The sequence below is a fragment of the Pelodiscus sinensis genome, chromosome 3 (assembly GCF_049634645.1).
Source record: "Pelodiscus sinensis isolate JC-2024 chromosome 3, ASM4963464v1, whole genome shotgun sequence".
Taxonomy (NCBI): Eukaryota; Metazoa; Chordata; order Testudines; family Trionychidae; genus Pelodiscus; species Pelodiscus sinensis.
In genome coordinates, this window is record NC_134713.1 from 118949499 (window position 1) to 119018605 (window position 69107).

At 43.5% G+C, this 69107-nt stretch overlaps 1 protein-coding gene and 1 long non-coding RNA gene across 6 annotated transcripts; one reads left to right on the forward strand and one right to left on the reverse strand.

The window, feature by feature from the left end:
* Window positions 1-7822: 7822 nt before the first annotated feature.
* CEP43 (centrosomal protein 43) lies at window positions 7823-60737 on the forward strand. Of its 5 annotated transcripts, XM_075924629.1 has the most exons (16): window positions 8263-8647; window positions 10612-10678; window positions 14005-14058; window positions 14529-14655; window positions 15824-15878; window positions 16176-16248; window positions 16499-16587; window positions 21348-21482; window positions 26779-26853; window positions 43538-43597; window positions 47346-47566; window positions 50293-50405; window positions 54489-54557; window positions 58181-58220; window positions 58844-58937; window positions 60505-60737. In XM_075924629.1, the coding sequence occupies exons 6-16, from the start codon at window positions 16230-16232 to the stop codon at window positions 60577-60579; spliced, it is 990 nt and encodes a 329-aa protein (XP_075780744.1). In that variant the 5' UTR covers window positions 8263-8647; window positions 10612-10678; window positions 14005-14058; window positions 14529-14655; window positions 15824-15878; window positions 16176-16229; the 3' UTR covers window positions 60580-60737. The 5 variants fall into 5 exon arrangements, with proteins under 5 accessions (XP_075780741.1, XP_075780742.1, XP_075780745.1 ...); XM_075924630.1 differs by lacking the exons at window positions 8263-8647; window positions 10612-10678 and adding an exon at window positions 8066-8140; XM_075924628.1 differs by lacking the exon at window positions 14529-14655.
* On the reverse strand, window positions 30003-48698 carry LOC142827950 (uncharacterized). The gene is made up of 4 exons (XR_012902767.1): window positions 48520-48698; window positions 43335-43399; window positions 36332-36431; window positions 30003-30136 (listed from the first exon to the last, which is right to left on the reverse strand). It is a non-coding gene; the product is annotated as an uncharacterized LOC142827950 (long non-coding RNA).
* Window positions 60738-69107: the final 8370 nt, after the last annotated feature.

The following is a 69107-nucleotide window of genomic DNA, read 5'->3' on the forward strand; positions in this document are numbered from 1 at the left end:
TCAAACTGCCTATAGTGTTTGTTTTTGTGAATGTTTCCGGGATTATCTATTGACATCTCCTGCTCTGTCAGACTTGTCTCTTCTTGGAATACTATTGTAACCCATCCCCTTTTTTTCAGCGGTGTTCAAACTCCAGCACGGGGGACATCGCAGCCCTTTCAGATGGTGGCATCGCGACCCTCCCAGGGGACATGGCAGTTCTCCCAGGTGGTGGCGCCGCAGCCCTCGCAGGGGACATCGCAGCCCTCCCAGGTGGTAGCGTCGCAGCCCATCCAGGGTATGTCACAGCCCTATCAAGTGACGTCGCAAGAGCCCTCCCAGGTGACGACATCGAAGCAGCGCTCCGAGAGGACATCGCAGTTCTCCCGGGTGACAGTGCAACAGACCTCTCTGGTTGTTGCATTGCAGCCCACCCTTGTGACAGTGCCGGAGCCCACCCGAGTGACAGTGCCACAGCCCTGTCAGGGGATGGCATTACAGCCCTTGCAGGGGACATTGCAGATCTCCTGGGTGGTGGTGTCACAACCCTCCTATGAGACATCGCAGCCTGCCCATGTCATGGTACCGCAGCTCTCCCTGGGGACTTCTGAGCTCTGCAGTGTGGTGGTGCCGCAGCCCTCCCGAGGGATATCACAGCTCTCCCGGATGAGTGCTTCTCTGGCCCCACCACCCGCTCCTGCTGCTCCCACACCCACTCCTCCGGCTCAGCCCTGCTGTCGTCGCCTGTTCAACTCATGGAGCCGGGGCCACCGCCAGTTGCAGCAGCGCTGTTCTCCCGTACGGGAGGGAATCTCAAGCCCGGAGAAAGATCAGTTCCGCCGGCCCTGGGCGAAGCTGGACGCTGAGCTGGCAGGTGAAGCAGAGGGGTCACGCGGCACCACCATGCCCCTAGCACTCATCCAGCCTCTCGCGGCTGCGGCCACTGGCCCCGCTGCCATCCATGAGCAGCCTAAAAAAGAGGTGCCTAAGAATTTAGTACCGCCACCCAGAGAGAGGAAGGTGCAGTGGGCGCCCCAGGCAGGGACAGGCCCCTTGCCTGACTCCCGCCTCTTTTCCAGCGGTGTTCAAACTCCAGCACAGGGGACGTCGCAGCAGCCCTCCCAGGGGGTGATGTCGCAGCAGCCCTCTCGGGTTGTGACGCCAGAGCAGCCCTCTCCAGTTGTGATGTCGCAGCAGCCCTCTCGGGCGGTGACGTCACAGTTCTCCCGGGTGACTTTGCAGCCCTTTCAGGTGCTGTCATTGCAGTTCCCCCGGATGACAGTGCCACAGCTCTCCCAGGTGGTGCCGCCACAGCCCTTCCAGGAGACATCACCTCTCTCCCGTATGGTGGCACCGCAGGCCTCCCAGTGGATGTCGCACCCCTCCCAGCTGGTGGTTCCGCAACCCTCCTGGGTGACTGTGCCGCAGCACTCTCGTGTGGTGGCGCCGCAGCCCTCCCAGCCACCTGCTCCTCCCCCGACACCCACTCCTCCGGCTCAACCTTACTGCCGCTGCTGGTTGCAGCAGTGCTTTTTTCTTGTGCCGGAGGGCAACTCAAACCTGGAGAGAGATCAGTTCCACCAGCCCCAGGCAAAGCTGGCTGCTGAGTCAGCAGGCAGAGCAGAGGGGTCACGGAGCACCACCATGCCCCCACCATCCATCCAGCCTTCCTCTGCTGTGGCCGCTGGCCCCACCACCACCCGGGCACATCCTAAGCAGCAGGTAGGGCCTGAGGATTCAGAACCGCCACCCAGAGAGAGGAACTGGCCCCTTGCCCAACTCCCACCTCTGCACCTCCCAGCAGCAACAGCTACAGCCACAGCCGCCACAGCAACCACGGAAGTCGAGCCCAACTCGTAACCGTGGTCGCTCCATCAGGAACCCAGGCAAGGTGGTGAGGCTGGAGCCGGAGGCTGCAGTCCCTACGACAAAGTACAAAATTAACCTCTCAGCTGACGCAACCTCGCTGCTGCTGCGCCGCCACCTGCAGAACAAGTGTGGGTGGATGAATCCCTTTATCGGCACCAGGCTCCTGCTGGGCTCCCGGAGCAGAGCCGACCTGGACCTCACATCCTTTATAAAGATCTCACTCCTGAATGACCAGAACCGCTACGACGACGAGGAATATAATGAGGATCCGGCGCCGGGGGTTGTGGACCAGGAGCTGGTGCGCAGGTGCACGGAGTGGCTGCATGGCGTGAAGAAAGCGAAGAGAGGGGACAGGCTGGGAAAGCTATACCACCTGGATAACTCCTGAGCCTGAGGGGCGGAAAACCATCTCGCTGCCGCTCCTTGCTGCAATAGCCGTGGCTGCCCGTGTGCTGTGTCTGGGAGCAGAGTTCCTCCATCCTCACCAACACCTGGTCTTCTGACTGTCCCATTCTGCTCCATACGTTCTTGTCTACAGACTCAGCCACGAGAGGAGTCTAAGTGCCGGGTTTAACCTGACAGGAAACGGACTTACTCTGCCCAGAGGCGAGGGACAGCTGTCCCTGCAAAATGCATGGGGACCCACCGGGGTCTGTTTTACGGAAACGGGGGGAGGGTGGGTGGGAGAAAAAATAAATATTCATAGTTGCTATGGCCTGTGTATTTTCTTTTGCATGTTGTGGCATTTGGGAATAGAAACAATTGGGGCAGACTAATCAGTGTTGCACACATGCTTCTCCCGATCCAGCCCGGGCTTCATTTGTAACTTCGGATGCCTACATTAACCACCCTAGTTCAAACTAGGGTGGTAGTGTAGACATACCCAGGGGGAAGAAGACGTGTGAATGAGATGGCTTGAGCCAGGTTGCCTATCAACTAATCAAGTAGTCAATAATTCTATTGACTACTCGATTAAACACCTGCCTCTTTACTCAACTATATGAAATAGGGATGTTATCAGTCTTTGAGAACCCAAGTTGAGAATCTTAAGTGATAGTAAATCTCCATATTCTGTTTTGTAGTGGAATTCATAGTCAGTGAAAGTTAAGTGCTAAATAGCAACACTCATAAATAAACCCCAAGAATCTCTTGGCAGTACACTTAGTTTTTGAAGCATTCTTTTATTGTAAAGTGGATATAATTTGAATACATAATCCTATTACATGGTTTATTATAGCAGTCTGCAACAAAAATAGTGAATTAATATGTAGAAAACAAATTAAGCATTTCAATTTTAAGTCCTTTTTCCTCTTCTTCAGGTATAGTCTCTCATATATTCCTTATGCAAGGTGAGTCACCATTAATTGATCTCCTTTTACACAATTAAAAGTTAGTCAGTTTAGTCCTAATTTTTTTCAAAACTGTAATTTTCTTAAATCACACTCTTTAAACTTTCTAATTTTGAAAAGCCAAAAGTAGCATTCATATTTTATATATCTATCTTAGCTTTTGGATGGAGGGTATGGAGGCAGGAAAAGGGAATAAGGGAATTTATGTGCGGCCATCTTGGTCTTGTTAACAAGAGAGCAAGAGTCAGGCTAAGTCTGTGGCTTGACAACACGAGAGCTGTAATAAGACACTACCTTTTCCTCTCGCAACCATAAACGTGGTATGGCCAGAGATAATAAGAAATCTATAAGAAACAACACGGGCAAGTGGGACAGCAGCATATTTAAGTAAAGATGCCCACAACAATGAGGAAACTAGTAACCTCACCATTGCAATAACAGCTACTTGCCCTGCTACTCATTGGTGCCTGCTGCTTTAAAAGGCCTCAAGAATTATGGAATTGCATGTGTTAACAATTAAACATCTGTGAACCATACTTGGTCCTATAAGAAAAACTGTGATTTCAGTCAATGAAACCAGACTTTAAGTCACATACATAGAACAAATACACACTAATAGCGATGGGGAATACACTGTCTTGGGCCGCCCCTCATTGATACATAATTATTTTCTTTATTGTAACAACATGAACACTACAAGGACAAAGAATACACAGTCCTCTGCGTTAAAGTTTGTATGGAATTTTGTGGGAGAGAAGCTAACAATACCAGGCCACTGAAGTTGGACCTACTGACTCCCACTGGGGCTTACCACTTAAAGTCCAGACAAAGGTAACCCCTGAGGCATGGCTGTCATTAGTTAAACAATGGCCATTGCTAACTTGCCCTCATTTGGATATTATTAACCAGGTCTTTAAGGACAAAATAGAGCCTCCAAATTGTGCATCATGGCCTGAACAGACCCCTGTCCCAGAACCAGGACAACTGTCACTGGTCCTTACCTTGGTGATGTTCCACAGTGGTATAGACCAGCTGTGTGCTAGACTGGCTAATGAAATTGGCAAGTGCCTGATTTGGCAATGACGGGGCTTAGCAGATACCATCGCAGATTGGTTTGGGCCTGGAAACTCTGTCAGCAACACTTATGTCATAGCCCAGAAATTGTATAGAATCCAGGCTGGTAGATGCAGTAATATCCAGTGCCCGGGGAGGTCTAGACACCAGCCAAGCTAATCAAGTGATCCTGGATAGTTTGAAGGATCCGTCCAGCTCTGTGTCCACTTCACTAGACCTAACCAGATATTTGGACCAGAGACTAATTGGATTGTTAATTAATGGAACTAAATTAAAGGTATTAGAAGGCCAGTATTGAAGAATAGGATAGCTTTGATCTTATGGTGGTGAGTCCCCCATCTCCCCTGTGCCTATCCATGGGAGTGGGGAAGTAGAGAATCCATGAGGACCCAAAGGCCCATCTGGACAGGGCATAGTATAACCATTTGTTTTTGGCCCCTCTGGGGATTCCTCACTCAGATCAGATCAGAATGGTAACCTCCCTGACTGTACCAAAGCAGGAGAATATAGACAGAGTCGAAGGCATTGCTTATTCTGAAGGTGTGGGAGCCTCCCTGTACCCAGGGATTGTTGCACCCACTTTGATAAAGATATTTTTTGTACCTGCCCATGTAACATCATGACGAATCTGCGTAGGTTTGATGTGGTTGTCTCACAGAAAAACAAATGAACATCGAGCTGGTCCAAATAAACGGTACCTTCTGTATTTGAAATAAGACTTCTCAGCAGGGTGGCTAAGCTTGTTCTCTGAGACAGGAAGAGTTCAGCTATGCTTCCTTTGGAAGTCTACTGGGCATGTCCCACTGGAAGGAGGCTTTAAGGCTGACCTAGGACACGATGAAGGGGTTATATCTCCTGGCTGGCCTGGGTACATTGGGGAATCCCTCCCCCCCACCTCCATCCAGGAGGAGCTGGAATCTGTTGAGGAGGATAGGGAAGTCTGGTCCCACCTACTCTCCATGCTGCAGATGGCATCAAGATAAGAGAGACGGCAAGCACTTTAGATGACAGGATTAGAATTCAAAATTATCTTGATGAATTGGACTGAATGCAATAAGATGAAATTCAATAAAGACGTGCAAAGTAATACACTAAGGAAGAAAAAAATTAAATGAACAAATACAAAATAGGAAATAACTTACTGGGCAGGCAGGTAATAGCAGATCAGAAATTGAATACAAATCAACAGAGTGATACTATTGTGACAAAGACATCATTGTGGTGTATATTAAACAGTAGTATCAAATGTAAGACATGGAAGATTGGTGAGGCATCAGGTGTACTGTGTCTATTTTTGGGTATCACTTTAAGACAGGTATGACGAAACTGGAAAGACTCAAGAGGACAGCAATACAAATAATAGGAAATTGAGAAAATATGATTTTTCTAACTATAAGGATAATTACACACTGGAACAAGTTACCTAAGAAGGATGTGAAGCACCTCCCTCCCCTGTCTTTGGAGGTTTGAGAATAGGTTAGACAAACATCACTCAGGGATGATCTATATATATAATTTATTCTGCCTCCATGGAAAAGGATGGACTAGACTTCCAGGACTCTTCCAGCTCTTCATTTTTGCATAGTGTATCTTCCTTATGGCATTAAGCTATAGAACTAGGTTAAAAACACCTTTTATAATATTTAAAAAAATGTAAGCATAAGCACTTATTTTAATACAATTTCACATTATGGTAACGGTTTTCCCATACAGAGCAAATTTCAAAATCAGGACTTTAGCATGCAAATACTACCTTTTCTGCATCCTTCTATGTATGTTCTTAATCATCCACCAATACATGTAGTAGAAAAGACAAAGAATATTAACATGGTGAAACAGGTCATTGTGTGGCTAAATTTTGATTTGTTAGATACATTTTTTAAATAGTCTTAATCTTTATGTCAAGAGCAAACAATAATGGAACTCATTAGTGCCATCTATGGCATGTTTCTGGAAATAGTACACACCAATCATCAATGCACATATACTAGTGAATCTGTATCTTATGGTGAACTACTTTGAATCTTAACTCAGCTTTAAAATTTTTTAATTATACATTTAATTGAGGTTTTCTTCATCTGCTGAACTTCCTACAACTTTTCCCTCATTTCTAAAAAATTACTACAAACAGATAAAGAATTCAGATGCAAATCTGATGCATCCAAATTGATCTGAATTGGGACTGGGAATGGCTCCCTTATTAGCGTAAGTAATTTTCCATTTTAGGTATTGTCACCTTATCCACACAAGCCCACAGGACAGGGCAAGTGCTGCAGGACCTGCTGACTCAAAGGGGCCCAGAACTCTTCGCTGCCACTGTGGCAGTGGCTGGAGCCCCAGGCATTTTAGATCACTACTGCCAGTTACTATATTTGAATTTTTAAAAAAAGAGGACACTCCTGAGAGGATTAATTGTACACATTAATAGTATATGTTGTATTAATTGTTGTGTACACATTAATACAACAGTGAGTCCCTACATACGGATACAGATACACTCCCTCTGAGGAGTGTCCTCTTTTTTTGAAAGTTCTAATATGGTAACCCTAGCAGGCAGTGCACTCTGGATGGTGCTGAGGGGAAGGCACAGTCTGGGTGGTGGTAAGGGCTGGCTGCCCTGTCCTTCTGCTCGAGGGCCTGCACCTTCCAGGAGCACAGAGCCACCCCCATTCCCCCCTTGCCCAGGTGCCTAGCCAATCTGTTCGCTCCCTGTATCCACGTCCACCCTGACTGAATTAGCTCCCACGCTTCTCCCCCATCTCTGGACCCCTTGCCAGCTCTTTTTCTTCCGTTCTTTCTCTTCCTATATCTGCGGAAGCGAGGTGCGGCTCAGGAAAGCTTATGTGGAAATCGGATTTTAACGTGCCAGTCAACTCTCAGTTGTGTCTAATACGGTCCGCACGCGTCGCTGGTGAGAAAGCCCAGCATGAATAAAATTCGACACTCACCGCGGGGGGACTCAACAAAGACACCTACTACCTTACCCATTACCAGGATAGCTTCCCCAATTATCACCTCTAATCCCATTAGCTCACAGACATCTACCTTTCCCCACCTCTAATATCACTAACTCACATTTACCTTCCTTCCCCCTCACCCCCCTTCTGTTCTGAAATGTGATTTGTCCTTTTCATATTTGTTCATTTTTTTAAATTGTATCCTTTGGCATATATGGTTGTGACTATTTTCTTCCACTATTTGATCTGAGGAAGTGGGTCTGGCCCACGAAAGCTCATCATCTAATAAACCATCTTGTTAGTCTTTAAAGTGCTACATTGTCCTGCATTTTGTTTCCGCAGCATGAGGCACCGCCATTAATGAACGGGAAGGGGGCATGGCCGGGTGACACGGTCTGGTTGCGCGGGGCTCGCCCGGGCCCTACCCCTGCCCCTGCCCGTCCTAGCCAGCGCCGCCCGCCCCAACGCTCCCTGCGCTACCGCCACAAAAACGGCGGGAAAACAGCCCCCCAGTGGCCGCAGCGCCACAGCCCAGCCTCTGACCCAGCCCCGCCCCCTCCCTTTAAACCTCCCGCGCCCTCCAGCCAATCGCGGCGCTGCCCGTTAGCACCCGCACATTCCACGCGCCCGGGCTCGAGAGCGGCCCTGACCAGCCCCGCCCCCACCTGACCAGCCGCCACCTCTCGGGGGCCCAGTGAGTCTACCCGGCCCGTGCGCGCTCCCCTCCAGCCGGCCCTGACGTCAGCGCCTCTTTTTCTTCCCCGCCGCGAATCTGCCCGCGCCGTCCCGCCGCTAACGTAGTTTGGGCGGTTGTCAGGGAGAAACAAGATGGCGGCGGCGGAGGAGGACACGGAGCTGCGGGACCTCCTGGTGCAGACGCTGGAGAGCAGCGGGGTGCTCAATAAAATCAAGGTACTCGCGGCGGCGTTGCTCCCTGGTGCGCGCGGCACATGCGTGTGCTGCAGGGCGGGGGGCGAGCGCGAGGCGGTGCCAACTGCACTAACGGCACTAACCGCTACTGCGCCCGCCCCGCGCTGTGAGGCGGGGCCGGGGACTCCGCTCGCTTCTTCCTGCGCCGCCCTCACCCCCGCTGGGAGCTGGGGCTGGGCCCAGCCGGCGCCGCCCCTGGGAGGCCGGGACGCTATCGCGCCTCTTGTTTGGCCCACGGGGCCGCCTGGCCTGGCCTGGTCGAGTTTCGCTTTGCGCCTGACGCTGCGCTCGCGGCGTTGGGGGCGAGTTTGCTCCCTAGGCTCGCGTGGCAGCTCTGGGCCCGGGGCGCCCCTGCAAAGCTAAAGCCCCCAGTCAATTCTTGGCTTCCCCGTGGGTCTGCAGTGAGCTGGAGCCTTGCAAATGCTGAGACACAGTTTGGGCAGGGCTGAAATACGGTGGAAGCCTGTGCACGTTAGGAGGAAAAGCCAGGTGTAGCTCGGTTTGGGATAGGCATGTAAAAACAGTAATAGATTTCGTGGTTAAAGGTGTTGCAGCAGATGTAGGGGTAGGGAGAGAGGTGCTAAGAGGGCTCCCCATAGAAGGTCCCATGGGTCCCTAGCCCCCTTAGACTGCTGGCCTCGTGCTCCCTACCAGAGTTTAACAGGATCTGATTAAACTCATCCATCCCTGGTTTAGGATTAGCTCAGGGGTGGGTAAGAAATGGCCTTCCAAGCTGTTTGATCTTCCACACCCCTCCACCCCCAGGCTAATTGAGACTAGGGGGCGATGGGGAGTGTGCAAAGTTAAGTGGCACTGCAGAAGTAGGGCTGGGAGGAACTAGCTTTTAAGCGACTCCCCCCAGCATGGGTCCTGCATTTCCTCTTCTTCCCCACTCCCCGCCCTCCTTGCTGCCTCTGGGGGAGGGAGACTTCGGGGCCTCGGGGTGGAGGAACATGCAAACTCTCCTCCTGTTGTCAGGGATGCGCAGTGCCAGAGGGAACTGCCGGCTATCCAAAATGGCTGGCAGTTCCCTCTGGGCACCTTGCAACCCTGGCTGGGGGAGGGGAAGGAGACCCAGGCCCCATGGGGGAGCATGCAAAATCTCCCCCCGCAAGTGGTGCCTGGAGGGAACAGCTCCTCCGCCTGAGGGCCCGTGACCACTGCCAACATCAGTGAAGTGGTCCCTTTACAAAAATTGCCTGGATCAGCCTTGTAACATGGCTGTAGGACTAGGCCTGTGCCTGGCTATAAAGCTGGTTCTAGCCCATTCTAGGGATTCGTCAGACAAGAAACTTAGTCTTCAATTTGGACCAGTGTAGAGGTATGCTATCAACAAAGAGCAAAATCCATTCTTTATCTAGTCACTCATGCAGTTGGGCTGTGTCTACACTGGCGCGATCTTGCACCAAAGCTGCTGCTTTAGCCCAAAAACATGCCTGTCTACACTGGCGGGGAGTTCTTGCGCAAGAACACTGATGTGTGAAATCAGTGCTTCTTGTGCAAGAACTCTGATGCTCCCACTCAGGAATTAGCTTTCTTGCGCAACTGTTCTTGCGCAAGAGGCCAGTGTAGACAGGCAACATGAATTTCTTGCGCAAGAAAGCCCGATGGCTAAAATGGCCATCAGAGCTTTCTTGCGCAAGAGAACATCTACACTGGCACGGATGCTTTTGCGCAAAAGCACATCTCTTGTGCAAAGGCACATGCCAGTGTGGATGCTCTCTTGTGCAAATACTAAGAACTCTTGCATTAAAGAGTATTTGCGCAAGATCATGCCAATGTAGACATAGCCTTGGAGTGTAAAATTATCATCAAAGGATTTATTTGGGTAAATGTAAGGGACTAGAAAAGCCAGACTTTAAAAGTCAGTAGTGGTCAGGTCACTGCCTTTAAATTCCACTTAATTTGTTCAGATACATGTCACACTTCAAGCAAAAATGTCCAATTGAAACATTACTGTCCCCTGTAGTTTGACATAAATATGGTATTTTTACTTTCCTTTCTTAAATTTCATTAATGAATTAAAAGAGTTCACTGTATAAAAGACAGCATGTAATTAGAGTTGATTATAGTGTAGTCACTCATAGTAGTCACTAATTCAATTGAGTTTCTTATGTAAAACCTTCCTTTCTGGGTTTATATATCCTTACATAAACCTTTCCATTTTAGAGTACTGCAAGTTATAAATAGGCTTGGAATGTTTTGATTTTTATCCATGAATGTTTTGATTTTTATCCCGTGAATGTTGATAAACCTTGATTTCACCAACATACACAAACAAAAATATTTTTATCCATAACTGAAATTAACAATTAGAAAAATGCTGCTTGAAAACTGATTAGAGTTTAGGTTTAGTATGTTTACTCTGTGTTTTGAAATGTTTTGTTTTAATGTTATACAATTTTGTTTTCATGTTGATGCTTACTGTTGTTCTTTGATCATTTATTTTTCAGTCTTTAATCTATTTAACTTTGAAAATTGCATGATTTATGAAGTTTAAAAATACACATTGGATTTGAGGTAAAATCATTGGGAAAATTGAATTCTGCCAAGCATATCTACAATGCAAAAACAGTAACTGATATTGTTAAATGAAGCTGGCCTTGATTGAGATAAAAGTAGCAAGAGACTCCTGGAAATATACACCGCATTCTACTCTTCACTTGGTCCCTCTGCCATTTACAGAGACTTGTAAATGGTTCCTGCACCTACTTGTAGCTTACTTTTTTGTCCCTAACGCTAGGCTTTCTTGAAATTCACAGTTTTTATTTCTTAAACACAATAGTCTAAATGGCCATATAATAGCAGCCATCTGAATGGGAGTAAGCATGGACTTTTGATAGGTAGTTGTAATTTCTGGGAGTTATGCTGCTTTTATTGATGTGATCTACTTTGATAGGAATTTCAAGTTTTACATTATGCATAAGGATTTTTTTCTCACGGTGGATTAAGTATAATGATGCTCAATGCATTGATTGAGTATTGTATGCATGGTTAGTTTTTATTTTAACAACACATAAGTTAGGGAATACAAGCTATGCTCAGACATTGCATGCTGTGGGGAAGAGGGGCTGTGTGTAACCTTGTATGTTAAGTGATGAGTCAAAGCTCATTGGTCAACTGTGTACAATGATACATGTTCATATCCTTAATTTCTACACTGGCAGATATTTAAACGTGTGTAACGTATAATTTACAATTTTTTCTTTTAAATTGAAATATATAACATTAGTGTTCATAATCCATGATCATAACAGTTAATATTCAAAACTACCCACATGTATTTTCCTTCCTATTTCTTCATGTATTCTTTTGATGTTTCTACAAAAGACTTCTACACATTGGTTCTCTTATTGCTTGTTTCCATTAAGACTGACTGTATAGTGTGTCCTGTACACAAACAAAAGATTTGGACCCTGTTTTGAAGAGCTTGTGCTGCTGCTTTCAGGGAGACAGTCTTAATATGAAAAAGAAGGGCCTCTATTCTTTCTTTCCTCATCCCTCTTCCCCATATCCTGCACTATATTCTGACTGGATAGGACTTGTTCAGAATCATATTATGGTACTTTAGTTGGGTGAAATGGCACTAGTGACGTGGAATTTGTAGCAGTTGCAACATGTCTTGGTCATAGCAACAAGAGAGGGATACCTTTATACTGTCAAAAGAAACAGCACCTTGTTCAGTAAGTTTTATTAGTTCAGCCTAAACTAATTGGACAGTTGGCAACAGGATTGCCACAACAGAGGGTAAAAATAAAATTATTAAAATGATATAATGTTGATTCTTATTAATTTTAAAAGTACTAACTAGCTTCCACAGCTGCTTCTGTCACATTTCATGGCAACTGTGCCTGTATTCTTCCTTCATGGTCTATGAATGGCACCCACTCTTAGTACCAGATTCATCAATTATCACCTGTCTTGAGAAGAGACCTGAGGGTCTCTCCCTCTTGACCGGGTGTGTGTGTGTGTGTGTGTGTGTGTGTGTGTGTGTGTGTGTGTGTTTTTTTTCCAGGGCTCTATGGTTTCTTGTGGTGTCACTAGCAAGCCATGCTGCCTAAACAGGCCAGCATCTATACAGCCTGTCTCTGACTTACGAACCGGTTACGGACCAAGCAATTGGTTGTAACTCGGTTTGTTCATAAGTCGGAACCCTTTGAGTTACACACGACCGCGCTATTCGTAAGTGCGGATTGCATTTGTAACTCGGGGTCCGCCATTTACGACACTTTTGGTCATAACTGCCAACAGTCGTAAGTCGACCGTTGGCAACTCGGGTACCAGCTGTATCCATATTTTTCTTTAAAGACTGAAAGTAGCTGTGATTGCCAGCAGTCACAAGTTACCACACAACTATTTCTAGAAAGCAAATTTATTCTTAAGGCACAAGGAACACAGAGAAAACACATTACAAACAATAAAAGAATCTATACCCGTGTTCAGAAGCTTATCTGAGATCACTCCCCACCTAACCCAATAAAGATTTTTGGTAGAAGTCAGTCCCTCAGACTCAGCCAATGGGTTTTCTATGGTTACAGTTTAGTAATAGCCTGAGCTCAGAACAAGCATCACCATGAATAAGTTGGTCTTGTCTTTATTTAGCTTGAGCTTTTGCTTTTGAGACTCTGCGAACTCATAATCAGTACACCATGGTTGTCTGTTCGGGGAGTAGTTTCAAAAGGTTGTTTTTTTGCATAACTGGAGGTGGGGAATTTGCGTTGACTTCCCCCTAGATATTTCCTCAAGCAAACTACTTGAGGATGGTTGTCTCAGAAGTTTCTTCTTGTCTGACACATTGTTCTTTGTAGTCTTTTTGAAGTTCATAACACCTCATGAGATTCTCACACTGTCTGCCTGCTAGGGGAAAGGTTAAATGGCTTGGGCCAGAAAAGTATAATACAATGGACCCCAGAAATAATTACATTTGATAAGGTCTCCCAAGAGTACTGCAGACAAGATTGTATCTCATGCCTTCTGTCAAGGCTGTTCCCCACTCCGGCACAATGAATGCAGAAGTTGTGGACCTGCAAGAGAGCACCACAACCTTGCCTCTACAGACTCTGGTACAAAAACTTCCCCTGCAAAATCCTAATACTGCCACCATCAAGTGCTTTGAACCCACAAACATGGGTGAACACTTGAAACCAACCCCAAGGGTACTCCAATCTCTTTTTCCCCCCAAAAAAGATATAAAAGAGGCTTTTGGTATAAAAAAGATTTGGAACCACTGATTTAATAAGCCATATACAGTGGAATCTTACACCAGAGAGTTATGAAGTGTCAGCTTAACTACACATCTCATTTGAAATCTGAAGTGTGCAATCAGGCAACAGCAGTCAGAGAAAAGCAAGTACAGTACTGTGCTAATTGTAAACTACTGTAAAAAAGGGGGGGGAGTTTTAGAAGAAAATTGATACGGTAAGGAAACTTTCATTTAAATTAAGCATTTTTTTCTGTACAGTAAAGTTTCAAAACTGTATTAAGTCAATGTTGATATATAAACTTCTGAAAAAACAAGCATAACAAAATCATATGAAAATTTTAGAGTAATGAACAACTTCCAAAGATGTTTGTAACTGAGGTTCTACTATAGTTCACATTACTTTTCTTCTTGTTTCTTCCCTCTTTTTCAGATTGAAAACTCTTATTTCTCTTTTCCAAGATGTTTCATATAGCTTTCGTTTAATATAATGAAGGCATTTAAGTGTATTAAAATCAATATAAGTGCCTCAGGAAGAAGCTAGGTCCAGTTTAAGAAAATACCTGACTGCCTAGTTGCTTGTTTATGTTCAAATTGTGGAGAGAAAACAGTGACTACAAAAGTATTGTTTTTTTTAATTTGGTAGGCAGAACTACGAGCAGCTGTATTTTTGGCACTTGAAGAGCAAGAAAAAGTAGAGGTAAAGAGATAAAATAATGTGATTTCTATTTCAGCTTTCAGTGAATATTTAGTCAATAAAAATACAAATAATTTCATGGGGTTGTATTTATTTATTTTATCTATTTATTTATTTTGTCAATTTGCCAAAATACGGAGCTATCCTTAAATTCTTACTGATTGGCAACAGGATCAAGCTTTGCAGATAACAGAAATATCAAGTTTTTACTAACAGTGACATGAAGTGTTGGAATTTATATATGTATTGTATTTATAAGCTTTGTATAGTGTCATAACATCTCATTTAGAAATGGTTAACTCTCTTGGGTAAAATATTGATCTTGGCTAGATTTCAAATAGCATGTTATCCAGTTGCCTGGAATGACTCTGAAGAGGATAGGAAAGAGAGTAGGTGGATGAATTAATACGTTTTCTTGGACAAATATCTGTTGTGGAAAGAGACAAGCTTATGAGTTTCTCATGTCCCTGAAGAATAGCTCTGTGACCCTCAGAAGATTCTCTTCCACGATAGTTCACCCACTTGGACTCAGAATATGATGGAGATTAACACAGCTGCAACAACACTACAAACATCTAAAAAGATACTCCAGTGAATCAAGTGTGTGTTGATAAATTCTTTTAAAATGTTTCTTTTTGACATAGTATTATATCAGATCATAATAGACTTCTGAAATGTAAAAGATGGAAATGCTTTCAAAAGTCCTATTATGAAAAATTAGTGAAGTCATGCCATTGCCAGGAGTACTTCAGCATTTAAAAAAAAACCTAAAGATACTTTATAAGTTTACTCATATATAAGCTTACATTTAAAATTAGAACCTCTGAATTCTAAATTTAAAGTTCAAGAAAAAAATTCTCTTTTGTATATTTCTGTACTGCTTGTGTCTCGACAGGAACAGTTGACTTAAATCTGTGGTATCCAACATGCTAGCCACTAGCCACATGTGACTATTTGGCCAGTTGAGTGTGGCTAGGTTGCTATAGCAGTAGCTACTATAGTGGCTACTGTTTCAGAACTGGTTGGACACCACAGACTTAGACAAATGCTATTCCTGGAGATGTACGGGCATCGTTATTAGGCTGATGCATATTTTGGTATGCTGGTAATCTTGGTGTAGAATTAGGTGTTATTGAAATTAATTTTTTCAGACCAAAACTTGCAAGTTAATTTCTCCTTGATTTTAAAATGTAAGTTAAATAGAACAGATCTAGTAGGCAAAAATAGCACTTCCATGCTTGCAAGAAGGTATTGCGCAAAAAAAATGATATTACAATTATTACTTAGTAATTCGTTGTTAACTCATAGTTAGTTTGTATTTTGCCTGAAGAATCTTCCAGCTCCGTTCTCAAAAACGGCGAGTGCAGAATAGTTGGAAAAATTCTATTTTTTTTTTTCAGGAATTTGTTAGCAGTTGAGTGAAACTTGTAATTTTTTTTGAACTGCATGGAAAACATAAACATTTGTTACCTCCTGAGACTATTCCTGGCTATATTAATATTTTTATAGACAAACTATAATCCATAGGGGTTGGTAACAGAAATATTAAGGCAGCCTTAATTATGGTAATCTAAATATACTATTCTACTAATTACAGTTATTCTACTTAGTATAAAAGTACATATTATTTGGTAAAAATGAATTGTATATGCTGGGTATTCTACTAGTAAGGCCTGTATACCCACAACTCTTGATGAAGTGTTACAATTTCTTTGCAGTCCAGGGACATGCTTATTAATTGTCCTCTTGGTTTTTCATCTTTTGACAGAACAAAACACCCTTGGTAAATGAAAGCTTGAAAAAGTTTCTAAATACAAAAGATGGTAAGCTCTTCCCTGTTCATTAACTTATCCATTCCTTGAGTATCGAAAAATATTTTAAAGCAAAGGGAGGAAAAGCTGTTTGCTCCTGTTTTTGTAATATGGTCCTAATGTTGGTCATAAACATTTTTGCAGTAAAGATAGTAGCCAGTCTTGGTCCTCTTAAGTAAATTTCAAAACTATGATTGCATGCACTGAAGTCAGGATTGTGTTTTAAAGTTTAATATTTAGTTTATTGCCATAGTCTCAGTTGAGAGGACCAATTTCTGTGTTTTCATTTTGTTATTTTTTGATTTACAGTAACTCAGATGAGTCTTTTTAGAGCAATAGGAAACAGCAGCCTGACGCTGTAATATGAAAGTAGACTATAGAGGTGAGCATTAAAAGTGTGTGTGGGACAGAAACCAAGATTAAGGTGTCTGAGCTAGATTTTTTTTTTAGGAGGTTAATTAGGGCCTTGAGTTTTGCTTCAGCAGTTTTGGTTTAATTTTAAGTGTCTTCATGATTTGGACTGAGGATTTGGAAATACCTAAATCACACACATCTTTAAAAATCAAGTCCTTTAATATTAGAGAATTTAATTCTGTTCGGAGTATCACATTTTTTTCCTATTTTCTTTTTAGGTTGCTTGGTTGCTAGTCTTGTTGCAGAATTTCTTCGATTTTTCAATCTTGACTTTACACTGGCAGTTTTTCAGCCTGAATCAAGCACAGTAAGAAAGATACTCTTTTTAATCATATGCTAACTTGACTGGTACAATTTAAATGAACAGATATAGATGCTTTATTAGATTTGGTTTGGTCTATCCAGTTAATCAAATTTATGTTGAAAATCTGCTGGAACGTAATATTGTATGCCTGCACTATCACAAGCCATAGACTGTTTCAAGTAGAGAAAAGCATGGTTATGTAACTGATAATTCTCTTGTTGTTGTTTTTTAAGTTGATTCTGCTAAAACCTAAGTGCTTCATCAATTCTTTTCTACCTCTGTCATTTTTAAATAAATTGGTTTTGTCTCTGGAATCAAATTATAACATTCCTTTGCACAGTGTGCCAAATTTCACATGTCTTCATCAGTGCAGCAATACTGAATTGAGAGTGAAATAAAGTGGCTCTACTCTAAGGTCATGTCTACACTAGGAAATTATTTTTAAATAATGATTCCAGAAATAACTATTTTGAAATGGCATGCCCATGCTACAGGGAAGCTTCAAAATTAGTTTGTCAGGCTCCCTTAACATGGACGTGCTACCTCAACTTATTGCCCCAGGAAGCACTGGAGAGTAATTACTTGGAGTGACTTTGGGGTGTAGTTATTTCAAAATAGCAGCAATGGAACATCCACGCTGTCATTATTTCAAAATAAATGTTTTTCCTCACAGAAAGCAGGCGTTGTTATTTTGAAATAACCAGCCTGTTGATTTGAAATAAGTGTAGACCCAGAGCTGAGAGAAACTGGAGGAAAAACAAGTGATTGATTGCATGCAAGTGATTCAAACGCGCTAAGCCAGTGGTTCCCAACCTTTTTGATACGCAAGACTAGCAAACTTGTTTACAAACTTTTGGCTGACTGGTATCATTTTATTTGTATATTTGCAAATTCATTATGTAGACGCTAAGTATGAAAATAAAACATTACTGGTCTGCCAAAAGCCCAGCCCCCAGTGCCAACCCTAACCCTAGAGTCCCCCAGTACCAGCCACTGACCCGAATACCCTGTGCCCAGCCTCCCACCCTCAGAGCTCCCCAGTGCCAGCCCCCCATCCCAAACACTTCAGTGCCAGCCCTCCAAACCTTCCCAGTACCAGTCTCCTGTTTCCAGAGCCCCATCGACCTGACCCCCTCCCCCCCCGCCATGCTTGCCCTGCCCCTAAATTCCCCCCACTACTAGCTGAGTTTCCAGAGCCCCCCAGCACTATCCCTACCCCTGGAGCCTCCAGGGCCTGTCCCGTCCCCCTCAATTAGCCCTGTGTTGCTCTCTGTGTTGCAGCGGCTCTGGGCACCACCCAGCACCTCCACTCCTGCTGTGGTTGTTGGGAGAAGCGTGTCCTGCTCTGCCTCTCAGCCAGCCAGTGCCGAGCAGGGGCAGACTCCTCCAGCTGCGGAAGAGCGCTTTCGTGGGTGACGAGGGATGCATAGAGCAGTTTTGCGTGGCCTTCCCACCATGTAGGGAAGTGTTCTTCTGTGGCTGGGAGGAGACCCTGCCTCTGCCTGGCCCTGGTTGGCTGAAAGGCAAGGCAGAACACACCTCTCCCAACACCTGCAGCAAGAGCAGTGTGCCCTGGGCCCCAGACTGGCAGCCAGGGTTCCACAGCCCAGCAGCAGGTTGTAGCCTGGCATTTGGGAACAGCTGCACTAAGCAATAAGGTTACATGCTTGAGGCATTGGCCTAGCATTCTGATACAAGAGATGGAGACTAAAAACTGTGTTCTTGTTTTAAAAGTTGGTACTATATTTAGCTATTCCTAATAAACATTTTTTCTATGATCACATAAGGTTGCCAGATGGTTTCAACAAAAATACAAGACACACTTGACATTCCATCACAATCTACATTACATCTTATTTAGAAAATACCGAACATTTATATTTTCTCATTTATTTTTTTCTCAATTTTTCCCCAACAGAGAACTCAAATACTCGACTGTCCAGACACCTGGCAACTCTAATGATCAAATACTTGTATATGACAATTATTTCTAATTGGAAACACTTTTTCTTTTTTTTTAATGTTTATTCCTTTGAAAAGCTCTTTATTTTTTATTGATCACTTTTCAGTTATTTAATTTTGAAGAACCCTTGCTAAACTAGTTATTTAAGCCTGAATTTGAGCAGCAATAATTTTTTTTCACTTGTATGGAATATTGATTTAATATCCATTTTAAAAAGTGGTTATTTATAAGGCATTTGTTAATTCAGTTTAGATAAACAGATGCATACTAGGTGCTTTATATTAAATCCTAGTGAAAGGATTTTTGACCTGTTTCACAGAAGAACACTCTTAAGCAATTGACTATCTTTCTCTCTTTGGACTTCATCCTAAATTCACCTAGAATCCGCTGTTGTGTCAAATGTCCTCATCTCCATGTGTATTCAGAATCAGCTTTTATTAAGATTAACATATATATTAGAGACGTATGTTAAGTATTCCCTAGAAGGTCTATTCTGAAAATGGCACTTGCTTGCTTAACAGTTTGTCTTGGTGCATCTATAGTTAACATCTGCTGAATTAAGTAGCCAAAAATGGTGTTATTATATACTGCATCTGTTGTTAGCCATGCAGAGTGAACATATCTGAGTGTACAAGATGAGTTCTCTTTGTTATCTGTAGGTTTTTTTTCCTCCAGTTAAAATGCAATCTATTATACCTGTGTAAAACTTAGTGAAGGCAGTGGACTTGTACAGATGTCCCCAAAAGCATATTTTGATATTATTAACTCTCAAAACCCAAGTTCAGATTGCGGAGCTGGCATTTTTGAGGTGTGTAAATGGGGGCATATTTGATGAGCTGAATAGAAATAAAATAAAGCATACCATGATGACAGGTTTAGTCCTTTTTCAGGCTGTAATCTATTCTGAGAGAGTTCCTTTCAGTAACTTTCCATGATTTACTATATTTGCTAATGATATTGTTTCCTGGCAGCACACTTTTATGAAGTAATACATTCAGTGTGCAATATTAGTTATTTCTGTAGTAATTTAATGGGACTGAGCATTGATGTTTTATTCCGAAGGTTTTTTGTTTGAGTAAAACTAGGCCTTTATGGACTAAATGATTACAGGCAGTCCCCGGGTTACGTACAAGATAGGGACTATAGGTTTGTTCTTAAGTTGAATCTGTATGTAAGTCGGAACTGGCGTCCAGATTCAGCCGCTGCTGAAACTGATCAGTTTCAACAGTGGCTGAATCTGGACGCCAGTTCTGACTTACATACAGATTCAACTTAAGAACCCCAGGCATCCCCAAGTCAGCTGCTGCTGAAACTGATCAGCGGCTGATTCCAGGAAGCCCTGGGCAGGGGCTTCCAATAGTCAGCCACTGGTCAGTTTCAGCAGCGGCTGACTTGGGGACGCCTAGGGCAGAGCGGCTGGGGTGCTGCTGGGTTGGTCCAGTAGCGCTGCCGCTGGACCAACCCAGCAGCACCCAAGCTGCTCTGCCCCAGGCGTCCTGATTCAGCCGCTGCTGAAACTGACCAGCAGTGGCTGAATCAGGACGCCTGGGGCAGAGCAGCTGGGGTGCTGCCGGGTTGGTCCCGTAGCGCCCAGAGCGGTGCTATGGGACCAACCGGCAGCGCCCCAGCTGCTGTACCACAGCTGCCCGGAGCAAAGCCACGGAGCATGGGGGCAGCGGGACAGGGGGACGGGGAGCAAAGCGGCGGAACACGCGGGCAGCCCAGACACGTCTGGGCTGTCTGCCGCCCGCGTGCTCTGGGGCTTCGCTCTGCTTTGATCCCCGTCCCCCTGGTCTGCAGACCAGGGGGACGGGGAGCAAAGCCCCGGAGTACGCGGGCAGCAGACAGCCCAGATGCGTCTGGGCTGCCTGCGTGTTCCGCCGCTTTACTTCCTCTCCTTGGTCTGCAGGAGACCAGGGAGAGGGCCCCGTTCGTAAGTGCGGATCTGACATAAGTCGGATCCGCGTAACTCGGGGACTGCCTGTATATAGTTGTGATGGCTCAGCAAGCTGCCAATGTGAAATATATTGGCAATTTTATTCTGTTTTGAATGAGATGATGTCTACATCACAAGTAAAGTTTTGTGTTCAATTTCCTTTTAATGAGAGCTGCCGCCCTCTTCAACATGGTTACCTTAAAATTTAAAAGAGGAAGGATGCTGTTTGTAGCCATTCTATACTCGTGTCTGTAAAACTTGGACAAAACATACTTTTATGTCTCAGCTACGTGTGTAAGAGTTGAATTTAGAGCTACCTTTTGTTCATTTTTAACTGATTTATAAGCTATTATATAAACAGAATAGGACAATTTTTCATCTGGGTCATTATTTAAAATCACACATTTTTTGGATCCATAGCAGTTGGAAATTTAGGGCTTTGATTCTGCATACTGCTCCACATAGGTGAAGCCATATGCTTGTGCAGTTCCACTGAAGTCACTGAAATCCTGCATGGAGGCTGTGGTCCACTTTGTGCTGAGCTTGGTGCATAATCATTGATTGAAGTATGGTATTGACTCAATTTTAAAAGGTAATAGACTAAACCAACTTGAACGGAACATTATTTTAATTTGAATTGTGTGTTAAGTTACATTTAATATTCATATGTTGCATTAAGACTGCATTGTAAATTCTGTAATGTGGTATAAAATAAAATTGCTGTTTAGAGTCAGCTAATCCTGATGTGTAAAAGTGTATACTTGGAAATTCTTGATTGGTTGGTCAAGTTGTTGCTGGGCTAACTCCTGAAAAGTTTACCATTTACATTTGAGTTTAAGATTTGTATATTAATTTTTTTTTCAGCTAAATGGGCTTGAAGGGCGAGAGAATTTAGCTCGGGATTTAGGAATTATAGAAGCAGAAGGTACTGTAGGTGGACCCTTATTGTTGGAGGTGGTCAGAAGATGTCAGCTGAAAAAGGGTTCCAACAGCGGAGAAGTAAGTATTGATAAAATAAACGAGTTATAATATTTTTACAATTTACATTTTTATGTAGTTTATAAATTGCTTGGCTGCTTCTAGAGATGCACCAGTTCTATACTTCGTATGGAAATAGTATTTATAGAGAAAGTTGCCATCAGGGTTTTCATTTCTGGATTTTAGCTCTTAAATGCTATTCTAGGATTTTCCTCAATTCTTAGGGTCTTCAGATAAGTCAAATTACATGTAAATATTTTTATCTTTATTTACCAGGATATTCATCTGTGCAGTGTTTTCACTAGGGATGTAATAGTATAGTCTATAGTTAATGCTATAGACTACATTCATTCCCTTACCCTCAGTCCCTTGCCAGTAATTTTTTTAGCAGGTTAGCCAGCAGCCTGGCTCAGTCCTGGCTTGAACTGGGTTTGGGACCTCCCCCTGCCATGAGCCTGGCTCATTCTTGATGTATGCCAGGTCCAGGACCTACCCCCTGCTGTGGCTCTGCATTTAAAATGTATTAGGAGCCAGGCGGGCAGGCAGCCTGGTCAGTTTAGTCTCACACTTGGTCTGGGAACTCAGACCACCCATCCTGCTCCCTCCCCCCACCAGGGGCTGCTGCCACCCTGCATTGCTGCCTCTGTATCAGGTGTGGGGCCAAATTGCATTGGCTGTCAGACCCTCCTGGGGACTATAGAATAGGCGAGTAACTGATATGAATTCATCAGGTTAATCGACTATTCAACTAACAAATATTTAACATCCCTAGTTTTTAGTTTTGGGGATTAAGTAGTTTGAGAGTTGTCCTAAAAGAAGAAAAATGGATAAAGCTGCAATAGCAGCAAGGCCAATGCCAGAGTGTGAATTTTTCTCTCATTTTTATTTTAAAAGTCTATGAATATATGGCTTGATTCTGCTCCATTTAACCCCCTGTGAGTTTTGCCATTGACTCCCAATAGGAGCAGGATCATATCCATGAAGAGGATTATTATTCATCCAATCCAGAAAGAATACTTCAGTATATAAGAGGTGACAGCAATGAGTGAGAAACTTTGTGCGTGCCCTCTTCTCCCCCCCCCCCAAAAAAAAATTAGTGAACTGAGAATAGTTTCTTTTGGAATGTCTCTTAACTTTATAAGGGGAGGGGAAAGCGTTGCAAGAGTTTTCTCAAAATCTTTTCCAAAAAATGGAGAAACAGCTTCCAGAATGGAATCCTATCAGAGCAACAGTGCTTTGTAAATATGTAGTGAAGATCATATTTTGGCAGACCTCTGCAAAGAAATGGAGATACATCTGAAGCAGGGTGTGGCAGTAGCATATGTAGTTGTAGTTCTTTCATTTCTTGATCTTTGAGAATTTCATGTTTGCACAATTAGGAACTCAAAAGTTTTTTATGGCATATACATCTATTATATATGGCACACATACTATGCTCACTGGTGTATTGGACTGTATGTAGGCACAGATATCCATTTTATTGTAAACAGTAGTCCAAGAGAATGATATAAAACACTAAAATATTTTTTTAAAACCTGCCGCCTTTGTGATAAATTCTTAGATTTTTGTATAGTCTTCAAGACGACAAAGTCATTTATCTTGCCAGACTCCATTTTTAGGTCTATTTCAATTGCACTACATTATGTTCTGCTTTGAGAACTCCTTAACTATTTCTATTGACTATATATTAAGAAATAGTGGTCCCTTTGCAAAACAGATATAGCTTTGCCAGTTTTAACTTCTTTCTCCTTTTAGACAAGATCTGATGGTAGCTAAATGTAAGTTACAGAGAATATAGATAGTTATATATGAAGCTCTGCCCCTTTCTCTCGGCCCATGGTCACCAACCAGTCGATAGCAAGGCGTTCTGGGCCCCTCATTTTCCCCCCACCCCCAAGAAGCCCCACTACCTACCTCCAGTGACAATGGAGGTAGTGGCAGCTTTCCTGCAGGGTGGATGGAAGTTGTACAGCTGTGCGTCACTTCCAGGGGTTCCGGAAATGTGCTGGCTGCTTCCTTGCCCCAAGTCTGTGGTGTGCTGGGAACTTACCGGGTGAGTCTCGAGAGGCACGCACTGGGACTTCCCTTCTCTGCAGGAGAGAGGGGTCGGGCCCAGACGGGGTGCGCACCGGGGGCTTCCCTGCTCTGCGGGAGGAAGGGGTTGGGCCTGGAGGGGGTACGTGCCGGGGGATTCCCTGCTCCGCGGGAGGCTCACTCCGGCCCAGGAGGAGGTGCGTGACAGGGCTTCCTTCCTCCGCAGGAGTGGGTGTTGGCCCCGAGGGGGCACATGACGGGAGCTTCCTTGCTCTGCGGGAGAGGGGAGTCGGGTGCAGAGGGGGCACACAACGGGAGGCTTCCCTCCTTTGAGGGGGGGAATCCTGAGAGGAGGCGGGTGCAGGGGACTCTCTGGCCCCATTGGCACCCTGCCGCAGAACCCTGCCCTCACTGGCACCCTATCCCCTGCCCCAGCACCCACTGGCACCCTTCCCCAGTACCATGTCCCTTGCTCCCACCAGCACAGTTGGGGCCACATTAATGAGGCTGGGGAGGGAGGGGTTGGAGGAGGTGTGGTGTATTTGTTTATTGGTGTGGGGGTTTTTTTGTTTTTGTTTTTTGCATCTCACTTGTGTGGCCCCAACTGACTTTTCTGTGGGTCAGTAACTCCTGACTCAAGACAGGTTCCCTGCCCTTCTCATAAATAAAGACAATGCAGAAATGTTTTATGTTTGACATAGTATTTTATTTAAAAACAAAGCCTGGCCAACAAACTCCCAGTTGGGGCCAAACCCCCATCTGGCCACAGCGCCATAACACTCCTGTGCACCCCCTGCCCCCAGATGCTAGATCTGAGCCTATCATACACTGTAACCCCCTGCCCTGAGCCCCTCACATTCCCTAAACCAAATTCCTGAACCCTCACATCTATAAGCCTGTGGCTTGCTTAGTACCCCAACCCTACATCTGACCTCAACACTGCCTGGCCTGGAGCCCCCTCCCTGAGCCAGTGTCGTCCTTCTCCATCTCCTCCTGTATCCAGATTTCCTCCCAGAGCTTGCACCTCTCAACCCTTTCCACACCCAAATCCCTCATTCCCACCCCAGACCCTACACATCCTGTCTCAACCCAGTGAGGGTACGGCTAGACTGCAGGAGTTTTTCAGGATTCCAGAGATATCCCAGAAAAACTCTTCTGCATCCAGGGATGTGTTTGTTCTTCTGCTTTTTTTAGTGGATGAGCAAACATGCTCTTTTGGTCATCCCTATATCCCTCTTTCCACGAGAAATAAGGGAGCTTCTAAAAGAAGGGGTTTTCTGACATTTGGTCCAGTCTAGACAGGCCAAATGTTGGAAAAACCTTCCTACAGAAGAATTGGGTGGGAAGCAGCAGTATAATGGTTGAGGATAGCAAGTGATGGAGAGGAGGAGAATAGAGAGGGCGAGGCTTTAAGGAAGGGGTGGGGTGGTAGATCTTGGCTTGCTCTGTCCTTTAAAAAGGGATCTTGGGTGTAAAAAGGTTGGAGACCACTGCTCTAGGCTCTCTCTAACATCAGTTTCTGCTTCTTTTGTTACAATTAACTCACGAGACACTTCAGCTTTACATCATAGTTCCATTGCTCAATGAGAAACAAAAGCAGCAATCCCACAAGCTGTGGTTTTCTATGTGCTTGTTGTCTGGAGATAATCCTTGTTTGCTTAATTTCTTGTAGCCTGTATGTTTGAAGTAAGGCTGGTTGTTAAAATAGGAAAATATGAATATGTAAACTTACCCCCTGTCCCTAGAGTAAACAAATAATGTTTGTTCATTGTGTGAAAAAACACTCCCAGACTGACACAAGTTTTACTGATCAAGCACTTTGTCTGTGGGAGACACTCTCTCAGGCTACGTCTAGATTGCAGGCCTCTTTCGAAAGAGGCTTTTTCGAAAGATAGTTTCGAAAAAGCTTCTTTCGAAAAAGAGCATCTAAACTGCAACCTCTTCTTTCGAAAAACTGAGCCGCTTTTTCGAAAGAGAGCACCCAAGCAGTCTGGATGCTCTCTTTCGAAAAATCCCAGTTTGCAGTCAAGAACGCCTTTTTTCGAAAGATCACTTTCGAAAAAAGGCGTTCTTCCTCGTGAAATGAGGAGTACCGCTGTTGAAAGAAAAGCTGTGTTCTTTCAATTTTAATTTCAAAAGAACATGACTGTAGTCTAGACGCAGGTTAAGTTTTTCGAAAAAAGGCTACTTTTTTTTAAAAAACCCTGCAGTCTAGACACAGCCTCACTGACAAAACTACCACCCTTCATTGGAGATCTTTTGTCTCTCCTCCTGATAAAATAAAACTGAGTGGTTACCAAGCATAACTTAGAGTGGCACTGTTGTAGCAGTACAGCTGTGCTGTTGAGAGATACATAGTGTATACATAACCTTGGGAGGGTTTTTTGTTTTGTTTTTACAAAAAGAAATTTCAAAATAGATTTAATTACTAGCATGTCTTTATAAAAGTTGAGAACAGCATTTCATTATGTTTAAGAAAGGAATGAGATTATGTATTACTCTTTAATCAAAAATGTTATAACAGCAATTTAGTATAATAGGTAAAGTATTCAACCATGTGTTAAGAGGATGTAATGATGAATTATTCTGTTGATTGCATCAGGATTAAAAAAAAATCACTGAGATGTAAATCAATATAGTATTTGCTACTTAGTTTCTAATTTAGCTTTAGTCAAACAACAATTCTGAGGGATTAGTGTTTATGCAGTGTACTATGTGTAGTATAAAAGAGATTACTTCTCCCTCTTCTGTCTGGTTAGTGTTTAGCTGACTGATATATCCCTACTTGTAACAAAAAAAATCATATCTGTTAATTTGAAATACTGCTTTTCTGCTTAAACCTGTTGTATTTTTAAATGGAAAATGAAGCGTGTATATGACAAAATACTAGCTTACATAAATATAGTGAAGTTACATGGGATCACCAAATTTAATGGTGTCTGTGCTGTATGCGCAGAGAATGAAACGCAGGTGATAGCATTTATTTTCATTCCTGGTCAGGACAGTCATGTCAAAGAATGAATGTTGTTTGCCAGACTTTCAGAAGTAGTTCATTCAGCCCTTTTGTGGATATGTGTTTGACTACACTCCAATAAACTGGATGGAAGGAAATTTAATTTTAAAATTGTTCTGGCTTGGAATTGCTAAAGTGGCTGCACAACAGCATAATTTGTATGCAGTAAAGGGCAAAAAGTTTTGCGTTCTTCCTCTGTCATCAGTTGGCGTTCTGACATAGTCCTACAAAATCTTAAATATGTTGTTTCTTTGTAAAACTTTGGTTTAGGTAGCTCCAGGTCTGTCTGACATGCATTCTTCACTAAACTCACCCGATGCCAGATCAAGTACGCATCCAAGTAAGGTAAGTAAGTTACATAAAAGGAAACACTAATAATGTATGTTTGTGGTTAAAGTGCATTAAAGATGTTTTTATTGTAAAAGACAATTATTGCAGAAATGCTGACTCATTCATTTAACAGCAATCTTTTGATCATCATATTTAGTTGGTTAAGGCTTTGGTCTGTCTTATCCAAACATTTTTGAAATTTAGAAGGGCAGAGCAAATCCTCGTATAGGGACAGTGGATGTTGAAACATTGGCTGTTTGTTTTAATTTGTCAACGGTGCCTTAAATAGGAGATGGCTGCAAAAACTGTCGTGAAGATTGTCATAGGCTGCATTGCTGCATGCTGTTAGATAAGAGGTAAAAAAAATTGGTGTCCATGAAAGCTATAGACATGTCTTACATGTGTTAGGCACAGGATGAAGGGCTAATTGTCACAACTAGCGATGTCAGGAGAAAACACTGTGTTAAACTAGCTCCGTGCTATGTCTGTTCAAAGCACAAAAAAAACCCCTACTCTAGACACTTGTGCTCATCCTGTGTTTATTCACTTACACTTTATTATTGAGGCAGCCCCCCATACTTTAAGAAAATTGGCTTATGAATATGTGTAACTTGACTTATGAATATTGGCTTATGAATATGTGTAACTTGAAGATACTGTACACAATTCCTCATGTAACATGTCAGTTTTTATTTTACAATGGTGAATGTGTATATCCTATTTTTGTGCATGTATCATTCTTGTATGTGAAGTTAGAAATATGATGCATGGATCTGTTTATAATTCTAAATGTATTAATGAGGGCCATTACTGATGCTCTGGAAACTTAATAGCTTGGTGATCAAATCAATGACCGTTAATAGTCTTGTTTGTTTTGTAACCTCAAATTGTGGTTGAGCCCAGAAAGATGTGACCATGCCACCTGGTACTGGAATTCATCTTGAACCTGGTATTTTCCCAAGGGTATATGGGATGCTGAACAAAGGGTTCCTGTCCTGGGGGGAAAGTCTATTTTAGAAGTGGGAAGCAACCAACTTTTGTTTTCAGCTGGTTTTTTAAACTTCCTGGCCCACCCTAAGGGGATAAAAAGAACTTTGAAAAAGCTGTAGACTCTGGCAGGGTAAAAATCAACTTTGACTCCAAGTTCTTTACCTGAGATAAGAACAGGTGTTTAGGGTAAGAATTTGTATGTAACAAGTTTTTTAGTGGATTACAACTAGCTAAGTATTTTTTTGTTCATTTTAATTTAGTTAGTAATTTAGATCTGGCTGTTTTCATTTGCAACCACTTGAATCCTACTTCTTGTATTTAATAAAAGCACTTTTTTGTTTGTTATAAAGCCCAGTGTAAATAATTGTTACTTGGGAGAGAGGGTAGCAACTACAGTGCATATCTCTCTTTAATTGATAAAGGGGGTGGACCTCCTTATAAGCTTTCTCTATGTAAGAACTTTTACACTTAGTATGACAGATTTATTTGTGGGTTGGGTCCCATTGTAGGTTGGCTTCCTGGATGCTGAGCCTTTATATTTGCACCCTCCTGGAGGTGAACTGTTTCAGTGTCTGTGTTGCTCTGTGGAGGGGGTGGCGGTGATGGCAGCGATAACCCTAACTCTGTGCCTTGTATGGGGGTCGCCAGTGGATCTGGCTCAGCACGTCAGGGTGATAGGGCATCCCAGAGAGCAAGGAGGGTGTCAGTGGCATGATCAGCACACCAAGGGACAATCCAAAGGGGACTTCTGTGATTCACCCTGTCATACATGGATCCCTTTTTAATTTTTATTTTAGATGTGTACAAACTGAAATTAGTTTTGTTGCTTTCCATTTTACTCCAGTTCGGGGGAATTGGAATATAGATATAGAATATGTGAAGTATTGTATTCCAGCAGCAATTTCACTATCACACTGTTGGATTTTCCTCTCAGATATATGTACCAACAATTCTGAATGGCATGTCACATAGAGCTAGTCTCTAGCCGTTCTCTTGCTTCCCCAACATACTACAAAATTCAGAACTACAAAAATATAAAATAAAACACACTTTTTGAAAGAAACATTGTGATGAAGGAAGGAGAGTACAATTGTCATAATTGCACTATTCTTTACTATTTTATATACATCTTGTTATGGAAGAGAGAACTCATCATAGAAGCTGCTTAATTGGGACACCCTATGGAATTCCCATAATCTTGATTTAATAGCTGTTTAATTTAAATAGTTTCTCCAAACATTACTCCAAGATTATCACCATATGTTTCTGTAACTTGAATCACTTAACTAATGCTTGGCTTATATGCTTGCTATATTTTTACTACATATATCTCACTTTAAAATGATTTAATTTCCATTTTATTTCAGTTATCAAAACCATTAAAATTTTCATGAACTATACATCTACTGGATATTTTCTGGCTGCCATTACATGGAACAGAGCAAAAGTGGATTATTGAATTTTAACTTTCTTTGACATCTGCATCTCTATTAGGCCAAAAGTCATCCCTACAAAGCATCATTGAGCAAATATTCTTTTAAAGCAACAAAATAGATACTTATTCAGTTGAATATGGAAAACTTGTTTTCAGAACTCCATTACACTAAAGTAAATTTATTAATTCACATCTCAAGTGGCTTCAGCTGCCACTCAATTTTTTTTTAAAGTGTATCTGAATAAGGCATAGTGCAACATTTGTAAATATCTATTTGAAATATCAGGGTTCATAGTAAGAAGAGAATAAAAAAGCTAGTAATAAGGGTGTCTACTTTTGTTTATGAGAGTGGAAATTACAGAAGAGAATTAGGAAAGTCTGTGCCTATTGGAAGCTTCAGTTTGTAATATTCTGCATTGTCGCTTAGTAAACACAAATAAGTCTGTTCAGTGCTGTCTCAGGATATCACTGCTTTTTACCAGCTAGTAAACACAGTTTCTTAATTCTGCTTTTAAAAATGTTTTTAGACTTGTCTGTGTCATCTAAGTAACCTTTGTTCAATGTTTGGTGTTCAAAGCACTAGAAAAAGAAAGTTAAAGAAATGTACATAATAGCAAATAAGCTTTAACTTAGAAAGCTAACGTTCTTCTTCGAGTGGCTCCGTGGGTGCTCCACTCTAGGTGTTGGGTCCATCCCGGCGCCACTGGTCGGAAGTTTTCAGAGCCACCTTCGGCCGGTCTGCGCATGCCCCCTGCAGCACGCGGCTTTCGAGCCTTTGATCACAAGCGCAGACCGGCTCCCTCCCGCCAGTTCCTCTCAACCGTCCTAGGTTGCTGGTGGAGCTTTGTGATCTCCTCAGACACAGAGCAAATCCTGTCAGAAAGAATTGTAAAATAGTTAGTCTTTGTTCAGTAGTTAGTTTCCTGTTAGTTAGTTAGTTTTTGAAAAGGGGGGGAAAAAGAGAGAGAAAGACGTTCTAGTCAATTTCTGCCAGTGCGGCAGTTTGCCTAGTCAATTTCATCATGCCTGGGACACCAGGATTCAAACGGTGTTCCCAGTGCAAAGAGGCTATGCCAGCCTCAGACGGTCTCACAGTCTGTGTCTGTTGTTTGGGGGAGTCCCATGTACCCCAAAAATGTGCTCATTGCTTGAAATTAACCCCGCGGGCGCGCAGGGACAGGGATCTCCGGCTCAAGCTTCCTCTGTGACAAGGCTCTTCAGCCTGTACAAACTTCTCAGGAGCAAATAACTGCTCCGAAGAGAAGGGCGCTATCACCAGGAGTGCCTAAAACAAAAAAGAAAAAGGCTTCTCTCTCCCCGCAGTCCCCCTGCCGCGGGTGAGTCAGGACAAGTCCGAGGCAGCAACAGTGGGCATTCGACCGGCATCTAAAGCACTTTCCCGGTCTGTGGCAGAATCATCCAAGCCGCGCACAGTTTCGGCTCCTGCAGCAGCTTCCCCTACTTATAGGGAGCATAAACAGACCAGAACCCCTTTAGGGGATAAGCTGGCCATGCCACTAATGCCACCAATGATGCTGCCTGACAAGGAACCGTCCCTGCAGAAGCGGGACGAGTCAAGAGCGGCACCGGAATCTGCACTGCTGAGGGCACCCCCGACCCCTCCACAGGAGTGAGCACTGGCCGCTCCAGAGGACAGACAGTGGCACCGGGATACCACGGCTCACTGCACCGTAGACACGGTGCTGACAGGGCAGCCGGCACCACGAGAGCAATTCCCCTGGAGCATTCACTCCGCGCCGTGGGAGAGCATTCACTCAGCGAGAGCTGCTCAGTCCTCCCACCCCTCTGCACCGAGACTACAATCAACCTCTCTGCCTCCAAGACACTCTCAGCTGGTGTGTGCTGAGCGTAACCATGGCAAACCAGCAGGAGACCTGACAGCTGCTCGGGAGTCCCAGGCAGCTGTTCCTGCTAAGGCAGCAAGGAAATCAGCACCTAGAAACCATTCCAGGTCGCCTGAGCCTTCTCCACCTGCATGTCATTCAGATGGGGGCTTATTCCTCTGCATATAGCAATTTTCATAGGCGCTCCTGCTCGAATTACTCTTATAGATATGATTGTGTCTCTCCACATAGATCCCGCTCGCCGACCTACTCTCCTCCCAGATCATATCGGAGCAGGCATGGCAGCATATATGCATCAAGGAGATCATCTCCTGACTATGATTATCATGCTCACAGGAGTTATCATGCCCCCATAAAGAAGGACAGATCACACTCCCATTCCCACTCTTGTTGTTGCCATCAGTCTTATCGGAGACAGTCTTCACCACATGCTCCAGAATATCTAAGACCTCAGTCACCGAAGCCGCCCCTTACCACGGCCCCCTCAGTATCAGTCCTTTCTGATCCGGAGGAGGGTCAAATTTCGGATACAGACGAGCACACGCCTACAGCTTTCCCCTGGGGATGTCCAATCGTCCTCCCCAGATGATGCAGTTTTCGTGGCGGATCCTTCACCACCGGACGATGCCCGTGAATTCCAAGACCTATTCAAGAGGGTGGCACAGTCGCAGGGAGTTCAACTAACGGACGTGCAGGTGAAACAACATAAGTTGTGGAAGAATTTGCACCCTAGGCATCAGTCCAGAGCGGCCTTACCGCTAGATGAGGCAATTCTAGAGTCGGCTTCAGAGATCTGGAACACGCCGGCTTCAATTACCCCATCGTGTAAAAGAACTGAGAAGATATTTCATAGCAGCGAAAGGGGCAGAGTTCCTGTTCACGCACCCCCAGCCCAATTCACTGGTGGTGGAGGCAACCTTGCAAAGAGCCCACAGGTCAGAAATTCAGCAGCTGACAAGGATGCAAAAAATCTAGACATTTTTGGACGGAAGGTGTAGTCTTCATCCACGCTTCTCCTGCGTATTGAGAATTATGCGGTGCTCTTGTCCAATCATAGCTTCGATAACATTGCAAGATTGACGGAAATTGCACAACGAATCTCCAAGACCGATAGGGTTCTCCTCTGTGAGATAATTCAAGAGGGCTATGAGTGTGCCAGAGCAGGTCTGCATATTGCCAGTGACATGGCTGACACAGTGGTGCGAACAGTAGCTACGGCAGTATCCATGCAAAGGGCCTCATGGCTAACAACGGCCGCAGTACCCAGAGAGCTACAATCCAAGGTGGAGGATCTCCCATTTGATAGGATTAAGCTCTTCACAGAAAAAACGGATGATGTACTCCATACAGGGAAGGACTCGCAAACAACCTTACGTACTCTCGGAATGTACGTCCCACCTTTCCGCCGCAGATGATATTTTCCGTTCCAAAAACGTTATGACTATCAGTTCCAGAGACAACAAAACCGTCCTTATGATAAAGGTCATTCTAAGTAGAGGCCACAGCGCAGACGTCCTCACCCGGCTAGAGTGAACAATGCTGGGACGCCCAAACAGCAGGTTTGACTTCCATGTCGAGGACGTGCTGAACACTCCAGTTGTTGCCAGAGATGCCAAGCCAATTTTTCGTCACAGGCTGTAACCCTATTACCATCAATGGGTTGCTGTAACATTAGACAAATGGATATTGGAGGAGATAAGATCCGGTTTCACCATCCCATTCACATCCCTCCCTCCTACCACCCTACCATCCCCGTCCCTTTTCAGAGACCCATCTCACGAGGATCTTCTGCAACAAGAGGCTTATCGCTTAGTATCCATCGGAGCGATAGAGAAGGTCCCAGAGGGCTTCAGAGGAAAAGGGTTCTATTCACGTTATTTTCTAACGCAAAAGGAAACGGGGGGATGGAGACCTATTCTGGATCTGCGCCAGTTGAATCGTACCTTCGAAAACAGCGATTCAAAATGGTGACGCTCACTACGGTCATCCCAGCTCTGGACAACGATTGGTTCACGGCCCTCGACCTACAGGATGCATACTTTCATATAGCAATACATCCTGCACACAGACGATTCCTGCGCTTTGTCATAAAGGACGAGCATTTCCAATATCGTGTCCTCCCATTGTGACTGGCTTCTGCTCCACAGGTATTTTCAAAGACCCTCACCGTCATTGCTGCGCATCACCGACAACTGTGAGTCATCATATTCCCTTATCTGGACGACTGTTTGATAAAAGGTTACGTCTCAGGAAGATACGTCCCTCATGGTCACAATGGTCAGGCGAGTGTTTGACTGTCTTGGACTGATTGTAAACGAGTTGAAATCGACCCTCACTCCAATGCAGAACATACAGTTCATAGGGGCAGTTCTCGACTCAAGGATGGCAAGAGCCTATCTACCGAAGGACAGATTCCAGGCAATAAAGGACTTGGTCAGTCTACTCGGCAAGGGCCCAGTAGTCTCAGTACATACCTGTCTGCGTCTCCTGGGCCACATGGCTGCAGCCACGTTTGTCATTCCCCATGCACGCCTCCACCTCAGAAACCTGCAACACTGGCTGTCAACTGTGTATTTTCCGGGAAGACACGACATTCACAAGCAGGTTTCTCCTCCTCTCCATGTTCACATGTCTCTGCGCTGGTGGACCAAGGCATCAAACATTTTGGTGGGAATGCCTTTGCACAGACCAATTCCGTTGGTACAGCTGACGTCGGACGCTTCCCTCATCGGATGGGGTGTGCACATGGGCGACGAACGCATAAAAGGTCGCTGGTCTCCTGCCAAGAGGAGTCTACATATCAACAGACTTGAGTTACGTGCAATATTCCTGGCATGCAAGCACTTCCTCCCTCACCTGAGAGGCAAGACAGTCAGAGTGCTTACGGACAACATGGCGGCGATGTATTACCTAAACAGACAAGGCAGAGCAAGGTCACGGTCCCTATGCACAGAAGCGGTATGGTGCTGGAACTGGTGCATAAGGAACAATATCACCATAGCAGCATCCTACTTACCTGGCATAGCCAATATCATTGCCGACTCCCTAAGCAGACACTTTCCCATCGACCACGAGTGGGAGATAAGGCAGGATGTGATTCGGGATGTCTTCAGCAGATGAGGTACATCCCTGGTAGATCTGTTTGCAACGGCCTCCAACAAGAAGTGTCGCCTTTTCTGTTCCAGAGCAGGGATTGGCAAGGGATCCCTAGGCGATGCACTACTAGCCAACTGGAAAAAATCACTACTGTACGCGTTTCCTCCGATAGTTCTCATTCCCAGAACACTGGAGAAGATCAGAACAGAGGCAACAAGGGTGATATTGATAGCACTGGCCTGGCCCAGACAAGCTTGGTATCCGTTCTTGCACAGGATGTCTCTGCGGCCTCCAGGGCGTCTGCCTTTACACCAGAACCTTCTCTCTCAAGAACGGGGTTCTCTTCTGCATCCTAAGCTAGAGATGTTACATCTGACAGCGTGGTTCCTGACTGGCTCGAACGAGTTGAGAACCTTTGCTCCCAGCAGGTCAAGTCCATTCTGATTCACAGTAGAAAAGATTCAACAAGACGTACTTACCTCGCTAAATGGCGCAGATATTCATCTTGGTGCCTCCAAAACAACCTCCGACCGCTGTCTGCTCCGTTACACCAGGTCCTCAAGTACATGCTTCACTTGCAGACTTCAAAACTCTCGTTGGCATCCCTTCGTGTTCATCTATTGGCCATCAGCGCTTTCCATTGTCTGATACATGGTTTCTCATTGTTTTCACACCCGACCACCAAGCGATTCCTCAAGGGTCTAAATAATATAAGTCCACCTCGGAGACCTCCTCCACCATCGTGGAATTTGGACTTAGTACTCGTAACGCTTATGTTTCCCCCCTTTGAACCACTGGCATCCGTAGCACTGCAGATGCTGACTATGAAGACTGCTTTCCTGCTCGCAATTACATCAGCGCGCAGTCAGTGAGTTAGGAGCGATGATGTCGACTCCCCCATTCACATTGTTTTCAAAAGAAGCAGTGATGCTACGATTGCACCCGGCGTTCACTCCCAAGATTTCCTTGTCGTTTCACATCAATGAACCGATTGTACTTCCTTCTTTCTATCCAAAGCTGCATGCCTCAAATAAGGAGGCTATGCTTCATACACTGGATGTCAGACGTGCCCTTGCCTTCTACATAGACAGAACCAGACAGTGGCGCCGAACAGATAAACTTTTGGTATCAACAGTGCAGCGATCCAAAGGGCAGGCGCTTTCAACTCCACGCATAGCTAAGCTTATCTCCCTCTGCATAACCACATGTCACTATTCGTAACAAACCGTTGCCTTCTAATCCACGGGCACATTCAACTAGGGCAGTAGCAACCTCTACGGCCTTTTCCAGGGGAGTTCCCCTAGCGGATATTTGTAGCGCCGCTATGTGGGCTTCAGGTACTTCTTTTGAGAGACACTATGCCATAGTGCAACGATGGGAATCAGACCACGCAGTGGCTTCCGCAGTCCTGTCTTTTACAGGCAATAATTAATTGACCCGGAGCGCTGGTGTTCCAGTTACTGCTATACAGTCACCTAGAGTGGAGCACCTATGGGGCCACTCGAAGAAGAAGAACAAGTTACTCACCCTGTGTAGTAACGGTGGTTCTTCGAGATGTGCCCCGTGGGTGCTCCACGACCCGCCCTCCTCCCTGCTCCGGGTCTCTCCCTTTGATTTATTTCAGGAACCGAGCGGTGAAAGGGACTGGCGAGGGGGGCGGTCTGCACTCGTGATCAAAGGCGCGAAAGCCGCGCGCTGCAGGGGGCATGCGCAGACCGGCCGAAGATGGCTTTGAAAACTTCCGACCAGCGGCGCCAGGATGGACCCGACACCTAGAGTGGAGCACCCACGGGGCACATCTCGAAGAACCACCGTTACTACACAGGGTGAGTAACTTGTTCTACTTATTAAAGATCAGTACTTTTTAATAGGATTGAGAAGTATTACCGTGATCTTTACTATATGAAAACCTAACAAGTTCTTTGTAAAGTATAGTAGTTTTTAAAAATATTTTCAAGTATTAAGTTGGACAAGGTGTCAAGATCCCTTTACATAAAGAGGATTTACTTTTGATACTTCCATGTACAGTATATTCCTCAATCACTTCTTGATTACATTTACTTAAACCGGTATAATAAGAAAATGAAGCCACATTTTGCATACTTACATAAATTGCATGTAGATAAGGTTGGAGTCTTCATCAGATGTGAGACCCTATTGATGCTTGGATCTTGTCTCTAGTTATTCTTGGCCAGAAACTTTAGAAACTTGTAAGACATTACCAAACATTTATTAATCAAATATATCAATTTTGGTCATTCTAAAAGGAAATTCAGAGGAGTATAGTTATTCATACAACATCTTTCATCTCCTACAAATAGCCAGAGAAACATGAAATCGAGCCATTTCTTGCCAGTCCAGTAAACTTTCCATAACCACTTCTGAGAGCGCATACAATTCATCAGTTGCTTTTGGTGCTGGCATTGTCTTGACAGCTTAATTGGGTTTCCTGCTTCCTGAATGATGACAAACTCCATCTTTGCAAATCTGCAATACTTCATGACCGTAATGGGTAGTATTTCCTCTAAGGTTTTTCCATCAATGGTCGTGCACTAGATGAAAACTCATGGAAGTCATGTGCACTTGTTCGGATGTGTGCCTTGACAACAGTGGCACCCACAAGTTACTAACAAATATCTTAAGTCATATATATAAAATATTTAATACTAAGGAAGAAAGAGTACTAAAACAAGGGATAATTAACAAGGTGATGACTTTAAATGTTTAATATGAAATAAAGAAAATTAATCAAATTTTCAGTAGCTATTTGGTATCTTACATGTGTCTGTTCCTTTGAGGCATAAAACAAAATTTTCCATTTTTCTTGACATAGTAAAGAAAATATCTTATTCATATTGACATATAAAATAGTTGTTACAGTTTATGGAAAATTGACGCACATGGAAAAAAGTTAGCATCTTTATATATGCAAAAGTGTGTGTGTGTGTGTGTGTGTATAAAATATAGTCTTTTGTTGTGACTTTTGAAACGTAAAATTAAACATTTTGTTTTGACACAAGAAATTACTTCAGTTATTTCCTTTTATTTAGTACACCACTGGCTGCTCTTTTATTTGCTAGGAAAATAGACTTGAATGCACCAAGGCCTGAGCTGGCAAGGATTTAAGTTGGGCTGTTGGCTCCCCTTTACTTTATTATGGCTGCTGGCCCCTCAGCCCCAGGAGTAAATGCATCGCAGCCCTGGCCCCAGCTCCAGTCCAGGGGGAATTACCATGCAGCCCCACCCCGGGGAGCAGTCAGGCAGCCACCTGCAACGTGGCCCTGACCCCAGCCCTAGCCCAAGCCCAGGGGACAGCCATGCCTGAGCTCCAGCACAAGGGGCAGCCACCACACAGTCCCAGCCACAGCTCTAGCCCTGTGGAAAGCAGAGAGCTTTCCAGCTGAGGCTTTTTTTAAAGCAGTCCCTACTTCCCCAGCAAGCCCACTACCACCAGCTTACCTTTTTCCACCTCCATGTACAAAGAAGGACCACAGTAGTGCAGGCACGCTGGTTCAGGGCTACAAGCACGCTGGTGCGCAGCTCTGCTGACGAATGGGTAGGACTTAAATTCTTTCTTTGCACTTACTCAGGTGTGCACCCTATAGAGAACTATGGTGATGAGCAACCAAGATGAGTGAGTGGACTGCATGAGTGGCACACCATCTTAGTGGGCCACAGGTAGGCGACCTGTGCACCCCCGTCTGTTTCCTTGCCTATGCCTCTCTTGAGCACTGGGACACTAGAGCCCCACACATCTACTCCTCCTCCTCCTTGCTGATGAGCTGCGTTTAAATTCTGGGAGAGAGGGGGGAGGAGCAGGGATGGAGCACAAATCAGCAGATTCAGTGCTCCAAAGGTGCTGGAAGGGATGGGGAGGAGTAGAAAGTGTGGAGGTCCAGTGTCCCAGTGTGTGAAAGATGCATGGGGAGGTGCTGTAAACTGGCTATGTGGGATGCAGGTTACCCACAACTGCTTTGACATACTGAACATACAGCATTGAAAACAGGCATGTAAATGAACCAATTTTCTGGCAAAATCAATTATTTTTGAGCTTTGTGTAGTTCAGTGGACACTTCTACTGGTTCTTGATTTAAAGATAATCTTCTGTGTCTAATTAGCCTCTGACCTTGTTATGACATCAGGCTCACATGGTATACTTCCAAGGGTTCTGAAGAAGTATGCAGTGTTTGAGCCACTAGCAACGATGTGCAATATCTCCTTTAAAAACAGCTGCTGTGGAGCAAATGTGCCTGAATTAAAGACTTAATGATTGATTTATGCAATTACAGAATGATAAACAGTATATCTGTACCTGGTAAGCAGGTTAAATAATTAAAAATAATATGATCTTCCAGATGTTTTATTATTCTGTGTTAAGATCATGTTTGTTAGAACTTGCGTAGGAAAACGGTATCTCGCTGATTAACTGAAATTTTTGGTACATATCAAAGTAATGCATAAAGTTGATATAATTTATTTAGACCTTCAAAGGGCCTATGACAAGATGAGAAATGAAATCATGGAATGAGAGGCAAAGTATTGGCTTGGATTTCAACCTGGGTAAGAGGGAAAATTAAATGAAAAAAATGTCCTCATGTGAAAATGTTGCAAGCAGGATGTCTCAGGTTTCATGCCATATTCAATGTTTAATATGTTTGATAATCTTGAAAAGGGGTGAGCAGAAAGAGCAAAACTTAGATCACACACAACTCTTTGAGTGACTGCACGTCAGTTCCACTGCAGTGGTATGTGTGCATAGTTGTCAGAAGAGACTTTTCCTTGGTGATATGTTTGCATGGCACATGCACCCTCTACTGTACATGCCGCCACCCGAAGATATGAAGGGCTGACGTGCCACCTACCATCTTCAGGTCCTTCTTATGGCCTGTGACAGTTGTTAAAAAGTGTGATTTTTATTTTTTTGCTGTTGCGGGTTTTTACCTCATGTATAGTTGGTACTTGTTTTAATAATTTCAGTAGTTTAAGCTATTTACAGAAATGAGTCTTCTTTTGAAGTGTCTGTAAACATTTTGGCTCCCATTGCTGGATGCTGGGTTATGCTTGAAGCTTCTTGGGAAGTCTCACTCCAGGGATTGTTTTCACATTTAGAGGGATTTTAGTCCAAGAACCAAGACTGACAGGGAGGCCAGGCTTCAATTTCTTGTCATGGAGGCAGCTCTGAGTCCACCCTCAGGGGTACTAGAGAGAAGTCTGGGGGGGACGTCAACAAAACTGAAATCTGGAGACAACTGAATTTGTTAAATTTTACAGCGCTTTATTATTTTTGTAATTTTTACACCCAAAAATGTCATCACCTGCCCAGCTACAATTAAGTTGTTTAAACAAATGTGTTGCAATGGTAGAAAAAAATTGTGTGTCTGAAAACTGTAGATACCGGGGGTACTTTTGTGTGTGTGAAAAAGGAGGTACTTTATTAAAAAAAAAAAAAAAAATGTTGAGACACACGGAGAGGCAGCAAAGGGGACGGAAAGAGGGAGCACTTAAAGGAACAGTGCTGAACGGAGCCTGGTAAGGGCTCTGTGCAACGCTGCTGGTTTGAAATGCCGTGGCGACACTTCAAAGGGGCAGCTCCACACATCTGAACCTGGGATTTCCATGGCATCCGGGATCAGCTGGGGAGTCCCGAGCTGATCTTGGCTCCGCTTGGCATTTCAAAGCAGCAGTGCTGCGTGGAGCCCAGGGTCAGCAGGGGACTCCATGCGGGTGCTTCTGCTCTGAAATGCACAAGAGACGCTGGGGGCTTATTTCAAAGGGTAAGGACCCTCATGGAGCCCAGAGTCAGCAGGATTTCCCCTTGGCCCCAGGCTGGATGCTGAGTTCTGCATTCCTCCGTTTAAATGTACCATAGTCCTCTTGTACATTTCAAAGGAGGAATGTGGAAGTGCCTATCGACTACTCGACAAGTAAATTAACCAGTATTTAACATGTGTATTCCATACTAAAGATGTTAATTAGAAGTGGCCCCCACCCTGGTACTGAGGAAGAGCAACCAGAAGATGGAGTGTAAGAGCTCAATATCTGAGAGAGCAAGGTCCTTCAGCACCAAAGTTTAGCAAGCATGTGTACAAGAACAACAGAGTGCACTTGAGACCAAGGTACGCTCCACGGTAATCATCTGCTCTGCAGGGATTATCAGCATCTGCACCTCTGAGTTTGCCTTGTCTGGTTCAACAGTACAGGAGCCTATCCCGGTACTATCTACTCTGGAAGCTTATGTGGCTGTGTGGGACCTGCTGAGTGAGGGTCAGTTTTTCTAGCAATCTAGAAGTCTTCTTGCCCAGTACCCACACTTAATATAACTGTGTCATGCCAGCAACTGGTATGTCCATACATCCAGTTCCCTGTCTGCCTTTTTGTGTGGGTCTACTCTCCAAAGGGAAACTGGGCATGATTTCACCATTACTGCTGTCTCTGGATTCTGACACTGGTGCTGGGGACCAATGGGAACAGCTCCTCCTTAGTCAAGAGATAGATTTGTCTTTGAACTCTGAGTGTCTGTGTTGCAGCCACACCAGGAACAACTGCATTCCTGTTCCTCTACTATTTACCTTCCTTGGTATTCCCTGAGGCTCTGTCTTGGCCTTCAAGAAAAGACTGATGGCCAGGCAGAAATTTGGCTTTAGAGCCTTCTCAGTGATCATTTTGGATACCTTTGGCTGGAGTTAAGTTATGATAAGTGGAAGCTGCATACCAAACTTGGTGGTCCTAGCTCTTACAGGAATCAATGAATGGTCCTGCACATTTTTAAAATAAGATGATCTAGAAAAGGGGATAAACAGCAAGGTGGTGAAGTTTGGAAAAATATTACTCAACTAAGTCCAAAGCTTACTGTTGTGATGCTTATAAGAAACACATGGAATCATTTTAGGGGAAAAGGCAGTAGGCCAATGTTTATTAAGAATACAATAGTAAAGCAGTTAGGATAAGCGTGCACATACAGCACCACTCCCCACTGATGCTCTGGTCTTGGCAGGATGCAATCAAAAAAACCTGTGGCAAAGCAGCCCCTTTTTACAGCAATTTTCCTTTATTGGGATCAATAAGTTTCACAATTCTTGTTTTCTGAAATTGGTTCTTTTCATATAACAGCTATCTTGTCCCAATTGATTGATGACTCTTAAAGGTAAGGTAAGCACCTATCTGCACTTCATCTATATCTCAATAGGGGTATGCAGTAATCTCCATCTTTGTCTGTCTTGGCCATCTTCCTAGAACAGGCCCTGGGCAAAATACCCTCCATGGGCTGGATCTGTCCTGCCACCCCGCCAGATCTAGCTCGCAGACACAGCAGGGAGTCTCAGGCAGATTCACTGTCTGCGCCCTGCATGCTGCTTAGAGAAGCTGCAGTCAGATTCTGTTTGAACACCTGTAAGCCTTCATGCACTGCTCCTGCCCCAAGCACAATCCCATTGGCTGGCTTTGGCTGTTAACAGGCAGCTTGGGAAGCACCCTCTTTCCGTTCTCTCAGGCTCGTAGCTGTTCAAAAACCACATGACTCCAGCAGCCATGGGGGCAGACAGGGCATCTGCTGGTGAAGGCTGCTGGCTAGGAGTCAAGTCTATAAGTTTCCAAGCCAGAGCCTGCCTCTGGCACCCAGTCCTTTGCCTCCTTACCCCCATAACCCAAACCCTCTGTCCCCTCCTCCTACACCCATATCCTGCACCCCAGTCCCCTTCCTCAGGTTACAGCCCCCTCCTCCTGTCCTAGGTCACAACCCAAATACTCTGCCCCTTCTCCTGTACCCCTGCCCCCCATAACCTCCTCCCAGATCCTGTACCCCAATCACCTACCCCAGGTCACAGTCCCCTTTTTGCCCAAGGTCACAACCCAAACCTTTGCACTCTAGTCCCCTATACCAGGTCACAACTGCCTCCTTCACCCAAATGCCCTTCCAGACCCCACACCCTCTCCTGCTCCCCAGACCCTTACTGCAAGTTCCCTTCTGCACCCAACCTCCACCCTAAACAACATAGCACTTCCATTAATATGGAAGAGCGCAGCCCTTGACCACTTTCCAAATTCTTGAGTAGCCTCCCCATAAAAAAATGTTGTTCACCCCTGCTCAAGAACGTCTGGTCCAATAATAGCCTTCACACTTACCTTCTAACACATGTTCCTCATTCACCCACACAATGGGGTTGATTTCTTTGTTACATAGACACAATATGAATATTTAAGCAGAAACATCAAATTACCATTTAAAGAAAACAGTCATCATACTCTTTTACTTATTTCACAATGCTAATTTTAAAACTTAAACATTGGATATATTCTGGCTGGTGCACCTTTGCTAATGGTTCAGTTAAGCCATTTTTTTCTGTCTTCAGAAAGAGAGGCTGGCAGGGTACAGTAAATCATAATCCTAAAATACATCAGTACACTTAATACCTACACTACTAAATTATAATTTTTCTTGTTCTAATTTATACATAACCTAAAATAGGTGGTGTTTCTGTTCAGTAAAATTTCTTTACTATAATTTGGAGAGTTACAGAAGGATCTAACAAAATTGGTGATTAAGCAACAAAAAAGACAGATGAAATTCAATGGAGATTAATGCAATCCTAATTATACATTCAAGATTATGGGTTATAAATTAGCTGTTGTCAACAACCTGTTGGGTCTTAATCCATTTAGTAAGCAGAAGCGTGTCTGGGACTAGGCAAGAGACGGGAATCAGCTGATTCCCAGCTCATGTCCAGTCCCTGCTACCCCTCTGCCTCACCTGCCCCCCACAGAGATGGTGTTGGAGGGAACCACTTTTACATCTTCCCCCTCCAGAATTGGCTCCTGCTCCCCACCTTGCTGCCTCTGATGGAGGCAGCAAGGGCGGGGGAGTGATTAGTCGACTGTCTCTCGACTATTCAGTGAGCTTTTGCTCATCGGATAGTCAACTAGTTGCTTAATCCCTATTGTGGGTTGCAACTCAGCTTTAGTTGACTGTCAGAATCCCTGGGTCCTAAACAAGGTGACCCAGTGCTTTACATTCTGCGACGCAGAGCTGGATCATGACCCGAAATTTGAAAACCACTGATCTAGAAATTAGCGTGAGACAGATGTTAGGATCAGTTATTTTAATTGCCAGTTACCTTTTCCAAATGAGGATAGGTTGTTACCATGCTCGTGAAAATTTCCAGTGTCACAGAGAACATCCCTGAAAATGGGACAATTTAGTTGCAATGTTTATTACTTAAAAAAACTTGCTATATAACAAATGCAGATTAGAGGAGTTGAAACTCTTCATGACTTTTTTTTCCATTTCTTTGTACTATTATTTTATTCTCATGCTTAGATACCAAGGTATAAAGGACATCGTAAACCGAAAATGTGCTTGGAGAAGGCTGGTGAGAAGGTAAATGCATGCGAGGTCATGCTAGCAGGTGCTCTTACTGTTCCATTAGGAAAAAACAGAATATACTAAAAAAGAAAATAAACTGACTGACTTAATGCGAACACTAAAATTTATTGTAGTTTAACTATTAATATAATGTAAAGGTATAGAAATGTCACTCGAAAGCACCACACTTAGAATATTGTATACATAAAAAGTTTGTATAAATCCTCTCTCTCATTTTTCCTGCAGTATGACAGAGTGATGTCATCATGCCCCTCAGTTGCCCTGCCTTCTCTCCCTCCCCGGTGCTCTGGGAGGGCAGGAGCCTTGCGGCCTCCCTACTTCCTGCTCCCCAGCCCCCTCGCTCATCCCTTCCACTGAGACCCTGCACCCCCAGCCTTCTCCTGCCTCTTCCCCCCCTGGCCAGACATCTACCCACAGCCTGCTTCTGCACCCTCTCTTGGCTAGACATCTATCCCCAGTGGGGGAAGGGGGATTGGCGAGTGTAGCAAGCAGGGGGCACAGCCCCTTAAAATTAATTGATAATACAAAAATTAAGCTTTTTGTTGGGCACATCATTAACTAATGCTGTTGATGGTGTGGAAGGAATGACAACTGCATGAGTTAAGTGTAAAATGTCAACTTCAAGTTTGAATTTCTACTATTTTTTTTCCTTAAGTTTTCATTAATTTGGCACATCTTCTTCCCAAAACTAATCGGTGAAGCCATTAACTTTCTCTTTCATATCTTTCCCCTAAGTTCCACTTTTACCTTGTTGTTTACGAGACATCACCAGGTGATATTGGGTGGATAAAAAGCAAGTGGGGATACATTTCATTTAATTTTTAAACAGATTTTTGTATTTGGAATCCTTATGTATGTGCTTTTACTGTCATGCTCACTCCTCCTCTCCCTTTCCTCGTGTTGCGTATGCATATTGCATTAATTTTGTGTCTTGTCTTTAAATGATGGCCAGATTCTTCTACTGTTATGTATGTTTAGTACTTGTCTTTGCATTTTCTCATTAAAACTGGGAATGATTGTAGGTTAAAGTACCACTCAATTTTGGTAAGGAAATTACAGGTTTTTTTTTTTTAAACTGTGTAAAACTTTATTTTGTATGGTGCAGGACTACAAAGATAGTCGCTGCTGTGTATTTGACCTTTCTGAAAAAATTTACACAGCCACCTTTCAGGATTTATTACCTTTACTCTTGTGTTTGTGTTTGCATCACAAGTGATAGCGTATATAAATAGATTAATTGCCAAATTTGATTTTATTTTAATGTACTTTCAGTCAGGAGGCTTGTGTACAGTCTCTTGAACAACTAAACTTTAAGAATTCGCTTTGTATAAAAGTATTAGCTAGTTGAGTTTTAATTTAGAAAAAAATTCTCAAGCTTTGCAACCTTGTCTGTCTGGCTGAGATTTCTAATAATTTTACAATCCCTTTAAAAAGGAAATTAATTAGAAATGTTAACTTCAGTTCTAGTAATATTGCTGAAACAATGAGGAGTCTTGTGGCATCTTAAAGACTAATTTATTTGGGCATAAGCTTTCATGGGCTAGAACCCATTTTATCAGATGCAAGCTTATGCCCAAATAAATTATTCTTTAAGAAGCTTCATTGTTTTTGCCGAAACAGATTAGCATGGCTACCCCTCTGAAACAGTAATATTGCTGTACAACATAAAGTGTTTTGCTAGCCCACTGAAGTGTATTTCTTTAACTTTTTTTTTAAAATGTACTCCTTTGCCTTGTAATGTGCTTCAAGGAGCCATACCACTCTTTGTCCATATTTTAAATGTCAAACCTTGTAGGGTGTTTAATTTTGGGGAGAGAAAGTGTCAGGGAAAGAATGATACAAATGCTAAAGCCCCATATATGTTAGTTGACTTGCCTCTTAAGTACATGTAAAATGAATGAGTTTTCAATTCAGTAATAAAATTTATGAAAAGTTGTTATGGCATGGGAATTGCTCTGTACATTAAGATTATAACAATATTTGAATTGTAAAATGGATGTACAACATTCTACTAAATCAGGAGTTCACAGATCTTCTAGAGGATATGTCAACTCATCTAGATCAATATTTCTCAACTTGAGGATTGTGACCAGTGTTCCTTCTAAGTTGCATGGCATGGTTCCATTTTGATTAATTTCTTTTGCGATCTAGCAAAAAATGTGCCTGACTTGTTCACTTAGCTCCTTTACAGACTAGGTTTGTAGGGTTTCTGGGGCAACCCATCATGTAGATTTCCCCTGAAGATGGGGCTTCAGTTTCTTTGGCAGAAAACTGATAGTTTGAGGTTTTGTCCCAAACGAGGGAGGGAATTTCCACAAAATGAAATTTTCTCCACCAGTCTGATTGTCTAAGGTGCCTTAGGACTTGTCATTTTTGCAGATATATGCTAACATGTTTATTCCCTGTCTAACGATAGAACTTTCTTACTCAATGGATTTCTGTCTTCTATGTGTTCAGTGTGTGTTATACTGAATATTGCAAATACATTTTTATTACTGTTCAGCTGGTAAGAGCCAGTGCAACTAAGAGTGAGTAAAACAGTATTTCATTCTTTCTGGTGCATCTTCAAACTACTTAAGTGCCAACCATCTATACCTTTCAACACCCCTTTGTACAGTTGTCACTAAGATCACAGTTTGGCGTTAACTGCTTGTGGTGTTGCATAAGAAGAAAGGAACATAGCTTAATTCACAATTTATGTTGACTTTGTGAACCCCGGCAATTAGAATAAATAACATTTTGCTTAGAAAAATGAGCACGTGATCATGGAAATCACAAGGAAACATGAAATGTCATATTAGCATAATCACTTTACATAGTTCTGCACACACATACTTTGCACTGATATTTTATTTGCAGTGCTGTAGTAGCCATGCAGGTCCCAGAATAGGGGAGAGACAAAGTAGGTGAGCTAATACCTTTTATTGGACCAATTTCTGTTGGTGCAAGGGACAAAATTTCAAGCTCCACAGAGCTCTTCTTCAGTTCTGTGGAACTCAAAAGCTCCTCTCTTTGACCAACAGAAATTGGTACAATAAAAAAATACTTCATCCACCTTCTCATTTACAAACATTTATTTTGTAACACCCCTATGTTAAGTAAATATTGAATGCCTCTCTCTTATACACTGTAGCTTGGCATATAATAGAGAAAATTTAAGTACCATGATTATGGCTGTGCAAGTTAGTCTTGGAACCAGGTTTGCAATTTATTGGCTCTGTCCCATAAATAATCCAGCTACAGAGCCCCCATACTTAATATCTCAGTCTCTGTATTTTGAAATCATCTGTAAACTGTTCCCAAGGTTACAAAATCAAACTCAAAAATTAGGAAATTCTAGGTAGAAGTGAGACTGAAACATGCATAGTTAGCAACTAAACTGCCTACACAAAGTAATTTTTACTAAGTACATTTTTCTGCATTCAAATATTTTTTTTATTCATTTGACTTTGCTTTTTGAGATGGTCTATATTGTAAAGCCCTACAAAGGAGATGTGATCTTTTTTTTAAAGAGCTCTTTAGGTGGCTTTGAAGTGGGAAATTTCTCACTGATAAAGTTATATGAGTACAAAAATTGAAATTTTAATTTGAAAAATTGATTACAATAGATAACTTGGATAGTGTATGTTCCTGATGATTCTTTATTGACACCTGGACTGCAGATCAGTTGAGAAATTACTTCTGTGGCTCCACTCAAAGAAAGGCATTTTCCTCTCTGTAAATGTGATTATTTTTTTTAAAGGTTGCTGAAACCAGTCGAAGTGATACAAGTATCTCATCAGGAGAAACAAAGAACAAAAGCAGCATTCACTTTCTTCCCAATGAGACAAAGCTAGTTTCTCAATCACACAACAAAGGCTTAAATACCAAAGAAAAAAGTGATCCAGCTATAGATGAGGATGACACAGAGGGAGATTCTTTTTTTGATGATCCTATACCCAAACCAGAGAGAAGCTATGGATGGTAAGTAAACTGCACTCTCTAACACTTGTTTTATGCATATTGTTTGGTTTAGATGGACTATTTGCACATGGCCTCTTGCAAAAGGCATTGTGTAGGTGCACTGTAAAATATCCTGCTTGAAATGCACAGTGCCTTCTGGAGCTACCTTGTTGCACTGGTGAGTAATTTTGACACGTTTGGGGATATAGCATATTCCCCCTTCTAATGCCAAGCAAACTACTTTGGCTTGTGGGATTGGAGAAGGGCAGGTGGAGCTGTGGCTCTTCGAACCCCTGTTCTTTCCAAACCATCTGATGCCATAAGTCCTGAAGATGCTACTATAGCTAACCTTGAAATAGCTGCATTAAGTAGGAGGGGAGAATCTTTATTTCTCTGCGTAACTCAGTAAAGACTGGCAGCATCTAACCCACAGTACTGGAGTAGTTAAGAAAATATTGTTAGTTCATGCAGACATACACCAGCTTCATACAGTGTAGGTATTAGGAAAGACTCTTGCTCATGGAAGAGCACCCTTTGTACAAATCAGTGTTCATGTTTTATTACCCAGGGAATCCAAGCTGATTTGTTTTTAGTAGGGTAATTGTTCTTCAGGGATATGTCAGTTTTGAGGGTGGTGGTCTAAGCCAGACTACTATATTACTTCTAGAAGTTTGATTGTCTTGCATGCCCCAAAGTTTAATCTCATTTCAAAATTGCTTGCTTACAAAATCAGGTATAAAAATATTTAAAAATTGCTGACTCTCAGTTTTACCATATAATTATAAAATACGTTAATTGGAATATAAATATTGTGCTTACATTTCAGGGCATAATATACAGAGTGGTATAAATAAGTAATTGTATTACATTCTTTTTGTCCTGACTTCACTAGTCCTTTTTTATGTAGTCTGTTGTAAAAATGTCTAGATGAGTTAATGTTCAAGACCTCTGCATACCCCTAGGTGTACACATACCTTGGGTTGAAAACCACTGGTCTAAGCCCTCTTACATTGGCTCTGCGGTGTGGCACAAGACAATTTTATCAGTAGACACATTATGATTGAAATAACAAGAGCAAATTAAAGATACTTATTTAGTAGCTAAAAGTACTAACTGATTGTTGTATTGCTTTTCATTTGTAGAGTCAGTTGATTATGATGTCATACATTGGGATAAAACAATAGGTGAGAATACCAGTGTCAGAGAAACCTAACATGATCTTTAAACTGACAGCTTTAAAAGGTTTAAACAAAACTTTATTAAAGTAATTTGTTCTTCCAATCATTGAATACGAGACAATGAAGGATTACCTTGGCTTTTAACTGACATCATTGCTCATAAGTGAGACTAACACATCCAGTCTGTCTGTATTAATTAGCATTCTTGAAAGGTAAATATACAGTTATGAGTGCAAATTCAATGGCTAATAACCTGTTTTTGTAATTTTCTAGTTCAAAATAGAAAAAGAAATGGTATTGTACAATAGTTAGCAAATAGTACAACTAACTTGTATTTGTAAACCTAAGGAAATGCAATAAGAACAATGTTCAGGAATTTTACTATTGCAATATTATATTAGTATATAAAAACAGGAAAGACCACTGACTTGCATGGTAATAATTATTTATAATTGCCACCTGAAAATGCTTGAAAGAAAAGAAGCCTTAGTTACATAGCAAAACTGAATTGCCTTATACAGAAAAAATCTACATGCAGAAAAGAAACAAGGTTTGTCTAATGACATGGATTTGGTTAAAGAGCTATTTCCATATCCATTTTACATAGCTTTTTAGAGTTGTGTATCTTAATTTGCTTTAAGTCACATGCAGATATTGATAGCAATTTTGTGGTAAGGCAACTTTGTGTGTGCAAATTTTGGTAAATGAATTGGCAAAATGCTAATTAGTGAAGTTATACAGATTTGGGGATTTATTTTACGTGCAGAGAAATAATCATTGTAATCTTCCTCTTTAGTGGATCAAATTTCATGTGTATATACATGTAACTTGGAGCCATTATAAGTGTTATAATGTCCTCATAAATTTGGCTAAATATACATTAAACTCACCAAAACCATAAAACTTAATGCAAAATCAGATTCTGCTCATAGATCATCACTTCATTAGATGAGCATAAAATACATTACGTGAAACCAGTCAACTTGGTGACTGAAGATGTTATCTGGGAATGGTTAAATTAAACTTTGACTGTGATTATTGCATCTTTTATTTGTAAATAATGTGTTTAATGTATATTTCATTCCTAAATTTAATGGCAGCTAAACCAGTTTGTGGCAATGAAATAAATTAATTTTGCTGCAGTCTCAAGCGGCATTCTTTTTGCAACATGACTATTATTAGTTTTGTTGAACAAAACTGATCATAATTCAAAAGCAGGAACTAGTTGATTGTATTTATGCCTGAATTTTTTTTTCTTCTTGGCTACCTGGTATTTGTGGGGATAATAAAACAGGCCCCCTGATAAAAATAGTGATACCGAAGATGATGTAGGAGATCTGTTTGTGATACAAGGCAGGCAGAAATCTGTGAATAGGTGAGAACATAAATTTCTTATTGCCTGTCTTGCTTGATGCTTCCAGTAGAAACTTTTTTGCCTTTTTTTTAGATTGTAAAGTGAATAGTTCCTTTACCTGATCTTCTGCTGCATATAATATTGTTTCTAGTTGCATACATGTTTAATAGATGGTAAGCGTCTCATATCTAGTTAAAAATAGTTTCCCTTTTTAGGAAAACCGAGTCCAGCAAACAACAAGGAAGCCTTGCATCTCTTTCTGAGGCACCCCCTTTAAGGAGTGGGCTAAGCTCCCTTGCTGGAGCACCTTCACTAAAAGAGCCTGACCGTAAGTATAATATTTAAATCCTTTTGCATCTTGAGCAGGACATGGGAGAAGTCATTAAATTTTGAGAAATGAATTGCATGGTCTATGTAATGTAAAAGAACTGTTTATTTTCTGCAACCACGGGTACTAATCTGCACTGTCACACTGTGTGAAATGGCACTGTGAGTGCCAACCTCATGGCAGGTGATCAAAAAGCAGGGCAGATACTCCAAGCATAAGTATATGTGTTCTGTAATTAGATTTCACTGTCCCAGTAACAAATATGTACTCCTGAAGCACTAAATCTTACAATAATCACAGACTGTCCCCATGGTCCCTCCAGTCTATTTTGCGACTCTGGCAAGCTGAATTTAGTGGTAAATGGTCACTCGGTTCCAAATATAAAAAAAGATTAAGGTTGATCCCAGTCCAAAGAAACCATTCATTTACCCCAGATAAATTTGTACCTCGGACCTCACACCAAAGCTAATGCTTGTAGCCAGTCCTGTAATAAATTAACAAAGGATTCAGTAACTAGGAGGAAAAAATGAGCATTAGTTACAGGTTCAATCAAGAAACATATACACATATGAGTTGTAGTCTGTAGTTCCAAAAGGGTTGTAGTAATCTGTCAGCAAAAAATGTCTTTTGGGGCTAAACCAGGTTGACTCTGGGGATTTCTGATTTTGTTTCCTAGCTCCATCCCTGTGAGAGTCTAAATAGCAAAGAGGTAAAAAATGTTCTTTATTTCCTCCTTCCAGAATTAACGTTGGTGGGACAAACCTCTTTGAGGGTCTATTAGCCCAATCAAATGATGTTTCACTGTGACAGCTTAGCTTTGATAGTACTCCTTGATGGGCAGGGGAATCATTCCTCCTATCTGAGGTCACAAATTCAGAGCAGACATTTTCACAGTTATAGTTCAAAATTTACATATTATCGTATAGCATGTGATACAGCTGTTAAAATGAAGATTAATGCATACAGCGCATAAAAGCATTTTATAGAGACTTACAAGGATGTGTAAGTGTAGCACCTATCTTGAACAGGTGAGCTGGTCTGGTTTCCAGCTATGAATTCGTTGGTGCTCAGCTGAAAGTGACTACTACTTTGGAGAGTTCCAGTGTTATGTAAACTTTTTTAAACAAAGTTTCACTAACCAATTCTAGTACCTGAACTTCATTTCAGTTACATGATATTTTTTCTTCGAGTGCTTGCTTATGTCCATTCCGTCTAGGTGTGTGTGAGCCCTATGCACAAGTTCCAGAAGCTTTTTGCCCTTAGCAGCACCCACTGAGCCAGCCAGGGAGCCTCCTGGAGTGGCACCAGTATATCCATGCATATAACCCGCTGCTGGCCCTCTTCCCCCTTCAGTTCCTTCTTTCCGCTCATAATGGTTGCTGGAATGCTTGGCTTGCTTTGCTTAGCTAGTAGTTTCTTTAGTGTGTAAATAGAGTACCGTATTTTAGCAAATATAACCTGTGGGTTATATTAATTTTTAGAAACCCTGTGTGTGTGTGTGTGTGTGTGTGTGTGTGTGTGTGTGTGTGTGTGTGTGTGTGTGTGTGTGTGTGTGTGTGTGTGTGTGTGTGTGTGCGCACACACACACACCCCGCGGGGTATACTTGGGTGCGGGTATACAAAATTTTTTTTATACACCAGCTCACTGCCTGGTTCCTCCGCAGCTGTAAGAAGGATCAGAGAAAGCGTTCATCCAGCTGTGCAGGAACCAGGCTATGAGCGCTCCCCCGCCCAGTTCCTGAGCAGCCTCTGTTCAGGGGAGCGCTCACCGCCCGATTCGTCCGCATCCGTAGGAAGGGTCAGAGGGAGTGCTCATCCAGCTGCGGTTGCACAGAAACCAGCCGGTGAGTGGCTGGCTAATTCTCCCCTCTCTCCCCCACTCCCCACCCCCCCCCCCCCCCAACCTCCTGTTCCAGCACCATAAATATACCCCCGGCACAGCCTTGTATACCCCGCTGGTTATACTCATGTGCGGGATATACAAGACATTTTTTTAACTCAAAAAGCAAAAACTGCGAGGTATATTCAGGTGTGGAGTATATTTGAGTGCGGGATGTATTTGCTAAAAGATGGTAGTTCACAGTTAATTGTTAAGTGTGTGTTTTAGTGTAGCTAATGGTTCTGCTCCGGCTCCCCTCGGGGAGGGGAGGGCATGCTGGGGCCCCACGGTTTCAAGCCCTGCTGATGGTGCTTCAAGCCCATGCCGTACGGGGAACCACACAAGGACTTCCTCAAGTGCCTTGGGGAAGGCCGCTTGACAGATTCCTGAAAAATCTGTAAGTCATTCAAGCCTCGGATCAAGCGAGAGAGAGACTCCAGGCTGAAGTTAATCTTAATGGAGTCCACACTTCGCCCCGCGGCGCTGGAGTCAGAGGTGTCGGTGAGGAGTACTCCAGAGTCAATAGGGGGCTCCGACCACACTCGCCATCCAGCGGCACCGGGGTACTAGCCGGCAATGAGGCATCGGTCCCAGTCTCCGGTGCCAGCGACTTCAAAAAAGTCAAGGAGAGGGAGATCACCTGCCAGGCATGAACAGGCAGAGCACTGTGGGGCCTCCCCTTCCTCACACGGAAGGCAAGGGCTGGCACCCCGGAGGCCCAAGACCTGCCTGTGGAGGAGGTCACGTGGCCTGGGAGTTGATAGAGTTGACAGCCTCACCAGCTCCAGCACCGCAGGGTACCATAGAGCGCAAGACCAGAGAGATCCTCGGGGCTGGGCCAGTCCCTCCCTCATCCCAGGTACTGTCAGCGCCAATACACCGGCCCGGCCCCATGGACCTCCAGCACTGGGGCAATCTGCACCGGTGCAGGCTCATCCAGCACCCGAGCTATATATGGCAATGAGTCTCCCAGTACCAGGAGCACCAGACATGCCACTGCCGGCACCCCTGCTGCACAGGAGCAAACCATCAACAATGGTGCAGCAGGGAAGAGAGGTGGAACGGGCTTCTTCCATGGCACCACTCTGGGCGGCTTCCGAACTATCGTTGGAGTTGGACGGAGAGTCCCTGGTGTCCAGGGCATCCTCCCACCGTACCAGGGACTCCAGAAGGTCACGGTCCTCACAAACCTTGGAGCCTCGGCAGTGCTCCCATTTTGGGCACAGGTCCATTCCGAACCCACCCACCTCCCCTCGTTGGAAGTAGCATGTGAAAAGGATCTGAAGGGGGAGAGGGCCAGCAGCGGGTTATCTGCGTGGGTATACTGGCACCACTCCAGGGGGTTCGCTGGCTGACCCAACGGGTGCTGCTAAGGGCAAAAAACTTCCAGAACTTGTGCATGGGGTGCATGCACACCTAGACGGAATGGACATAAGCAACACATCTCAAAGAACAGCAGTTACAGGTAAGCAACCGTTTTTTCATTAAATGTATTTTTTTTTATTGCCTATCAGAATTCCAGCTGCACTGTCATCCCTCAGGAACAAAGGATGCTTTCATATTTATTTTGATATCTTTAGTACCCAATCTTGCAAACACTCAGTATCACCAATCATATGTATGTTTTTACACATAGAGACGCGCCTGTCAGGAATGGTCTAGGCGCACTTAATCTTGCCTCTTTGCAGGGAGGTTGACTTAGATCAGTGTTTCTCAACTTTTTTTTTGTAAAGTACCCCCTTTTTAAAAAAAATAAAGTACCCCAGTACCTACAGTTTTCAGATGCGCACTATTTTTGTTCTTACTGTTGCAACACATTTGTTTAATCAACTTAATCATAGCCAGGCAGGCGATTAAATTTTTTGGTGTAAAAAGTTATAAAAAATAATAAAACACTAAAAATCTAAATAAAAATTCAGTTTTCTCCAAATTTCAGTTGTTGACATACCTCCCCTCCCCAACTTCTCTCGGGTATCCTGTGGGTACTTGTACCACTGGTTGAGAGACACCGACTTAGATGATCTCAAGATCCCTTCCAGTCCAATGTTTATATGATTGTCTGTAAATCTTTGCAAGATTGGTTCTTAAAATAGCCTATAGAAAAATATACTAAACTTAATTAGTTGATGGGTGTATTTAAGTGTGCTGTCTTATTCAAACAATAACCAAACACGTTACTGATATTAAATATTTTTTGGTTACAGATGCAGCTAGAAACTCTGTTTTGAAAGATCTACGATTGGTGAATGCAAAACTAGGATCTCTTGAATTAGGCAAGTAGTTTTTGAGCACAAGGGTATGTAAGTATCCTAGTTCTGCTCCACTGGTATGTCAGCAGGAGTCTTACTTAAGAGAATCAAGATTTTGATTCATTATTCTGTATGTGAAATTCCTAACTGGCAGGAATTCTTTGTATGTTTTTACCAACATTTATTTTACACGTATAGCAGACACCAAAATTTATGTATGAGGGCATTTGAGTGATAATTTTGTAATTGGTCTGTTGTCAGTATTGTTGGTGAAACACCAGAGAAACCTACTGTAAGAAAAAGTAAAATGTCTTGTATAGTAGCATAACTCCAGATGATACTAGCTTTTTTTAAAAAAGCATTTCCCTATATCACTTTTAGTATTATATAGTCAGTTAGTTACTTTTTCAGGCATTGTAATATATTCCCGGATATGCATGTTGACATCAGTGTCTGGTTGTGATTGTTCTCAATTCTGTGGCAAAATATGACTAGTAATTTATCCAGCATAGAAATGCATCTCACAATTAGTGTTCACTTAAAATCTTTATTTTAAATGGACACTTGAAATATATGGTAGCTTAAATTCTCAGGGCAGATTTTTCAAGGTGGAAGGCACGCAACTCTCATTGACTTTTGGTAGGATTTAGGCATCTTTAATTACTTTTTGTGTCTCTTGAAAGTCTCCCAATTATAGGCAGTCCCCGACTTACGCGGATCCGACTTATGTCGGATCCGCATTTACGAACGGGGCTTTCTCGCCCTGGAGGTCGGGGCGAGAAAGCCCCGTTCGTAAGCTGCTCTGGTGCCCCTGGTCCGCTGGAGACCGTCTCCAGCAGACCAGGGGCACCGGGCGGGTTCCCGCGCTTCTGAGGCTTTGCCAGAGCAAAGCCTCAGAGGCGCGGGGAACCGCCGCTGCTGCCGCTTCAGTCTGGGTGCCTGTGGTCTGCTGGGGATGGTCCCCAGCAGACCACAGTCTCCCGGACTGAAGCCGCAGCCGCGGGGGGGTCCCGCGCCTCTGAGGCTTTGCCAGAGCAAAGCCTCAGAGGCGCGGCACCCCGCTGCTGCTGCGGCTCTGCTCCCCGTGTCCCTGGTCTGCTGGGGGGGGGGGGGGGGGCGCAGCTAGTGTGCTCCCCCCCCCCCCCCCCCAGCAGACCAGGCTTTTGTTTTGGACTCTGGGGCAGAGCAGCTGGGGCGCTGCCGATTGGTCCTGCAGCGCCCGCTCTGGGCACTACTGGACCAACCCGGCAGCACCCCAGCTGCTCTGCCCCAGGCGTCCACAAGTCAGCTTCTGCTGAAACTGACCAGCGCTGACTACAGGAAGCCCCAGGCAGAGTTGCTCTGCTCCGGGCTTCCTGGAATCAGCTGCTGATCAGTTTCAGCAGCAGCTGACTTGGGGACGCCTGGGGTTCTTAAGTTGATTCTGTATGTAAGTCAGAACTGGCGGTCATTTTCAGCAGTGTCTGAATCTGGACGCCAGTTCTGACTTACATACAGATTCAACTTAAGAACAAACCTACAGTCCCTATCTTGTACGTAACCCGGGGACTGCCTGTATAGTATCAGTGCAGAATCCTATAAATATAGGACTAGAATGGATCTCAAAAATCAAGTCCCGCTCTTTGCACTGAGATAAATCTAGATTCTCCTTGACTGTGTTTGACTGATTTATTCTTCAGAACCTTCAGTGACATGTATTTCACAGCCTCCTTTAGAAGCCTGTTCCTAAACGTAACTACAGGCAGTCCCCGGGTTATGTCAATCTGACTTAAGTTGGATCCCTAGTTACGAACGGGGGGGTGGGGGTGCAGCTAGTGCGGGGTGCCTCCCCCACTGTCGCCACTTCCGGCGGTGCGGGGGGGGGGGGGCGCTTCCCCACAGCAGACCAGGGAGACACAGAGCTAGCGCCCCCCCCCCCCCCCCCCCCCCCCAGCTGACCAGAAAAGACGCGACGCGGCTTTTCTCGCCGTGGAGGACGCGGGTGGCAGGACCGCCGAGACACGCCGCGGTCCCGCCGCCCGCATCCTCCGCGGCAAGAAAAGCCTCTCCGCATCTCCCTGGTCTGCTGGGGGGGGGGGGGGGGGTGCAGCTAGTGTGCCCCCACCCCCCCAGCAGACCAGGCTTTTCTCGCCAACGCCTGGGGTAGAGCAGGTGGGGGGCTGCCAGGTTGGTCCCACAGCGCCGAGGTGCGACGCTGCAGGGACCTACCCGGCAGCGCCCCAGCTGCTCTGTCCCAGGCGTCCCCAAGAGCAACCGGGGTGCTGCCGGGTTGGTCCCACCGTGCTAAGGGTTGGCGCTACCAGACCAACCCAGCAGCACTCCAGCTGCTCTGCCCCAGGAGTGTCCGATTCAGCCGCTGCTGGTCAGTTTCAACAGCGTCTGAATCTGGACGCCTGGGACAGAGCAGCTGGGGCGCTGCCGGGTTGGTTTTTTAGCAATTTTTGTTAAGGAAAATAACAAACCAATGGAAGAGCTTCCTCCTTCCCCCCAGAGTTGTTGGTGGGGGGGAAGCCACTGCCCCTCTAAAAGACAAGGCTTTTTTGGCACATCAGGCTCTTGTTGGCCACTGCCATCTTGGTGACACCATTTTGAATCGCTGCACCAGATGGCTCCCTTGCCCTGGTGAGGGCACATCAGGCTCTTGTTGGCTACCGCAGTCTTGGTGATGCCGTTTTGAATCGCTGCACCAGACGGCTCCCCTGCCCCGATGAGTACTGAGGGCCTTTTCTAGGGGTACAGGGGCAGCTTTGCAAGCCACACTTTAGGGGGGGAAGAACTGCACGTGGCTCGCGAGCCATGGGTTGACTGCTGGTGGACTATTCAATAAGTCGATAGAGCGCCTCTGCCTTTGAAGTGTAGCAACAGCCCTAGTTCCTTACACCACTGCCAGGCAGCCACGTGGTCAGGCTCCTGGCCTCACCGGGGCAGCCCTGCTGCCTCCTAGTCACACCAGGCAACTGCGCCACTCAGCGCAGCTGAGGCTCCTAGTACTTCCGAACAAAGGATGTTGTGAGACCAAAGACTCCTCAGTTAAGAGAGGCTCAACCAGTATAGAAGTTAGGTTGACTGGTCTATAATCCTCTGGGTAGTCTTTGTACCCTTTAATAAAGATAGGTACTGTGTTCTTCTTCATGCCTCTGGGACCTCACCTATCTTCCATGAGTACTTTTGAAGATGTACTTTATTGCTCTTTATATCCCTTGCTAATTGTAACTCAATCTGTGCTTTAGCCTTTATTATTTTGTCCCTTCTGCTTGATGATATTCTTTTATATGCCTCCAGAACAATTTGTCCAATTTTTTCACTTTCTGTAGGATCCTTTTTTTATTTTTCAAGTCATTAAAGAGCCTGGATTAAGCTATATTGTTCTTTGTTTGGCTGCAGAACTGAAAGACGTGTCCTAGAAACCGAAATTCCGCATTTGATGTAGGGCTTGTCTGAATTGGGAAAAGACGTTAGGTTGCAATTAGTTAATATCAAACTTGATTCTCTTCCTAATGTACACAAATTTTAAGAGGATCTACTCTTCCTGCTACCTGCAGCTGGCTTATACACTCTGCTCTGACAGAAATAATATTTGAAATCTCTGTATTTTCTGCAGAGGGAATCTGTTTTTGTTCAGTAAAATACTTTTTTTCATTATTTAGGAACTGGAGAAGATGATGAGTATGTTGATGATTTCAACAGGTAAGAGGGAAAATACTTATATTGCTACAGTGAGATATTTAATCGATAGTAAACATTCAGTTTTCTAAGTAAACTAAACCAGAAGTAAGTTCATCATATCATGATCAGTTTAACCATGCTGCCACCTGTTTGTTATATATCTGTGAATAAACTTACGTCTGTTAACTTTGTATAGGCAGGAGAGTCTCTTGAAAACCTGTCTTTAGGATGTTGAGCAGCTCTAGAGGTTTTCAAACAAAGAAAAATAGCCTGTTCAACAACACATTTTTATAATTTACTTTTTAAAAAACATTTTAGTTGATATTTATACAAAGAGTCCAAATTGAATCTTTCATCTAGAAAACTGAGCTGCATGAAGGACAGATGGTTGAGCAGTAATATTTTAGGCACTTGATTCTACAGTTTATATGGCATAGCTAACTTCTCACAACTTAATTCAATTACAGGTGTATTCTCAAATGTTTGTATCATTAGCCTGATTTTTTTTTTTTTTGTTACAGAAAAGAAATGTATCTAACCTAAACACTTTTCCCACTAGAGGCGTGTAATGTAGTGGGAATTCTTTTTATAGCAGAAAAAGAAAATCTAATGGTTGTCACCTTTATTCTTTTTTCTGTCATTAGTACCAGTCATCGATCAGAAAAAAGTGACATTAGTATAGGTGAAGAAATAGAAGAAATTTCTGTGGAAATAGAAGAATCAAATGCTAGTGATAAGGTATGACTTACTGTGTGGACATGTTTTTAATCTTGCATTAGGTATTTATCCCTTTCTGAATAAAACTTGCAAAAGCGACGAGGAGTCCTGTGGCACCTTATAGACTAACTGAAGTGTAGGAGCATAAGCTTTCGTGGGCAAAGACCCACTTCGTCAGATGTCAGACGAAGTGGGTCTTTGCCCACGAAAGCTTATGCTCCTACACTTCAGTTAGTCTATAAGGTGCCACAGGACTCCTCGTCACTTTTGCAGATTCAGACTAACACGGCTACCCCTCTGATACTTGAATAAAACTTGTGTAATATACATGTGTATCCACCGAGCTTATATGTATGTATGGAGAGAGATCCACAAATCACTCTCTAGAGCATGGGACTGGTACAGTAATTAACAGTTGAGATTTTCTTGTAATCTTTTAGCATATGCAAGAGTTTTGTTGTTTTAAACTTTTCCTCAGTTGTGCACATATTTTCATTACTCAGCACTGGCAATCAAATTTCTATCATGTCCTTTCTAAACCAGAACACTTTGAAGTATTTTGGCTGGGCATCTGAGGAACGCTGAGATTTTACAATTAGTACGTACAGCTACCTATTGAATTGGTCTTGGCTGACAGCATGCTCACAGCCTATTACCTAGACCACCTTCCAAAAATTTTCAGAGTATTTTTAAAGTTGTAAACGAGACAAGTGACTCCAAATCTATTTTATTTAAAATTCTTTTTTTTTTTTTGCATTGGAATCAATAAGTCTTTATTTGGTTGGAAAAATAAAGCAGTGAGGCTAGTTAGATCCCAATTCCATATAGGGATGTTCAGTAGTGTTTAATTAGCTAATTGAGTAGTCAATTAGTCGGTAAGGAGCTGCTCTTGCTATCCCTGCTGCAGCTCTGCAGTTTAAATGTAGTAGGAGACAGGTGTGCAGGAACTCCGATCCTACTACATTTAAACTGCAGAACTGTAGTGGGATTAGCCCCTGAGGGTGGCATGAACCAGGACTGAGCAGTCCCTGCTCGCTGTGGGACCTCTGAGCTTCTGCCTTTTAAATGTTGTTATAAGAGCTGGCTGCTCCTACATTTAAAAAGCAAAGGTGCAGTGCTTGGGGACCCAGTGCTAGCTGGGACTGCTTCAGTTCCATCTTGTGCCAGGTCCCCCACTATGGTGCTGGGGCTCCCCCCAGCACCGGCTCCTGCCCCCCTCCTTGCTGCTCCAAAGCCAGTTCCCCCCATGACTGGTCCCTGCTTTTCCCCCTTGCTGCCTCTATATCAGAGGCAGCGGGGGGGGGGAGGGGGGAAGAGCGACTAATTTAGTAGTGACTCGGCTACCCAATAAGCTTAGACCTATTGGGTAGTCAACTAGTCACTTACCTCTCTAATTCCATAACATGCTTTTCATTAACTATGTGGACAGTTGAATGCCCCTAGTGTCTCATATGTTGGAATTGACACCTTCAAGGACAGAATCATAAGTAGAAAGATGCTTTTTGGAGGGTTGTATAGTTTAATAGATTTAGAAATGTATTTTATACCTTTAATACCTTGTCCAATTAAATCTTGTGCTCTCTTCTAGCTTGAAGAATTCACACAAGATCTTACCGTTTCTCAGTTAAGTGATATTGCAGATTATTTAGAGGATGTGGCATAGAATTGGACAGTAGAGAAGTTTCAAGTGCTGGATTGAAGACTCTGATGGACTGCTATTTTCAGACAATCATTCTTTGCTGGAATGTCTGTTCCCTATTTGTGCCTTGTAGAGAGACCTCTTATAAAGTGATACCAAGAACTGAATGAAATAATTCATTCCAGCGTGAGTCTAGTATTGTACTTGTTCTTTGTTTGGTTCAGCAAAACCTTTCACACAAGGAGTTTGAATTTCCCAGCTGGATGTTCATTGCAGGCAATGGACACATCTAAACCATTAGTCTACATAGGAGAACATAACAGAGGAAATCAGCAAAGCTGTAGAACTTCTACAAAGATGTGTGACTTTCTAATGAATATACATTGTTATAGTAATATTTTGATTTTTAGATGAGCAAGGAAACTTAGAGTTAATGCTTCTGCTTACTAAAAACTTCAGCAGAAAACTTAAAAGCAGTCTATCTAAAACTTACATCTCTAATATGCATGGAGCGAACTAGGCAGACTTTTTAAGGGCTGAAGATTTTAAGAAGTGACTAGTGATTTTTGGGAGCCCATATAAGTGGTCTGTAAATGGTTTGATTGCATTGAAAATCATCCCCTTTATGGTGTCTACAATTCAGTACCTAAAATCAGTAGGCACTTTTAAAAAATCTTGTCTGAAGGGTTGTTTTAACTCTGGATTTTCTTTTTTTAATGTATTAGTCAGACCATTAACATTACTCAAAACTACTTTTTTTGTGTAATGATTGCATTAACAGCTGTTAAAATCCCAATAAAAATGTAAGATTCCTGTATGATCCACAGACCATAAAATTTCTGAAAAGAGCTGTTGTTGCTAAGCGGATCTTAATTTGTATTGACTCACTTTTCATTGTTTAAAATCCATAGGCTTTTTTAAAACGAGCACCAAAAAGTATGAAATAACGAGTTATCTGTGTATCATAATTAAATGATTGAACAGATTTAAACCCAAATATTTAAAAATAAACATCAGGCCTAAGATATTGAACACACTAAATTCTTGCACATTTTTGTACTTCCATTATCAACTCTTGAATAACAGGGTCAGTAATGAAAACATTGACAATCCCTTTACTATACAGTTGTACATGGTGTTGCTATAGTATAGAGATTGTGGACATTTAGTAATACTGAAACAACCCTTCAAAATGTGCACTTTTTGAGCACTGTTAAAAAAATACATTGGAACAGATAGCTGTCAGTGAGAATATAAAAGTAACTTAATGATCTTTTGTATGCTTTGTTTTATTTCAGGTAAGCCACTAGCCATCTTCATAACAGTAGCATGCAATGCCATGTCAACTGGTAAAGCCTATAAAGCTGTTTTACTTTGATTTGAGCCTGATTTAGGCTCTCACTGAGCTAGCAGGTGTGGGTCAAAATTGGAAGGGTTTACTTGTACAATAAATAGATTGTGAGGGCAAAGGTGAAAAGTGACTTTTATTTATGTGCATGTACAAATAGCCAGCATAAAACAGAACACTAGCCATGCAGTTAAAAGCTTCTCGTGCCATAATGTAGCGATCTTCTGCACAAAAGAAAGATTTATTCTCTTAGACTATTCCATCCCATGTACTATGACCCCAAAGTAGCAAAGACCTTATACCCCTCTTCTCTCCCCCCTCCCCTCAAAAAACAGCCTGTTCTGTTGTGGGTGCCAAAGCAGACACACACCTCCCCCCCCCCCCCCCCCCCCCATTGTGGTAGGTTCTATTCCTGATTTCAGCCACCAGAAAAGGCCCCACCCCCTGCTACCATGTGGTAGCCCCAGCCACCAGAGCAGCCCCTGTATCCCCCTCCCCCCCCCCCCCCGGGCTGCCATTCATGTATAGCAGGTGCAGCTCCCTCACCCTGCTGTCTCAGCTGCCCAGCCCACTAGAGCAGCCTCCTACCACATGAGTGCTGCTGCACAGCTCTCCAGAGGAAGTGGTTGGCAAAGAATTTTTTATGCACAGGCATGCACCTTAGTAGGAACTATGTTAGGGTCCCCATTGAGAGATGTATCCTTCATAAACTTATCTGGTACATCTAGATTGGCAAGATTTTGTGCAAAAGCAGGGGCTTTTGCGCAAAAACTTGCCAGCTGTCTACACTGGCCACTTGAATTTGCGCAAGAGCACTAACTTTGTAATGTACAAAATCAGTGCTTCTTGCTCATATACTTTCACACTCCCGCTCGGGGGAAAAAGCCCTCTTGCGCAAGAATACTTGCGCAAGAGGGCCAGTGTAGACAGGAAGAACTGTTCTGCTCAAAAAAGCCCGATGGCTAAAATGGTAATCGGGGCTTTCTTCTGCAAAATCACATCTAGATTGGCCACAGATGCATCTGTGGCCAATCTAGATGCGCTTTTGCGGAAATACTTTTAATGGAAAAACTTTTCTGTTAAGTATTTCTGCAAAATCATGCCAGTCTAGACGCAGCCATCTAGTTCTTTTTTTTTAACCCTGTTCTAGTCTTGCTAGAGGATGTGTAAAGGATAAGAAGTTTCATAGCTCGACTGTACATTGAGAGAGAAACCGTTTTTAACCTGCTGCCTATTAATGTCATTTGGTGGCCTCTAGTTCTTGAAAAACATTTTTATTCAGTTTCTCCACACCAGTCATGATTTTATAGACCTCTATCATATCCCCTTCAGTTGACTCACTTCCAAGCTGAAAAATCCCAGTTTTGTATATGAGGAAAGATTAATCACCGAATACTAGGACTGGAAGGGACCTCGAGAGGTCGAGTCCAGTCCCCTGCCCCCATGGCAGGACCAAATACTGTCTAGACCATCTCTGATAAACATATCTCTAATCTACTCTTAAATAACTCCACAGATGGAGATTCCACAACCTCCCTGGGCAATTTATTCCAGTGTTTAACCACCCTGACAGTTAGGAACTTTTTCCTAATGTCCAACCTAAACCTCCGTTGCTGCAGTTTAAGCCCATTGCTTCTTGTTCTATCCTCAGAAGCCAAGATGAACAAGTTTTCTCCCTCCTCCTTATGACACTCTTTTAGATATCTGAAAACTGCTATCATGTCCCCCCTCAATCTTCTCTTTTCTAAACTAAACAAACCTAATTCCTTCAGCCTTCCCTCATAGGTCATGTTCTCTAGACCTTTAATCATTCTCGTTGCTCTTCTCTGGACCCTCTCCAATTTCTCTACATCTTTCTTGAAATATGGTGCCCAGAACTGAACACAATACTCCAATTGAGGCCTAACCAGCGCAGAGTAGAGCGGAAGAATGACTTCTTGTGTCTTGCTCACAACACACCTGTAATGCATCCCAGAATCATGTTTGCTTTCTTTGCAACAGCATCACATGGCTGACTCATATTCAACTTGTGGGCCCTATAATCCCTAGATCCCTTTCTGCCGTACTCCTTCCCAGACAGTAGCTTCCCATTCTGTATGTATGAAACTGATTGTTCCTTCCTAAGTGGAGCACTTTGCATTTGTCTTTATTAAACTTCATCCTATTTACTTCAGACCACTTCTCCAATTTGTCTAGGTCATTTTGAATTATGACCCTATCCTGCAGATTAGTCGCAACCCCTCCCAGCTTGGTATCATCTGCAAACTTAATAGGCGTACTTTCTATACCAATATCTAAATGGTTGATGAAGATATTGAACAGAGCCGGTCCCAAAACAGACCCCTGCGGAACCCCACTTGTTATGCCTTTCCAGCAGGATTGTGAACCATTAATAACTACTCTCTGAGTACGTTTATCCAGCAAGTTAAGGCACTCACCTTATAGTATCTCCATCTAAGTTGTATTTACCTAGTTTATTGATAAGAATATCATGCGAGACCGTATCAAACGCCTTACTAAAGTCTAGGTATACCACATCCACCGCTTCTCCCCTATCCACAAGACTCGTTATCCTATTAAAGAAAGCTATCAGATTGGTTTGACATGATTTGTTCTTTACAAATCCATGCTGGCTGTTCCTTTGCCACTTTCCAAGTGTTTACAGATGATTTCCTTAATTACTTGCTCCATTATCTTCCCTGGCACAGAAGTTAAACTAACTGGTCTGTAGTTACCTGGGTTGTTCTTATTTCCCTTTTTATAGATGGTCACTATATTTGCCCTTTTCCAGTCCTCTGGAATCTCTCCTGTCTCCCATGATTTTCCAAAGATGATAGCTAGAGGCTCAGATACCTCCTCTATCAGCTCCTTGAGTATTCTAGGATGCATTTAATCAGACCCTGGTGACTTACAGGCATCTAACTTTTGTAGGTGATTTTTAACTTGTTCTTTTTAGAAGGTAAAATAAAAAAAAAAAACTACCTTCTTCCCACTAGCATTCACTATGTTAGGCGTTCCTTCAGACTTCTCGGTGAAGACCGAAACAAAGAAGTCAGTGAGCATCTCTGCCATTTCCAAGTTTCCTGTTACTGTTTCTCCCTCCTCACTGACCAGTGGGCCTACTCTCAACTTGGTCTTCCTCTTGCTTCTAATGTATTTATAAAAAATCTTCTTGTTTCCCTTTATTCCGGTAGCTAGTTTGAGCTCATTCTGTGCCTTTGCCTTTCTAATCTTGCCCCTGCGTTCCTGTACTGTTTGCCTATATTCATCCTTTGTAATTTGTCCTACTTTCCATTTTTTATATGACTCATTTTTTATTTTTAGATCATGCAAGATTTCGTGGTTAAGCCAAAGCGGTCTTTTGCCATATTTCCTATCTTTCCGACACATCGGAATAGCTTGCTTTTGGGCCCTTAACAATGTCCCATTGAAAAACTGCCAAATCTCCTCAGTTGTTTTTCTGCTCAGTCTCAATTCCCATGGGACCTTACCTATCAGCTCTCTGAGCTTACCAAACTCCGCCTTCCTGAAATCCATTGTGTCTCTTTTGCTGTTCTCCCTTCTACCCTTCCTTAGAATTGTGAACTCTATGATTTCATGATCACTTTCACCCAAGCTGCCTTCCACTTTCAAATTCTCAATGAGTTCCTCCCTATTCGTTAGGATCAAATCTAGAACAGCTTCTCCCCTGGTAGCTTTTTCAACCTTGTGAAATAAAAAGTCTCCAATGCAGTCCAAGAACTTATTGGATAGTCTGTTCCCTCCTGTGTTATTTTCCCAACATATATCTGGATAGTTGAACTCCCCCATCACCACCAAATCTTGGGCTTTGGGTGATTTTGTTAGTTGTTTAAAAAAAGCCTCATCCACTTCTTCCACCTGGGTAGGTTGCCTGTAGTAGACTCCTGGCATGACATCACCTTTGTTTTTAATCCCTTTTAGCCTAACCCAGAGACTCAACACTTCCGTCTCCTATGTCCATCTCCACCTCACTCCAAGTGTGTTCATTTTTAATGTATAAGGCAATACCTCCTCCCTTTTTTCCCTGTCTATCCTTCCTGAGCAAGCTGTACTCTTCTATAGAAACATTCCAATTGTGTATTATCCCATCAAGTTTCTGTGATAACGTCATAATTGTACTTATTTATTAGTGCTTCCAGTTCTTCCTGCTTATTTCCTGTACTTCTTGCATTTGTATATAGGCATCTAAGATCCTGATTTGACCTTGCCTCCCACTGTTGCCCTGACCCTCCTTTCTCTCTGCCATTGTAGCCCACGCTTCCTCCCATTTCCGACCCATCTCCCAGGTCCCCATGTTCTCCATTTACCCATGGGCTTTGCTCACCTGTCCCCGTCAAACCTAGTTTAAAGCCCTTCTCACTAGGTTCTCATTCTGTGCCCAAAGAGGGTCTTCCCTCTCCTTGAAAGGTGGACGCAATCCCTGCTTAGCAGTCCTTCCTGGAATAGCATCCCATGGTCGAGGAAGCCAAAGCCCTCCTGGCGACACCATCTTTGCAGCCAGGCATTCACCTCCAGGATGCACTTGTCTCTGCCCGGGCCCCTACCTTCGACCGGAAGGATCAAAGAGAATACCACCTGCGCTCCAAACTCCTTCACCCATACTCCCAGAGCCCTGTAGTCACTCTTGATCCGCTCAGTGTCACACCTCACAGTATCATTTGTGCCCACATGGATGAGTAGCATGGGGCAGTAGTCAGAGGGCCAGATAATCCTTGACAATGTCTGCGTAACATCTCGGATACAGGCCCCCGGCAGACAGCATACGTCCTGAGATGAAATGTCAGGGCGACATATGGGCCCTTCCATCCCTCTCAGAAGAGAGTCTCCCACCACCACTACCCTACGTTTCCTATTCGTAGTGGTGGCAGCAGACCTCCCAGCCTTGAGAGTATGGGGCTCCTCCTCCTCTGGTGTAGGGGGTGATTGCTTATCTCCTGTATAAAGAAGAGTATAATGGCTTCCTACTACCACAGCGGGAGGGTTTGGAGCCGGGGTGGAGCAGTGCCTGCTGCTAGAAGTAACCAGCTGCCACTGTCCACCCTGAGCCATCTCCTCTTCCACCAGTGGTGTGTCCACAGTCCTGTGTACCAGGACAGCTACCTTAGCTGTCTTCTCATGAACACAGTCCAGGAATTCCTCATGGATGCGGGTGCTCCTCAACCTAGCCGCCACCTCCTGTAGCTCTCTCACCTGCTGCCTGAGGCTGTGTCCAGACTCAGGGTTTTTTTCGAAAAAAGTAGCCTTTTTTCGAAAAAACTTCACCTGCGTCTAGACTGCAGCCGCGTTCTTTCGAAATTAAATCGAAAGAATGCGGCTTTTCTTTCGATGGCGGGAAACCTCATTTCACGAGGAAGAACGCCTTTTTTCGAAAGTGCTCTTTCGAAAAAAGGCGTTCTTGAATGCCAACAGGGCTTTTTAGAAAGAGGGCATCCAGACTCACTCGCTGCTTTCTTTCGAAAAAGCGGCTTGCTTTTTCGAAAGTACTGCTTGCAGTCTAGACGCTCTTTTTCGAAAGAGGCTTTTTCGAAAGATACTTTCAAAAAAGCCTCTTTCGAAAGAGGCTTGCAGTCTAGACATAGCCTGAGAGATTCCACCAGCAGGAACCTTTTGCATTGGATGATCTCCCCAGCCTGGATATCAATAAGCGGGAATTGCAAGCCACAGTTCCTGCAAAACCACACCAGGATCTGGGAAGAGGCATCCATGCTCAGGTGCTCTGTCTGGCTACAGGCGCTGGTGGAGGAGACAGAAGCAGTGCTGGCACAGGTGTTGCGCGTCTTCCTGACTATCGTAGGCCTCCCTCTGCCAAACTTCCTCTCAAACTCCCTTGTCTGCAGCTCCTGTCCACTTTGCTCCCTGGTCGCTCTGCCTCTGGCTTTTAAAGCCTGCCTGCTCAGGCCAGGCCTGCTCCCTTGTGAGACACACAGGGGAAGGCTGACCAGGTGCAATCGAGCAATCAAGGGAACAAAAGGTCAGGCACTCAGTCTCAACTGCCACAGCGGCTGAAACTGAAACTTCTGTCACCTGAAATCAGAATAAACTGTTCCATATCCCTAATAATTTTTGTTAACCTTTTCTGACCCTTTTCCAATTCCAATATATCTTTTTTTAAGATGGAGAGGCCAGATCTGCATGCACACAGTCATATAAATATGGATTTATAGAGAGGCAATATGGTATTTCCTGTCTTAAACTGCTGCTGCACATTCAGTAGTGCTGTGTCTAGACTGGCATGATTTTGCGCAAATACTTTTAACAGAAAAGTTTTTCTGTTAAAAGTATTTGCGCAAGAGAGCGTCTATACTGGCATGTGCCTTTGCGCAAAAGATTTGCTTTTGCACAAAAGCATCCGTGCCAATGTAGACGCTCTTGTGCAAGAAAGCTCCGATGGCCATTTTAGCCATCGGGCTTTCTTGCACAAGAAATTAACATTGCTGTCTACACTGGCCCGCAAGAGGGCTTATCCCTGAGCGGGAGTGTCAGAGTATTTGCGCAAGAACCACTGATTTTGTACATTACAAAGTCAGTGTTCTTGCACAAATACTCACAGCCTGTGTAGACAGGCAGCAAGATTTTTCGCAAAAGTGGCCACTTTTGTGTGAAATCATGCCAGCCTGGACACAGCCTAGATGTTTTCACGGAGCTATCAGTAATGGCTCCAAGATCTTTCTTGAGTAGTAACAGCTAATTTAGATTCCATAATTTTATATGGATTGTTTGAATTGTTTTCCAAGGTGCATTATTTTCTGTTTATCCATATTGAATTTCAGCAGCTATTTTGTTGCCCAATCACCCAGTTTTATGAAATCCTTTTCTAGCTATTTGCAATCTGTTTCAGACTTGAGTCGTTTTAATTTTGCCACCTTCCTGTTTACCAGTTTTTCTAGATATGTTGAACAGTACTAGTCCCAGGAAAGACCGTTGGGGAAGGACACTAGTGTTCCCTGTAAACTGTGCTTATGCAGCCACTCAGGAGAGATTCAGATGCTGCCCAGTTGATTAGTAGAGTGGCCACAACTAGGTTGGTTGGTTGTTTGTACTGGTGGTACACATTCAAATATGCCTCAGTGCACATAAAATTTATTCTGCATATGGATGGAAAAGATTAGAGGTACAGTAGAGTCTCTATTATCTGACCTAAATGGTACTGGAGGATGGTTAGATAGCAGAAATGTCAGCTAAT

What these genes read in the sequence shown, in the direction of transcription:
- CEP43 (XM_075924626.1), top strand. Translation starts at nt 8,057, where the DNA reads ATGGCGGCGGCGGAGGAGGACACGGAGCTGCGGGACCTCCTGGTGCAG. An exon ending in AAGAGCAAGAAAAAGTAGAG is followed by an intron (nt 14,059 to 15,823) that starts GTAAAGAGATAA and finishes ATCTTTTGACAG; the next exon opens with AACAAAACACCCTTGGTAAA. An exon ending in TGGAGAAGGCTGGTGAGAAG is followed by an intron (nt 43,598 to 47,345) that starts GTAAATGCATGC and finishes TTTTTTTTAAAG; the next exon opens with GTTGCTGAAACCAGTCGAAG.